General features: G+C 43.7%; 1 protein-coding gene across 1 annotated transcript; it reads left to right on the top strand.

Annotated features, from left to right (window-relative positions):
* The first annotated feature begins 14536 nt into the window (after positions 1-14536).
* Positions 14537-54103, top strand: TPCN2 (two pore segment channel 2). Its single transcript, XM_066634008.1, has 25 exons — positions 14537-14712; positions 22335-22396; positions 22923-22999; positions 23373-23550; positions 25253-25369; positions 28780-28886; positions 30062-30134; positions 32189-32288; positions 32940-33005; positions 34770-34834; positions 37971-38068; positions 38200-38281; positions 38395-38481; positions 39195-39314; positions 40216-40275; positions 40371-40499; positions 41434-41483; positions 46861-46960; positions 47090-47161; positions 49142-49215; positions 50840-50930; positions 51057-51139; positions 51595-51676; positions 52208-52293; positions 53907-54103. Exons 1-25 carry the CDS (start codon positions 14550-14552, stop codon positions 53983-53985), a joined length of 2301 nt encoding a protein of 766 aa, XP_066490105.1. The 5' UTR covers positions 14537-14549; the 3' UTR covers positions 53986-54103.
* Positions 54104-72089: the final 17986 nt, after the last annotated feature.

The raw sequence follows: 72089 nt of genomic DNA, 5'->3' as shown, positions 1-72089 counted from the left end.
GTTATAATGCCCTTCTTGATACTTGAACTTTCCCTGCATTAAAATACCCAGTTAAAAATATTGCAGCCCCTGGGCAGGTCTGCTCAAACCCATTTCCCAATGACCATGCATAAGGGATTTTTAAAATTTATGCTTGCATGTCTGATCCAAAGCTTGCACGTCCATGCAATGCCATGTATCCTTGGAGACTGCTAGTATTGGCACAGAGACCATGCATGAGTGTACAAAGGTTTTTAACACCAGGCCTGCCCCATGGATTGTTGCCACAGGGAAGCAGTTTCTTGGCAACTGTCATATGGAGTTTGCAGTGCTTAAATTAGGCCTTATGCATACCATACTTTCACAATCCCATGTGGAGTATGTCTACATGCATCCTTCTGTCCACAGGACCTTGTCCACAGGACTTCAGGATCCTCTGCAGGTACCTACCTGGCATGCATTTTAGTCCCAGCTTCTTCTCTGTCCCTCTTGCATATACTGTGTGGTGCCTCAGGAACTGAAGTACGAAAGCAGTCATTCAAATTAACTGGTGCTTGATGTTCTCCAAGCTCTGTGCCAAATAAAACTTGTCAAAAACATTCCAAAGGTGATATGCCAAGTAAATTAAGCCAGATGGAATTGGTCCATTTATACGTGTAAGGAAAGCCCGGATGTGTCAAACGTACAGTGTGGGACATTCTTTTTTCTTTTAAATGATAGGAAACATGTGACCAAATGTCCTCCCTGAATTTCCACTGAATCAAATCTATATGATCCACTGTCATATGACTGCATTATTTGGCTATGTTATCCTTGCCTTACTGGAAATGGTCTCATTACATTTTTTTTTTTATAACACACTTTGAGATGATTATTGCTCTCATAAAACTAGCTTCTTTTCCAAGTTCAGTAGGTCTCTTTTCCTGGCACTTGCTGGCTGGTTTTGGTTTATTTACATTAAGGTTCACAATGTCATCAATGTTTCGTGTGTGTGGTCAGCATTAGAAAAAAAGGGGAGCAGGGTGGTTGCTCTTAATTTGAGGGGCCTGGTGGATAACAAATATTTAACAAGGGCCATATTTTTTTAACAGCCAAAGGTTGAATAGCCAGCAATCTTAACTCTGACTCCTGGCCCATAAGAGTTGGGGCTCAAAGAAAAAGTTCTTCAACCCCCTCTTGGACACTTGTGAGTTTGGATAATGTCTGAGGGTTAGAGGTAGAGGTACTTCAGGCCCTCATTACCATCTTCTTGTGTCCTGGCATGAGCACCTGATGCATAATACAAGGAAGATATTGCAAATGCCTCTTCTGCTGTTTACAGATCAAGAACTTCTTCCTGTGTTGGGGAAATGGGTTGTGTCAGAGTCAGCCCTGGTAGGCACTGGCTGACAGTCCGCCATGCCCATCTGTGGGCCCACCCAGCTGTACTGACTGCTTAGTACTAGTGACAATGCCCCATGCATTATGAGAAGGCACTGGGGACACCATGAGGAACTCAGTGTGGGATTTTGCCCTCCAGCTCCCGGACATCTGGCACTGCTTAGTAAGCTCCCAAACTAGTGTTGGCCTTGCCATGCAGCAACATGAAACAATCATGTGCAGTGACACCCTTGGGTGGGGAGGCAAATGGATGAACCCCTAGACCATTGTTCTGCCACCCTCTCCATCCTGCTGCTCTACTCAGTGCTCTGATCCTTTTCTAACTTGCTGAGAGCAAGTCAGAAGAGGACTGCAGCAGTGGCAGCCGCCTTCTCTTTCCAGAGCTGTTGGTTGAAGAAGAAAGGAAAAAAAAATTGCCTGTGACTTCAAATTACTTCTCTCCAGGGCCTCTGAGAGAAAATTTATCAAAGGGTACGAAGTTTCTTTTGGGCCCCTTCCCAAAGGGGGAAAGGAGAGGCTGAAACAAAGTGGGGGGAGGGTGGCAATTGGGGCAAACGGAAAACGGATGATGAGGGGGCAAAACATGGCAGGGAAGGGATAGCAACAGCTGGAAAAGTCCGTGGAGCCCAGGTCTACAGGGCTTCCCAATGCAGAGCTGAGGTTTACCCGCTTGCATGGCATTGGCAGCTAGACACCGTAATACAGAAAAACAAGCACATTCCTAAGTCTCTTTGTATAGAAAATCATTGCAGGAAATTAGCACTATTGTAGTTAGGCTCAGACTAGAATGGAAAGTGTCCTGGTTGGCAACCTTCAGTCTCAAAAGACTATGGTATAAGCCTATAGCACCCGGTATTCCCAGGCAGTCTCCCATCCAAGTACTAACCAGGCCTGACCCTGCTTAGCTTCTGAGATCAGACAAGATCAGGCATTTGCAGGGTAACAGTTGCTAAGTGGAAAGTGTCCTGTGTGTGCCAGAAATGACTACTGCAGCAGCTGTAGCCCTGCAGCTGTGTCTCATGTGTTTGCCCATGATTGTTCTCCCAGCATCCTGTGCGGGCAGCAGGTGAGTCTGGAAAATTCCAGAAAATTTATGGGGCCCCTCCTTTGGCTCCTGGACCCCTTTTTGACCCTGGGCGCAGGTACAAATTACTCTCTGCACACACACCCCCAATTTGGCCCTGCTTCTCCCTGCCTACATGTTGCTTATGGACACCAAGTAGGCAGGGAAAGGCAATTTTGGCGCCTGCCCACCTTCCTTTTACTTACAGTGGGTGTAAACCACTGTAAGTGGTGAGCAACCTCCCTGCTCTGCGCTGCTTCTGTTTGAAATCAGTAGTTCTTGTTGATTTAAAAGCCAGCATTTCCCCTTCATGCAACATTCAGCCTCTGTATAGCACCTCATGTGTATTGTCTTGATGCAGTTCTTACAACAATCCTGTAAGGCAGTAACTTTCAATCACTGTGCTGGCGTGCACTGTTGTGCTGTGAATGGTCTGCTGCAAACAGCCTGCAGGTGTGCTGTAGGAGTTTGGGGTGTGCGTCCTATAACAATAGGACCATTAGGTGAGATGAGCCTCCAGCCAGCAATGTGGTGTGAATTGTCAAAAAAGATGGCATGCCTTGATAATTTTAGTGCCTTGTTGGTGTGCCTTGAGATGAAAAAGACTGTAAATTGCTGCTGTAATTACCCATATTGCAGCAACGGTTACCCTGCACATGCCCGATCTCGTCTGATCTCGGAAGCTAAGCAGGGTCAGGCCTGGTTAGTACTTGGACGGGAGACTGCCTGGTGCTGTAGGCTAATACCATAGTCTTTTGAGACTGAAGGTTGCCAACCATTGCAGCTGGAGAAGTAAGGCCACTAGTGAATTCAGAGGCAAGCTTCAAACCAGGGAAATTCTGATTTGCAGTTCAGTCTCTTAGAGCACAATCCTATGCATGCTTGCTCAAAAGAAAGTCCCATTGTGTTAAATTGAGATTACTCCCTGGAAAGTGTACATAGGACTGCAGCCTTAGTGTCTCACATGAAAACAGTACTGGCTCATAGTGGCTGCAAAAGTATGCCTTGCTCAACATGGAAGCCACAAAATAAGTGTTGTATAATAACCACTTTTCTTAGAGGACAGGAAAATGATCATGACTGCTTGGAGTGAGGGCTAGAGTAATGAATGCTGGAAGAGCCTTCCAAGATGTTGTAGCTGGAGTTTAAACTTTGCTGCAGTCTTAGGCTATAACTCAAGTCTGGTCATCCACAATGGTCATCATGTGTAGACCGCTTTAAATTTGCTCCCAGTGGTGCCTGTTTCTGTGTAGCAGTTCACAGTGTAGATTGAGGGCTTCTGCCCATACTACTGCAACCCATTTTTAGAAAGAAGTTTCAGTGGTGTAGAGAAAAATCCCCTAATTCACATGGCAAACCATGAATGGCTTGTTGTGTGGAGACAGCTGCTATGGGGGGGTGCGGGGGTGTGTGTGCAGCAGCCTTCATGTGGTGGCTGTTTTATGTGCACCTGGCTCTTTACTTCTAATGGTTTTCAGACACAAAGGATTAGGAATGAGTAAATATGATTTTACTCATTCCCTTTTAATGGTCAGCAATTAAAACCAGCCTATGAACTAGAATCCTGACATTATTTTCATCATCTGAGAAGTGGGTCATATGTTGTTTTAATGGCGTGGCTTGCAAAGTCCAAGGACACCATGCTTCTGGTTCCCAGTTATTAAAGCCATGTTTTGAAGTGGGGCTTGCAGATCTTGCTGGTAGTGACTTCCATGAACTCCCGGTGACCTCTGGAGTCCCACATCAAACAGTGCTCATGAAATAGTTGTCCACAGAGGAATGGTTTTGCTCTGTATGACAACTAGATTACCACAGGGATTGGAGAACTTTCTCTGCCCGTCTTCAAGCCTATTAAATAAATGAAACTCAAAGTTCCCTTTTTTTTCCTCTCTAGCAAAAGCGACTCTTTCCTGTGTTTCCACACACACCATGGGAGGAATGCAGTGTTAGAAACTCAAGTCAGTCCGTTTCCTCACAATGTGTTTTCAAGATAAAGAGAGTACAGCAAGTTCCCGCATAATCTTTTTGACTGTTGCTATTATTTTTGTACCGGAACGCAGTTTATCCTTATCTGTTTAAAACTATATCTGGTAGGCTATTGACTCTTCTCAAACAAGGCAATATGAACTGTTTATCAAAGGGTCTTTGGTCCACAAACTTATCTCAGAAGGATGAGCCCAACACTATACACACAGTCTCTGAGATGCCACAGGACGTTGTGGTTGCTTTAACAGAGTGACCCAACTGCCTCTACATACAATGACTTATAAACTGTATTGGCTTTTCACAATGTGTATTCCACTTGTGCTGAGTGTCAGTTGTCCAAAGAGCATTAGGAATCTGTTTCTTCCTTTACTGAAAATAAGCATCATTTGATCAATCATAAATAATCAAATATCATGTTGATCTTCTTCTCCTTGTGAACATCTTAAGAACTTCTCTGAAGCAATGTCCCATTGCATTTCATTTCAGTTTATTCCTTCTTCCAGGACAAGTATTAGCATGTTTTCAGTATTCTTCCCCCATCCCTACCTCCCCAAGTTGCCATTCCACAGAGGGAAATAAAGACAGGAAGGGCATCAGTACATGTACTTTTTTCCCTTACTATAACAGCTGGGGGGCAGGGATTTACATTGAGAGGGTACACACACTCACCCTCATACTGATATAGAATGCACTGAGGTAAGTGGAGAGGATTTGCCTTACTAGTGCTGTCAGCAAGGCCCACATGTCCAGTATTACTGTGAAAGAGGTCTGTGCATGTATGAACATAGGTTGATTCCACAATAACAGACAATACGAAGTTGTTGGGGTGTAACCAGAAGGTGCTTACATTAGGGATAGACTTAGTTACATGCAGTTCTGCTCACATCTTTGTAAGCATTGTGATTGTGTTGTGTTCACAGGGACCAGAGGAGAGGGAGGCATGTGAAGGCATTTTTTTGAGGAAAGGACATGGGAGGAAGGGGTTCATTTCTATGTGCCAGAGCATCCCTGACCTTCAAAGGAATAGAAGAAGATCCTAATCGTGTATGGTTTGACCCTCCTCTCTTAATGAGTGTAACTTCTAGGTACACATGGACCATGACGATGGCGATCTAATTTTGCCATATTCAACTATGATGTGTGTAACTATTCTACCGCCCCTCCCCCCAGCACATACAGATTCTAATGAGTCACTTGCATATGATGCACACTTTCCAAAAATCTGTCTGCAGAAATGTTTTGAAAAGTCCCTCCTACTATACGCTGACCCAGATGATTGCTATTATTTCCATAGTACCACCCATATACCTGACACTTTAAGGAACAAAAATAAATAATACAGATCTCTGCCCCATGGTATTAATAATGGCTTCCATTCTTTGTCCAAGCTTCTTGTGTTTGTTTTTAAAGTGGAGTTAGTGCTTATCTATCCATGTATCCTTTAACTTAGACACCTTACACATTTGTTACACTGTTGTACTGAGGATGATGAGTAAACAGGCAAGGTAGAGAGTGGTGGAGTTGAGTCTGATACGGCACAGTTCCAGCTCCTTCACAGTCCCACAGCAATGTCTCAAGGCTCTTCTCTTGACCTTGCCTGCCTGTCTTCCTTCCTTCACTGCTAAATGAGGAAAAATACCCTCTTATATTAACACAGAAGTGGCAACGGTCCCAATTCAACACAGCACAGTGCCCCTCCCAGTGGTGGTTGCTAGTGTCTTGCCATAAGTTTCTTTTCAGATTATGAGAACTTTAGGGACAAGGAACTGTCTTCTTATTCTCTTTGCTATGGAAATTGCTTTAAATACTTCCTTTTATTGGAAAGTGGTATATAAATATTATTTAAAAAATAGTCAGTAGTTGTGCATTTATGTGCATGGTACTTTATAACAGATTACATTCCAAAAGTTGGGGAGAGTGTCCCAGCCATCAACTTGTATGAGTTGCAACTGGTTTCTCCCATTGAAACACCGACAAATTCTGGACTATTAGCAATAAGGCTATACATTGTAACCATACTATGAGTTGTGGAATTCTTGATATTATTTATTGCTTCATATGAACTGTGGCTGAACCGTTTCTCAATAACATCCAGTTAAAACTCCTTAATCAACCCCCAAAATATCACCCAAGGCCAGTTGTAAGAGTTTTCCTCCTCCTAATTATTTTTTAAGTGAGTATGGGAACAACCAATAGTCAAATGTATTATCACCACTTGGGATAAAATCACTATACGCAAAATTTACTAATGGGATTTTGGCTTCAAAATGTATGCCTTTAAAATGGCAGAAAGGAAAACCTCTGGCATTCTATTCGCACACATCCTACCAAACACATACCCTTAATAATTACCTAAGTATTTCTGCCATGGCAGGGTTCACAAGTCTGACACATTTGAAACTAATGGTTTTTATTTCTCACATTCAGTGAGTTTTTAAAAAATATTTTTCTAATTACTTGCTGCCATACTTGATAAAAGTTAAAGAAGGAACATTATTATTACCCTTCAGATTTGGTCCTCGGTTTCAAATGAGATTATCAGTTATCTTTATCTAGGAAGTAAAATAGGATTTCTTTTCATAACCAGGAGCACATCAAGGGAGGGCAGTAATTACTGCAGGTGCAGCAACACACTGCGTAAGTGGCCCCTTCCACTGGCTGTTGGAGCCATTTTGGGCAGCAATGCAGAGGGGTCACTGTTTCATTTGCCAAGCACCTGCGCATTGCCAATGCTGCCCAGAATGGCAAGTGTCATCATCACTTGGGAGGTTCAAGTGGGAGGTTTCCACAGCACGTTATGGTGTCTGCAGTACTTACTGTTTTGCCCCCCCAGCAATGCTACTGTTCATAACTGACACCATTTTAACATAAAGCCAGAAAATCACACAAAATCTCAAGTCGTTATAAGTCAAGACAGTATTTAGAAAGTGTTTGTTTTTGACTGCAGAGAGATAATTAATATATGTCATCAAACAACTCAGTAATAAATGCAATTATTCAAAACTTTTCTATCTCAGGAACACAGTATTTTTAACCATACTGTCAATACAACAACATGCTTTACACATATTGCTTTACCACAACATGAATGGACCCATTCATTTTCATAACAGCCCTATGTAGTGGATTATTATGGACCTCATTTTATAGATGGATAAAAAGAAACAAAGAACTAATAACTCTGATCCAACCAGGTGCTTAATACCAATTTTGTGATTAAGCAATTTAGGGCCCAATCCTAGCCAACTTTCCAGCGCTGATGCAGCTGTGCAAAAGGGGTATGGGCTGCATCCTGCTGTGTGGGGGAAGTCACGGAGGTCTCCTCAAGGCAAGAGAATGTTTGTTCACTTTACCTCGGGACTGCATAATTACTGGAAAGTTGGATAGGATTGGGCTCTCAGTATTCACAGTGAAAATTCAATAATGAAGGGAAGCATTTGTCCCTTCTTTCCTTTTTCTTTTCTCCCTGCATACTTATTATAATTTTATATTACACTTCTGGAGTATTGTGTCCAGTTCTGGTCACCACATAGAGGGCATAGTGGAACTGGAGAAGGTGCAGAAGAGAACAACCAAAATGAATACTGGGCTGGGGCACCTCCCTTATGAGGAAAGGCTACAGTATTTGGGGTTCTTCAGACTATTAAAAAGGCACCTGAGGTGGGACATAACTGATAGGTACAAAATTATGCAGGGGATGGATTGAGTGGATAGAGAGATGTTCTTTTCCCTCTCACACAGGGAACATCCAATAAAACGGAGTGTCAGGAGAGTTAGGACAGACAAAAGAAAATATTTACCCAGTGTGCCTGTGGAACTCCTTGCCATAGGATGTGGTGATGGCAGTTGGCCTCGATGCCTTTAACAGGGAATTGGACAGATTTCTAGAAGAAAAGTCCATCACAGGTTACAAGCTGTGATGGGTATATGCAACCTCCTTGTTTTAGAAGTAGGCTACCTCACAATGCTAGGAGCAAGGGAGTAGCAACAGGATGCAGATCTCTTTTTGGCTGCAATCCTAACCACACTTTCCTGAGAGTAAGCCCCATTGAACAAAATAGGACTTATGCCTAAGTATACCTGGTTAGGATTGTGCCCTTTGTCTTGTGTGCTCCCTGACACATCTGATGGGCCACTGTAAGATACAGGAAGTTGGACTAGATGGGTCTGATCTCCTTATGTACAATTTCCCCCAGTTCAAAGGGTTATTTCTTACAGAAGTAACATTCTACTTAGATGGGGGATGGAACTATGAAAGAGTCAACATACTCTGTGACAGTGGAGAAATGCTCCCAGTACAGGGGGCCAGGGAAGGCTTTGTCCCTTTTTTTTTGTGTTGACCCCAAGCTATAATCCTCTCTTAGGCTGCAATCCTATAATACTTCTCTGGGAGTAAATCCTGAATAAAATGGGGCTTACTTCTGAGTAAACCTGTATAGAATTATGGCTCAACTTTATACTCCATTTGTGCAAGTGGCATGTGTGCTATACCAGCACAGGCTTTCACAAACATGCCATAAAGCACATAGCGACAGCGCAGGAGTTAGTAGTGCCAGTGGGAAGGCCTCTACCATGGCAAAGTCAACCTAAGATGACAGAGGTCACTCTGGTGCTAATTTATTCACCTGCATAAGCTCTGTGCCAGGCAGCGGAGGGGTGAGGGAGGGTGGGGAAGGGCTTTAATGGAGTGAGGGTGGGCAGGGAGGGGGCGGGTAGTGGGTGGATCAGGTCTGAGAATGAGGTGGGATCAGTGGCAGCGGTGCGCACCATATCCTGTCCCCCATCTCAGGTCATATCCACCAACACTGAGCCACTTGGACGTGTGTCAGTGATTAACAGGAGCAGGTGCAAGTAGACTCATTGCTGTGGCTGAGACTTTCCCCAAGGCAAGGGAACACATGTCCCCTCACCTTGAGGAGACCTCCAGATTGCAAAATTCCTTCACAGGATGCAGCACAACCCCCGCTGCATCAGTGTGGGGGAATTTAAATAGGATTGGGCTAATTCCCAATCTGTTAGACTATGGGGGGCCAACAGTATATGGAGTAGAGAATGTACTTTTAATTAAGGGCTGCCCTACCCTTCCTCTCATAATTGGTGTGCTGTGGGGTTGACAGCATTTTTGTTGTTGAAAGAGGCTTATGGAAGGTATTTACTGCTGAGCTATGTGAATGGATGTGAATAATGGCAGGATGGAAAAGGGAGAAAGGGAATTTAGGGCCGAATCCTATCCAACTTTCCAGTGCCAATGCAGCTCCGAGGTAAGGAAGCAAATGTTCTCTTACCTTGAGGAGGCCTCTATGACTGTCCCGCACCACCACAGGATGCACACGCTCTGTTGGCTTGACTGCATCGGTGCTAGAAAGTTGTTTGCGGCTTTAAACAGTTTAAACAGCTTTAAACAGTTGAGATGAAGGTACACAAAAGTTCCAGTATAGGATAATGCTATGCACTAACTAACATGTTAGAAACATTTGACTGCAGCCTGCAATTGTATCATGGATACCAGAGACTAAAAGCCTAAATTCAATAAAAGAAACTTTCACAGTTTAAAACATGATTCTGTATGGGTGAATAAATTAGCACCAGACTGAGCTCTCTCATTTTGGGTTGACTTTGTCAGCCATATCATCACAAGCAGTAAAAGTGTTGCCTATTTGGCCATGGAAGGCAGAAAATGCTCACTTTGCTTTTCCTTGCTTAGTGGTATTTGTGTTTCTTACCCACCTGTAGGCTGGACACTGCTGTGAATTGAATTTGGAATCACTGACTCCTACAGTTGTTTTGTGCTATATTGTGCTGACTGGATAGCTTCCAGGAGACAGTTGCACACAGCAGAGACAGCAGCGACAACAAAACCAAATTGAACAAATGGACAGTAGAAATAATGTCCAGAGCAGTCTCTGGATAGAGATTATCTTTGTGAATGGAAAGCTTCCATCATCAACAATGAAAATGTTGCCAATTGAAATGTCCCAAAGGACTAAATTAACAGACTCGCAGCCCAATCCTATGCGTGTCTACTCAGAAATAAGTCCCATTAGAATCAATGGGGCTTTCTCTCAGGAAAGTGTGGATAGGATTGGACTGTCAGGGAGGAATCCTAGCCTTTTATGTCAGTGCTTTCCAGCACTGACATAAAGGCAATGCAGCTCCTACGTAAGGGAACAAACATTCCCTTACTTTGAGGAGGCCTCTGTAAGTGACACCCAACTGCAGGATGCAGCACATGTCCCATTGGCACCGCTATGCCAGTGCTGGAAAGCGCTGACATAAGGGGTTAGGATTGCGCTCTCAGTGGCATTCATAAAGCAATCAGTGTTTAAGGAATAAGAGGTCAGAAATTTTTTTAATGCATTGATTGATTACATTTAATCAATTAATATATCTGTAGACTGCCCTTCAATTAAAAATGACCAGGGTGGGTTGCATAAAAAAAAATAACATCATAATCCTATGCATGCTTACTGGGAGCAAGCTGCACTGAATAAAGTGGGCCTTACTTCTGAGTAAACATGAATAGGATAGCACTGCACTGCAAAACAATAACAAAATCCAAATGAAGTTCCACAACCAGAAAGATAAAAATAGCAGCATAACATCCTGCCACCCAATCTTAGTTACTTCAGAAGATTAAAAGCCTTAAAAAAATAAAGATCTTCTTTCTGCACTGGGGAGACACAAAGTCACAAGCCAGAGCTATATCAGTTAAATCACTGGGTTTGGATATTAGAAAACCTGCTGATCCAAATATCAAATATGGTCAAATAATATCTAAAGCTGCATATTGTTTTGTATTGTGCTCTTATTATTACTGTATATTGTTGTTTCTCTGTGCTTTTAATTCTGGAAGTTGGCCCAAGAATAGATTGATCTACTGAAGTATTTTGATGAATTGACCACCATCCCAACTCTATGCCCAAGTTGGCAAAGGAATTGGCTACCTTTGTGCTATAAGTTGCCATGATTTCCCCCTATTTTTTCCACCTATTTGGGATCTTAAAATTGCCACTGAAGCTTCTGGATGAGGATCAGCTTTCTGAAGGAGCTACTATGGAGTCATTCCAATGCTGTAGCCATCTTTGCTGTATTGTGGTTCTGTATTGTTTGTCTTTCCCCTACTGACCAGTAAACAAAGTGTTTTGGAACTTGAAGCCCATCTGAGTCCCAAGAGGGGTAAATCAAGGTGACCCCACCCCAGTATCCAATCCCACAGGGTAGCCGGATTAACAACCACCTGTATAGGTTATAAAAGTGGGATCATGCACCCCCATCTGCGTCTTTGCCCTGGTCTCTCATACAAGCATAGGGGAGAGTCACCTGCCTCTACCTTGCCCAGGTGCAAGTGGAATGACCCAGACAGTGAGGAAGATAGTGCAAATACTTAGGTTGGGAAAGTACCGTTTCTTCTGTCTTCAGCTTATTTTTTAACCTCTGTGCTGCCAACCTTTTGCCCAAACACTTTCCCTTCTTCCCTGAGCAGCCAATACCTTCTCCTTGCACATTCCCTGTTCTCTCCTTGTTGTTTTCCTTCCATCATTTTCTGTAATGTCCTTTATAAATGTCCTTTATTTATGGACATTTATTTATTTATTTCCTTTATTTATGGACATTTATTTATTAAGAATAAATGTCCTTTATTTCACTCTTTTACCTGCCTGAAGTGGGCATCAGTTCAATTGTGAAACTCTATGCACTGTACTTGTCCCCCCCCCCCCCATCTTTCTCTTAGAGCAGGGATCTCCAAACCCCAGCTCGGGGGCCAGATGCGGCCCACGGCCAACCTCTTGTCCCCTGAAAGCCTCTGGCCCACTCAACTGAACGTGACCAGAACTGTGCTCTGATTGTGTCTGGAGGGTCTTCTGAGGGCCAGAGAGTTTGAATAAATGAGCCCATTCATTCATTTATTCACTCATCTAAGTTTCATCTCTTATTTATTTATTTAAATTTTATATTTAAAATTTTTTTCCGGCCCTCTACCCCATGCCAGATATTTGAGGTGGCTCTCTGGCCAAAAAGTTTAGTGACCCCTGTCTTAAGAGTCACAAACCAGTAGGGACTCTCCCTGGGCCAGTGACTCTTTCTTGAGCATGCCCAGTAGATCTTTCAGCCCACGTGTAGGCTGAGCACTTCCTTTACAGAGGCACATCCTCAAATCACATCAAACGCAGTTTTTTTTTCTCGTTTCAAATAAAGTTTGCTATGTAACGGGGGGGGGGGGTAAAGAGGCAGAGGCAGGCTGAGGCGTGAGCCCCAAACTAGTCCTGGGGAGGGTCTTTGGCTCACACCTTTTGCTTGGCACATTTTCCTGTCCTTCCAGGGCCGCCCAGCCTTGCACCCCATGCTTGCCTGCCACCTCTCCCAGCCCACTGAGCAGTGGCGTAGGGAGAGGGGGTGTAAAGCAGGGCGCCTCACCACAGCGTGCAAGGGGCCCCAACCCCTCCCCTTTGGAGCCATTCCAGGCGGTGCGAGCATAACGTGAGGTGAGGCTCCCTGCAAGACTTAGTGCTTGGAACCTCCCCTGGCAGAGTGGAACAGAGTCTCTTCTGGGCTCCTGGTTGGCTCCTGGGATCCACCGAGGAGAAGAGCAGGCAGTAGCGTAGCTACAGGGGGTGCAAAGCACTAAGTCTTGCAGGGGGCTTCAGCTCGGAGTGCAAGTGGCCCCCTCTCCCTCCCTTTCGGAGCCATGCCGGGCGGTGGGCGCAAAACGGAAGCGATCGCCGTGGTGAAGCTCCCTGCAAAACCTCGTGCTTTGCACCCCCTCTAAGCTAAGCCTCGGCACCAAGTCTCATCACAGGGCGCTCCAATCCTCTTCTCGGTCGCTGAGAGGAGGACAAAAGCTGCAACATCTCGTCTCTTCTTCCTGCAGCTCCGCCGGAGCACCCCAGGGCAGGGCTGGAGGCTGCTGCTGGGATCCTATTCCGCCTGCCTCCCTTCGCGGTTTCTCCCACCATCCTCTTCCCTGCCTGGCTTCCTCTTCAAAACAGGTCTGCTGGTGGACAAGGTGGCAGTAGCAGCGGTTGGGGGGGGGGGCGTATGTGACATTCTGGGCGCCTTTTCGCCTGAGGAGCCCCTTACGTGAGGCAGCACCAAAAAGGACCCTTAGAGGATCGTTTTCTTGTGGCAAGCTTGAAAGTGCATCGTTCTCCAGTTGAACAGTCCTTCAGCACACACAGCAGCAGCCTGTGTGCCTCTCCGCACCTGGGCTGGGGACACAGGGAGGGGTCTAGAGGAGCCCCAGTTCCTTTCCCTTTTCAGTGGCGTAGCTAGACTGGGTGCAAAGCACTAAGTTTTGCAAGGAGCCCCATCGCAGCGTGCAAGGTTCCCACTTCCCCTTCTGAGCCATTCTAGGCGGGGAGGGGGAGAGCAAAACGGAGGCATGCCTCAAGTACCACTGGTTGACAAACATTCAATATGCTCCCTGCCTGGAATGGCTCCGAAAGGGAGGGGTCCCTTGCAGGATGCTTCCTGTTTCTCACAGTGGCCCACCAAATGCCTCGGGGAGCACAAAAGACAACAAGAAAAATGCATCCTGGTGTCCTCCCTTGCATCTGGCCTTTCGAGGTAGCCTACTTCTAAGACCAGGAGGTTGCACATTCCCATCACGGCTTGTAACCCTGTGATGGACTTTCCCTCCAGAAATCTGTCCAACAATCCCCTGTTCAAGGCACCCAGGCCAGATGCCATCGCCACATCCGGTGGCAAGGAGTTCCACGGGCTGACGACACGTTGGGTAAAGAAATATTTAAAAGGAAATATTGCTTTGTAAAGCAATAGTAAAGTTAACTTAGTGCTTTGCACCCCCTCTAGCATTCAATGCACTACTTTCAATGCAACCTAAGAAGGGTCTTGCTACTGCAACAGGGAAGACTCTTCCAGCACTTCTTCCTGGGAAGCCCCCGAATGGACGGGGAGACGATCCTGCAAGGAACTCAGCACCAATGCGCCCTTGCCGCCTTCTGCCACTGGGAACTGGAGCTCCTCGGTCCTGCCCACACCAGGAAAGGACCCGCTTTGAGTGCCTGGGTCTGGCCGGCTCCTCCCATCACGTGTAGCGGGCGGAGCGCAGCCTCTGCCTGCCCTTCTGGTGCTGAGTGGCCGGGAGGGCTCAGCTGGTGTCTGGCTCTCCGCTGTGCGATCCATGGAGAAAGGAGCCGGCGCCGAAGCAGAGCCTTTGCTCCCACCACCAGCACCTGGTCGAACGCCGCATCGCCTCTACTCGGGCGGGGACAACAGCAGTGGCCCCGGAGAGGACGCGCTCTGCGGTGGCCCCGCGGCCTCGTTGTCTTGCCCGATCCCGGACGGTGAGCCCAGCCAGGGGTGGTGGAAGGCGGGGAGGCAGTCGCTGGAGAGGCTGCGGTGGCAGCTCTGTGCAGCAGGAGGTTTGAAGGCAACGCTTGGCGTCCTGGCACATCTTTGCAATGCCAGGGCTTGCTTTCCAAAGGAGAGGTGCTGGGGCTGAGATCAACTCCAGGGGGCCCAATCCTGTTCCACTTTCCAGTGCTGGTGCAGCCGCACTGCAGTCCCCAGGAAAGGGAACAAACATTCCCTTACCTGGGGAGGCCTCCATGACTGCCCCCCTATTGCTGGATGAGGCACATGCCCTGTTGGCACAGCTGCACCAGCACTGGAAAATTGGAGAGGATTTGGCCCTAGGAATTGTAGCCCAGGGCCTCTGGGTAGAATTTTATCAGAGGGACGGAGAGGGGGCAAAACAAGGCACAAGGAGGGTGGTAGCAGCCAGAGTGGTCCTTGGAGCCCAGATCTACCAGGCTTCCCACTGCAGAGCCTTGTGGCATCAGGAGCTTGGTACAGTAATACCAAGAAACCAACACACTCCTAAGTTTCTCTACAATCTTTTAAGTATAGAAATTCATTGCACAAAATGAGCATTGTGGTATTTAGGCTCACACTAGAATGGAAAGTGTCCTGTGTGTACCAAAATGTACTTCTGCAGCAGCTGTAGTCCCACAGCTGTGTTCTTGAGCATCTATACACTCCTTCAAGGTAAGCAGATCCACAAGCCAAAGGGCTACTGTAGCAGTCCAGTTTCCTCCCAGGTTTGACACTGTGTTAAGGAGTGTCACGTATGCATTCCTCGGCTTGGTGCGTATGGTTTGTGGCAGGTGTTGCCACCACACACCTGCAGTAGTGCCCCCAGCATCCCATGTGGGCAGCAAGTTCCGGTGAGATTGGAAAATGTAAGATCCCAGCAGATTTCCAGGCCTCTTCCTTTGGCTTCCTGGGCCAGGGTACAAATTAATCCCTTTACCTCCCTCTCATGGGAGCCTCTGACAAAGGGTGCCCCTATTGCTGATTGAACTGTTGACACAGTACCATTGACACAATCCGACCCACGATGCCCCTAGAACTGATACCCCTAGAATGGACTGAACTGCTAGGAAACAGCCCTCTCTTCTTTATTACTATTTTTTTTCTCATTGGTAATCAACCCAGAGTTGAATTTTTACTGAGACTTATGGCCTGCATGGAATGGGTGAAGCAGTTACACAGAAGAGCGCCTCTGAACATACGCAGACTGCCTTTCCCACATTGCTGACTGTAGCAGCAAAGAAGTGCACACATCTAGGATTGCAGAGAAAGGCCCCCAGGGCTGAAAATGAACCTTGGTTTCTGGACTGAGCACAGAGCTGTATGTATGCGCAAAGAGCATGTGTGTCATGGTCCTACCCTCATGTCAGTGTAAGTTTCCTTCATGCTGTGAACACCATGGTTCAGAAGAACCACCTTCAAGGATGTTTGTGCTCTGCTTTAAACGAATGAGGCCAGTTGGGATGATGCTTCGTGGCCTTCTGATGACTTATTTCAGAACTGGACACATGGACATTCATTCACAAGAAAATGCACAAGTGGTTGTAGATAATGTAACATGTTAATAGCTCTAGTTAAAAGCACCGGCAGAGGGCCCATGCTTAATTCATATGCCCATGTGAACTACTGTTGCTGCAACTGGCACATCAGGTCTGTCTACTGTACCTGCACTACTGAACCTGCACTTCTAGATTATGTCACTGAAAACCAGGTTCACATATTGCATCCTACATGTGAGTTCCTGGCCCGGATGCTTGTAAATCCAGTGTATAATTTCTAAAGTTAGAGAGATGCTGGGTCCTGAACCTACCTGGAAGCCCTGCCTTGAAGCCTTTCTCCACAGTTAATCCTATGAATGACCTGGATATGGTTATTCATTGGTGAAGGAAAGGCCTTCTGCACATTAAAGAACTCCTTTCTTTATGACTTCACATGTATAAGGGTTGAACTCCAGTGATCATGTCTTTTGATTTTGTTTATTTAGAAAATGTAAAAATTAACTCAATATAAATGTCAAAACTAGGAACAAGATTTAAAGAAAAAACCATTCACTATAAAGTAAGTAAAATCAAAAGAACAAAAACAGACAGAGGGCCAGTTCAAACTGCTAGAGCAGAATGTGAACTGGGAAAGACTTGCATGAGTAAAAATCTTAACTGCCTGCTTAAAAGGGATAAGCTCCTGGATTTGCAGTGAACCAAAGAGGACACACCACAAACCAAAACAAGCCAGAGAATCCACTGGATGCAGGAGATAAATTTATTAGGAATCAAATAGTCTTGGTGCATTTCAGGTAAGTGCTTTTCAACAGTGAATAGAGAATATTGGCATCTGTGTTAATAAATCCCTGATAATATTAGTTCCAAAAAAATCCACAACCCCCTGCTGGAATGGTTGTTTCAGAGCTTAGGGCCCAATCCTATCCAACTTTCCATGACTGATGCAGCCATGCCAATGGGGCATGCACTGCTGGAGGGCAGTCCTGTGGCTGGAGAGCAGTCACAGAGGCCTCCTCAAGATAAGGGAACACTTGTTCCCTTACCTAGGGCTGCTTTGTTTCAGCAATGACCTGTACCTTAATGAGGACTGCTGGAAGAGTTTTCGTAATCAGTCTTAAAGAGGTATATATGGAAGTAAATATGGAAAAAGGAGCTTCTTCAGGTATCCCAGAGCCAGAGCTAAAGTGATCTGAAGAGTGATCAGCAGCATCTTTGATGTGGCCCAGCAACAAATTTGGCAGCCAAATACAGCTAATACAGAATCAGTTTATGTACTGTACTTCCTATGGCTCATTCTGGAAATTAATCTTCCTGCCACATTCTGAACTAATTGCAGTTTTGAATGAACTTCAAGGGCAGCTCATGTACAGTGCATTACAGTAGTCCAGTTAGGAAGTTACCAGAGCATAAATAACATTAGTATCACATTAGTTCCTGCATCAGTAGGAAAGTGGTCAGTGTGTTTAACGTATGATAACTCTGTAGATCTCTATGCATTGGAATCAGGCATTTGAGCTATAATACATTGGGAATTACAGTTGGCCCTCGGCATCTGTGAGGTTTCTGTTCCCGGAAAACTGAATCTGGGTTTGGGCTCTCACCTGACCTCTGTACACAACCTGAAGCATCCCAATTTCACAGGCACAAATTCCAGTGGCCTGTGTAACATTGCTTGGGCTGGGGGTTAGGATCCAACCTGTGCTGCTGCAGCCAATCTCATCCTTCTCCTGGGCCTGATTTGCCTCCCTGGCTGCCCTCTCCCTGCCCTAAAATGCCCCCTCCCCGCCTCTCCCACTGCCCTTTCCCACCCCCTTTGCTGGCCTGCCCGGACCAGCACAAGCTCACTTTGTCCCAGCCCAAGTCCAGCTCCAATAGGTCAGTGCACTGGCCTAGCCTGCTCCCGAGTAGTCGCAAACATGTTTTACAACACAAGGGACTTGTGATAGGTTTGCTCTGTCAACTAGGAGACAAATGTATGGTTAAACATAAGATGCTTAGGAAAAAGTGGACCATCTGCTTGAGGCAGGGAAGGGAACTGATGACTGAGCCAGCATTCAGTCTGCTGGTATCCTAGGTCAGTTAACCTGAACATAATGAAGCTGCTTTGTTCCATATCAGACCCTTGGTCTGTCTAGGTCTGCACTGAGTGGTGTTGTCTCTCCAGGGTTTACAGCTGGAGTCTTACCAGGTCCTAACTAGAAATGCCAGGGATTCAACATGCAGTCTTCTGCATGCAAAGCAGCTGTTCTATCATTGTGTTATGACCAAACAAATTTTTAAAGATACAGCTACTTTATGCCGCTGGGTAGGGTTCAGTTGGGATTTGAAGCTGCTGTACCTCCGTCTAAGTGAGAATCAAACCTTGGACCAACAGTGGATCATCCCTTAGCTGAGGGGCTTGCAGTGAGCTCTCTTTATAAGGGTGTCCATGAAGTCTCATTGGTGGTAGAGGGATAATTGCAGCTATTGTGGCTCTAGAGCAGCCATGGCACACTGTCAAGGCACTAAAATTGTCAAGGCACACTCCCAGTTTTTTTAAATCCCAGTTACTTTAAATTACTACATTACAATTAATTTTTAATTAATATAATTAATACAATTAAATCATTACATGACAAAGGGCGCAATCCTAACCAGGTCTGCTCAGAAGTAAGTCCTATTTTGTTCAATGGGGCTTACTCTCAGGAAAGTGTGGTTAGATTACAGCCAAAGACTGGGGGGGACATGGGGGGGGAATGTGCCTGTGGGACTTACTTCTGCGTAGACATGACTTTCTGAGTAGACATGCCTAGGATTGGGCTTTTGGTTGCACTCTTTTTTCTCAAATACACAAGCAGGCAACTGGCACTTCTCTCTCCTCCTCTCCCCCACCCCTCCCCCTCCCACAGGCACATTCGCCCCATCTCATAATTGCAGTTAGCACCTGTTCTACTGTCCCTCCCCTCACTCCTCTGCACCTTCCAAAGGTCCAGAATCACTTGCCTCACATTCTCTCCACCCCCCCCAGCCAATTGCCTGCTCCTGTATTTCAGAAAAAAAAGTGTGACCAAAAGCTCAATCCTAGGCATGTCTACTCAGAAAGTCCCATTATAGCAGGGGTGCTCAAACTTTCAACTTTAGGGATGCTGGACCTTTAACAAGTGTATAGAAGAGAGAATTTCAGCAGGTGTAGCTTGTCATCTGTGGGATGACAAGCTGCACCTGCTGCAATTCTCTCTTCTATACACTTATTAAAGGTCCAGCATCCCTAAAGTTGAAAGTTTGAGCACCCCTGCATTATAGTCAATGGGGCTTACTCCCAGGAAAGTGGGGCTAGGAGAGGAATCTGAGAGCCCAGCCCAGGCATGTCTACTCAGAAGTAAGTCCCATTATAGTCAATGGGGCTTACTCCCAGGAAAGTGTGGATAGGATTGTGGCACAATGCCCCTCCTCTGAAAGGCAAAAGGCAGGGCAGAGAGGGTCACTTTGGGGAGCTGCAGGCAACTGTAGCAAGGAAAAGGGACTTTCGTGGACCAGTACTGTGCTGCTGCCTACATCTTCTGGCCCCGCGGCACACCTGAGGCTGCCTCGCGGCACACTAGTGTGCCACAGCACAAGGGTTGAAAACTGCTGCTCTAGAGAGACAGTGCTTACTAGAAGATGTCCCTACTTATATCTTGCCTGTTTGTGTGGAATCCACCTGGAATGTCTTCAGGAGCCTCTCTGAAACTAATGGGAGTTATGCAAGAACAAATGCCTGCTCCTATGCAAGTTTCATTCTGTGGGGTTCTGCAGGAGATATATACCCAATGGATTGTACCCATAGAGCACAATACCTGGAAGACTCTCTTGAAAACTCAACGCACCTTCTTGGAGAGCAATTCAGGATCCAAAACACTGGAAGGTGTGGGGCCTGTTCTTATGTTTTGGGAGTGGCTTATCACTACCCTTCCATGGTTGCTTCTCATGTTGATTTGTCCATTCACATTACTCACTCTACTGATTGACTTGCTGATATGCTGTTTTCTTGGAACATCTGCCTGAGTGAACAAAAGGATAAGATTAAGAGACTTAGGGCACAGTCTTGTCAGTGCTTTCCAGCACTGACATAAGAGCAATGCAGCGCTGAGGGAAGGGAACAAACATTCCCTTACCTTGAGGAGGCCTCTGTGAGTGACACCCAACTGCAGGATGCAGCGCATGTCGCATTGGCACCGCTATGCCAGTGCTGGAAATCACCGACATAAGGGGTTAGGTTTGCACCCTTAACCTGTCACAATCCTTTGTGATTGATGCTGTTTTCCTTGAATAATGTTGTTGTTGTGTCCTTTAAATTTTGTATAACAGGAAAGTTCCATACTGTTTGCTAATGATCCTCCTGCCCTGAAACACCCCCTTCTCATCTCCCTTCTGCCTTTCTGCATGCCCAGTGCAGGGCTTAACTTGCTCTGGTGGCCTTCGGGCTGGATTCAACAATGGTGGGACTGTGCAAGCCTTCCTGCCAGTGCTCATGAGTCAGAGATACTCACGAGTGAAGGTTTGCACTGATTATCGCTGTTGCTAGTCCACATGAGGATTGGGCCATCATGTGTTGGCAACCTTCAGTCTTGAAAGACCATGGTATCGCGCTCTGCAAGGTGGTTCTGGCACAGCGTCTAGTGTGGCTGAAAAGGCCAATTTGGGAGTGACAATCCCTTCCACACCAGGAGCAAGTGCAGTCTGTCCCTGGTCTGTCTCCCTGGCTATGGGCCTTCCTTCTTTGTCTCTTTGCCTCAGTCTGTTGGCCAAGTGTCTCTTCAAACTGGAAGAGGCCATGGTGCACAGCCTGCCTCCAAGCGGACCGCTCAGAGGCCATGGTTTCCCACTTGTTGAGGTCCACTCCTAAGGCCTTCAGATCCCTCTAATCTAATAACAAAAGAGGTGTTTTTCTGCAATTCAACCAAATGTGGATTTTGGTGGGGTGATAATGGTTTCACGGTATCGCTCCCTTATTCCTTTACAGTTAGGCTGAAATAGGGAATTTTGAATTCTGGAAATAGCTTCTTAATAGATTAAGAGAAGCAATTCACAGTTTGATCCTCTGTAGGTGCTCATAATTGTGCTTGCCCAAAGAGTGCCTTGTAGTGATCCAGCTGCACAAATTCCTGTTCTTGGTAATTGGTGCACTTCCCATTTCTCAAGTTCATTGCATTGTTGTAAAGATTGTCGTAAACTATCTTCTTGTTAGAGGCTGCTGTCAGATGTTGGGTTGTATAACTCGCTCTGTGGTGGCAGAATGACGCATAGTTGAGCTGTTCTTAGTCCTGCGTCCATCACATGTTCTTCCCTCCACTGCACAACCACCTATGATCTAGTCATCCGCTTCTGGTAACAGTGACTTTAGCTGGTATTGTTGTACCAACCCATGCTGATGAACTGACATGATATCCAAAGTTGGCTTGTAACAACCTTGTAATATTACATCAGAGGCTATTAGACTGGCCAACTAGATGATCATTTCACTTTTTCTCATATATTCCTAGCAGCAGCTAGGAGAATACAGTTGTAGATGACAGAACCACTGGCATAGCTAGAGGGGGTGGGGCACTAAGTTTTGCAAGGGGCCTCCCCACAGCATGCAAGCAGCCCCGCCCCCTCTCCTTGGGAACCATGCGCCTTGGTTTTGCCGCCCCAAATGGCTCCCAAGGGGATGGGCCACTTGCATGCTGCGGGGAGGCTCCTGCAAAACTTAGTGCCCCACCCCCCAGCTATGCCAGTGGAAGAACCCACAATATCATCTCAGATCAAGGCTGTTTTTAAATTGCATGATTTTCATACGGAGATACGTATTGACTTAAACTGTGTTTCCCCTTCGTCATAGTTTCATCCCATGCTATACTTAATGAACTTATGGTTAATTGCAATCCTAAGCTAAGTATGAAAAGTATCATCCTGGTTAGGCTAGGTTAGCAGTGTACTGAACTAAATAGTTTGAGTACATTCCTCTATTAGTTATAGGGTCTCCATTAGTTTGACTGCCTCCATCCATGAACATTCTGTTCTACATGTTCATTTGAAACCAGTGAATAGCTTTGTTTTGATCCCAGAATTAACTGTCATATCTTTGAACATTGCAGTAACTGCTGACCAGGATCTCTGCTTCAACCAAGCTGTCATATTCATTGAAGACGCAATACAGGTAATCCTCGCTTATCCCTCATTTGTCAGATTGTTGCCTGACTGTACAGTCTGAATTAGGGAACAAGGAAAAGAAATAATTGGTAAAGGTGTTTGTTTCTGGTGAGTAAGATAGGTTTACAGCCTAGATCTTACTGAACACAATGGGCTTACTTCTGAGTAAGGCAAATAACACAGTTTTCAAGCATCTATAGCCATTGGTGATGATACTTGTATTGCTTTCTGTTCAGTTGCCAGTGTATGACACAGATTTAAATTACTCTTAAGGCCTATGCTTTAATCTGATCAACTGTGCAGGAGGGAAGCTTACTTTGTCATACATCCAGATCTATGGATTATTAAGGAGATTCTTTTGTCACCTCTAAGACTTTTCCAGTATCAGGAAACATACTTGCTTAGTCAATAGTAGATATTGGTTTGAATGGTACAGTGGCTCCCTATATAACTTTTTATGTGGCTTAATTTCCACATTTGAGGAACAGAATGAACATTGCATGAATGACCTCTCTGTTTTTTATCCTCTCTAGTATCGTTCCATAAATCACCGTGTGGACTCTAAATCCTTATGGCTTTATCGGTGGTATTATTCAGATGTTTGCCAACGGTGAGAAACTGGGTTTTCTTTACTGTTGCACACCCTTGATGACTTCTGCTGATCACAACCTTTGTCCTTTTCTAGTTCCACATGTACTTGATTCCGCTTACCATTCTAGACATTTGTATATTCCTTCACTGAACCTAAGACTTTCGGTAACTGGCCTTCACATTACATAGGCTTTCTCTTGTAGCAAGTTCAAAGAGATCAAGATACTGGTGTATTGCATAGCTCCATTCTTGTATACAGATGAGTTCAGTTGTTAGATTAAGTTCCTCTGTTTTTCCAAGATAAGTTTTTACTACTCCTAATTAAATTGATTTTGGTAAACTAATTTTTAGGTCATTTTAATTACTGTATTTGCATTCTCTTGCTTTGTAAGGATTTTGATTGCTGCCATTACATTAATCCTGGCTCTTGCGTTCATCGAAAGCCCTTCTTCGCTTACCATCACGTCAGATGTGCGATTTCGCTCAGAACCCTGGGAGCCTCCTTGTGGCCTGACTGAGAGCATTGAACTATTTTGCTTCCTCATCTTCATTGCAGATGTCTCTGTGAAGGTTAGTAAAGCCATAGGCATGTATTTAATGCCATTTTGATAGATGGGGCTAAAACACTCTGCCTTCAACTTATGGGTCCTTTTTTTTTTTTTTTTTTGTAATACTGCATTGTGGTGTTGGATCAATAGCTGGTCACCACTGTAAGTAGAGCTGCATTACTGGAACTACTAGCAAATCTGGGCTTGTACAATAATGTAGATTAATGCTACTGTGTTGTAAACAGCCATTGATACCAAATGTGGCACGTGAAAGAGTCAGACACTTCTCTTGCAGCAAGTTATAATGGGATTGCATCTCATGGTGACATGGGATGAAGAACTGCTTCTTGGCCTCTCCCAGGATACCACCAGCTGCATTGATGACTTCTGCTGTCTGTTTCCTCATAGCAATACATACCTGTAGTATGATGTAGTAGACTTTGAAGGGATTATCCAGGTTCACAAATGATGGTTGTGTTCTAAAGTCAATGTGTCTTTTTAAAACTCAAAATACAGTCAACAGAAATTGAAAACATCAGGATAATCCTATGTTTTGAAGGCTGAGGCCTTATGTAGTCAATAATCATGTGTACTATTTTCTCTGATTGCTTGGAGTAGAGAAAGTATGGTTTTCTCTGGTGTGTAATAGCTGTCAAGTCAAAATAGTATCTACTAAAATGACCTGGCCAAAGATTCCTCGGATTTTTCCAAGATTAAACAGTTGCTTCTAAGTTCATGTGGACCAAATGAAGTGCATTTGAATTGTCCCTTCCCCAAACTGAGTAGTGGATGAATTTAGACACAATGGTCCTGGCCTCGAGGGCAGGAAATGGATCAGTTAGTTCCTCTGAAAAACCAGCGTGTGGGCAGAATTTCTATTTATTCCCCCAACATATTATTTGGTATATTTATACTTTGTCTTATTAGGACAGTGTACTCAGCAGATGACTTGACAATTTTTTTTGTCCTAGAAATATAGCGGCTAATATTGTAATGCCATTGTACAAATCGATGCTAAGGCCACACCTGGAGTATTGCGTCCAGTTCTGGTCACCACATCTTTAAAAGGATATAGTGGAAATTGAAAAGGTGCAGAATAGAGCAACCAAAATGATTACTGGGCTGCGGCATCTGCCTTATGAGGAAAGGCTACTGCATTTGGGGCTTTTCAGTCTAGAAAAGAGGCGCCTGCGGGGGGACATGATTGAGACATACAAAATTTATCCAGGGGATGGACAGAGTGGTAGAGAGGTGCTCTTTTCTCTCTCTCATAACACCAGAACCAGGAGACATCCACTAAAGTTGCGTGTTGGGAGAGTTAGGACAAACAGAAGATAATATTTCTTTACCCAGCGTTTAATTAGTCTGTGGAACTCCTTGCCACAGGAAGTATTGATGGCATCTTGCCTATATAGATGCCTTTAAGAGGGGACAAATTTCTGAAGGTAAAGTTCATTACGGGTTACAAGTCATAGTAAGTTTGTGCAAGCTCTTGGGTTTAGAGGCAGGCTGCCTCTGATTGCCAGATACAGGGGAGGGCACCAGGACGCAGGTTGTGTCTGTTGTTTAGTGTGTTCCCTGAAGCATTTGGTGGGCCACTGTGATATACAGGAAGCTTGACTAGATGGGCCCTTGGCCTGATCCAGCGGGGCTCTTCTTATGTTCTTATGTTCAGGTTAATTAAGGTGTACTAACTGTTGTCATACCTTGTCTTGCTTCATCAGAGTTACTTAATAGGATGGGAAGAATTCCAGAAAACCAAGTGGCTGATGGCATATATCCTGGTTCTAGTAGTTTCTCTTGTAGACTGGATTGTCTCAATGAGCTTAACCTGTAATGAGGTAAGGGGTCTTTCTGAGGCTGGGATTAAGAAAAGTCCACAAACATGGACTTGTTTGTGTGGTGGTGTTCACTCTAAATCAGGGGTGTCAAACTCATTTCATACAGAGGGCCAAAGTTAGTATTCAGGGCTCTAACTGACGGCCAGAAGTGATGTCATTAAGCAGAAAGTGATATCATTAAGCAGCTAATGGTCAGAAAACAGACCCTGTTCTCATATAGAAACTCATTACCTACAAATGACAGAAAAAGTCATGAAAAGTCACGAAAAGACAGAAAAGTCCCGGTGGTGGGAAGTCTGGAGCTTTCCTTCATGCACTGCCAGAACACCCACTGGACCAGGTAAGTCCAGTAGTACAAGCATACCACCGCTGCTGGGTGTCATAAACGTGCCGTAAAGCATGTTTACAGCACCCTCCGTGTAGGGACTTCTGGCACTGGCCCAGTGCCAGTCAGCGCTGAGTCCAGTACCAGACGGATGCCACCCAGGGCAAGGGAAGAGCTCTGGGTGATGGTAAGGTTTGTCGATGTGGGTGGAGAGGCTTTCCGGGGTGGGGGAGGACAGGGAAGGAACTGGGGCAGGAGGGGGGTGGGATTGGTGGAGCCCTGCTCTGCTAGATCCAATACTCCATGTTGGGCTGAAAAGCCTGGCATGGAACTCCTCCAGCCCGCGCCAGCAAAGTAGCTGGCGCAGACTGGAGAAGACCCATTGTGGGACCTGTGCCTTACTTGGGGGATAGGGGCAAATGTCCCTGTCCCCTGAGAAGACTCTGGCGGCTGCCATGGAACCCACAGCATGCAGTGGTAGCCATTTTGGCACCACTGTTCCTTTGCGTTGGGCAGCTTAGGAGTGGGCTGTTAATCAGGGGCATTAAATGACCTTCTCAGTTGGCAGGACAGTTTCATGAGGATTGTAGGCAGGTGAACGGAAGTGTCAGTGTCTGTAGGGCAGCAGAGATCTCTGTCCTGTCACTTCTTCTTGGCTTCTGTTGCTCTGAGGAATAGTTTGTGTAGGCTAAGAAAAAAATCGCTACATAATATCTTTACTATTCATTCTCACTTTGCAAAGCTTTTTCTTGTGAATCCATGGTGTGAAGACAGTTTATTTTGTAATTATTTTTCCTGGCATAATGAAATCTTTCAACTTACACAATAGTTTTGTCATGGGTGGTGGCTTTTTCCTAATTGTAAGGGGTTTAGTGATGTCCTGAGCATGAGAGTGCATCTTGCCCATGTCGTAAACATAGGGGGGTTTGGGTGCTCAGGGTTCTTGGTTTTCGAACTCCAAAGCCCTCAAGGCTTTGGGCCTTGAGAAGAGTTTGGGCCTCTTCAGCCTAGAAAAGAGACGCTTGAGGGGTGACATGATTGAGACATACAAAATTATGCAGGGAATGGACAGAGTGGATAGGGAGATGCTCTTTACACTCTCACATAATACCAGAACCAGGGGACATCCACTAAAATTGAGTGTTGGGCGGGTTAGGACAGACAAAAGAAAATATTTCTTTACTCAGCGTGTGGTCGGTCTGTGGAACTCCTTGCCACAGGATGTGGTGCTGGTGTCTAGCCTAGACGCCTTTAAAAGGGGATTGGACAAGTTTCTGGAGGAAAAATCCATTATGGGGTACAAGCCGTGATGTGTATGCGCAACCTCCTGATTTTAGAAATGGGATAAGTCAGAATGCCAGATGTAGGGGAGGGCACCAGGATGAGGTTATCTGGTGTGCTCCCTGGGGCATTTGGTGGGCCGCTGTGAGATACAGGAAGCTGGACTAGATGGGCCTATGGCCTGATCCAGTGGGGCTGTTCTTATGTTCTTATGTAAGGCCCCTCTGCTCAGTAGTGCTGCCACCACCCTGTATGTGTCAGTGCCTCGGTCCAGGGACACTGAGACCCTCTAGGCTTAATTCTATCCCTTGCAGGCACTGAGCTCTTTCTCCAATTAAAGCCTCAGTCCTCAAGTTACTAGACCTCAATGAGCACTTGGTAGCTTGCTGAACGGCTAGGCAGGATTCTGAACCTTTGTCCCCAACAGACAATGAAACAACTTAGTAAAAGAAATTTTAGTTTATTAAATACATACGGTTATACACTCTACAATAATACAGCAAATGCTAGAGGCATAAACATCTAGAAAACATATCAGCAATAAAATAATAAAACTAGCTGGCTATCTCTATTAATACCTATCTCACACCTGGGTCAGTTACTCTTGTAGATCACTTAGCTCCAGGGCTACCTATGGGGCCAGGTGCCCATGGTGGACAATGGCGATCACAAAGGTGCAGGATGTTGCACCCAAAAACCCTGTCCAAGAAGGAACCCACACACCCCTTTGGGCACTCATTATTATACTTCTTATGCTAATAGTATTGAGGTGACTTCATACTACGTATTTAGACTGTCCAATCAGAACCCTTGAGGAACAGAACCTTCTTGAAGTTGGCCTGGTTGCTAACCCCTCAGTTCTTTGCCCCTCCCAACTGGAGATCCACAGCTGCACTCCATCACCCTTGATAAGGCGCCTCTCTGCTAAGGTGTTCAACATTCCAGTGGGTTGTAATTCTTGTCATCTGTCCTTTCTGGCGAGCTAAGGAGAGACAACAATCCTTTTGTTTATTTACTCACATTCTTGCAGCTGGGAACTGCTAGCAACTTCTCAGTTACACTGTCTTAGTTTGGTTCAGGCTTCTCCTGCCAACCTAGGTCTAACATGCACTTATTCATGACAGCCCAATAGCTGTTAATGTTTGTGCTCTCCACTGATTTGTTCAATCCCTTTTTTTCCCCTCCCCTTCTCTCCATCTATTTATTTATTGCTCATCACTGCAACCTGTGGGAGATGAATAGTCAAAAAACACTTCCTTTCTATATGTTCATTTCATTAACAGTCTTCTCTTTCTGAGTAAACAGTGGTTCCCTTCATTAGACAATGGCCACAATTCTATAAATTCTTTTCTGAAGTAAGCTCCACTGAACACAGTTGGACTTGCCTCTGAGTTGCCATGCCTAGAATTGCACTGTTAAGTTATTATTATTATTAACAGTATTTATATACCGCTTTTCAACTAAAAGTTCACAAAGCGGTTTACAGAGAAAAATCAAATAACTAATGGCTCCCTGTCCCAAAAGGGCTCACAATCTAAAAAGATGCAAAAAGAACACCAGCAGACAGCCACTCGAACAGACACTGCTGGGGTGAGGTGGGCCAGTTACTCTCCCCCTGCTAAATAAAAGAGGAGCACCCACTTGTTAAGTTGTATTTTTATTTTCTTACATGGGGGTTTTCAAAATTGGATATCACTGTTTCATTTAACCAAACCAAGTGGCCAATGCATTTAGACATAATTGTTTCTTTTGCTCGGGTTGCTTGTTTTTCATTACCATATATAATTTCTCTTTAAAATCTTAGACTTTGCGAATAAGACGAATCCTCCGATCTTTCTTCCTCCTTCAAAACTCTTCGATGATGAAAAAGACTCTAAAGTGCATCAATAGGACACTTCCAGAAATTGCAAGGTAGGGAAGGACATAGTCATTCTCCATTAGCAAGTAGAAGGTAAATATTTAAATGTGGGTCTTGTTCAGGGGATACCATGTGGCCAGGTGTGCAATTGCCTGAGGGGTAATGTGCATACAAATCTCATTCCACCTGGTGTCTGGTTCCATTCTTGCATATTCATACGGTTATAGAATGACAAAATAGCTAAAGATGTGGCTTAAATACTACTTTAAGGTAGGATTTTAACTCTGTGATAATTCTGTCATTCTGCCCCCATGTGATTACGTGAGGTGGATAGATTTGTGCATGCATGTGCTTTCTCGATTGACGACATGCAGGTATCAGACCATTGTGACAAGTGTAGTCATTCTTTTCCTAATCAGGGGACCAACATTTCATCATCTGTGGATGCCAAACGCCCCCCTTCCGAACCTGAGGTATTCAAACCCACGATTTTCAACCCCTCATCAAGCCTCACAATGCCTTATAAGGCATAAAAACATCACTTCCAGTTTTATCGTAAAACTGGAAGTAGTGTCTTTTTTGACTGAAATGGCCATTCTGAGGCCTGCAGAGGCAGCAGGTGGTCTCACACTCCTCTGTGGGCTTCAGAAGACCCTCCGAACCCACCCCGGATCTCAGCTCAGTTCAGGTTCAAGGGGAGGGGGCAGAAAACCGTGGGTTTGAATACCAGCGGTTTTCCTTATCTGCTGGGGTTCTGGGAACTGAGCCCCTGCAGATAACATGGGGCCCACTGTATTACGTTGCCATTTCTGAGGTGGGGGGAAGGGGGGAAAATCAGCAGGGCTGGCTGGGTCAGAACAAATGTTGGAAATAGGAAGCAGCCTTGAATAGCAGTCATCCCCCCACCCCACATAATAATTGAAAGTTGAGGGCCTTTTGAGTGCAACTGAGAGAAAAGGAGGGATCTGCTAACCTCTGTCAGTGAAAAGTGTTATATTGCCATAGGGATGTATACAGCAGAGCTGCTTCACTTTCCCCATTCCTTGTATGATATAATTCACTAGTAGTCAAGCTGAGGAGTTTCCCTGAATTGACTGATATTCATAGTTGATCTGTTCAGGTTTATTTGAATATTGTCAAAAAGTGCTCCCCACCCACCCACACCCTGCATCCTCTCGGCGTGTTAATGACAAAACTAATGCTGGCATTTGTATTTTATTTCTAATAGTGTTATGCTGCTATTAGCTCTTCACCTGTTTATCTTTACCATGTTTGGCATGCTGCTGTTTGCTCGAACAAAGGTAACTAACAGGGATGTTTTAATATTGTAGTTGGTTGTCTGAAGGAAAAGTCATTGTCGGAAATTCTGGCAGAAGTAACTGGACTTTTTAAGTCTGGCTCTTTCTGAAACGACTACTGTCCTTCCTATGTTTTAGGTATATAATGGTATAGGTCTGGGTAAAAAATATATTTTTCCTAAATTCTTCTTCATACAGTTGTCCTATTTGGTAGAAATTGATAGTGCCTCTGTTTGTTGCTTTCCATCTGTGCAGTATAGATAGAAGACAAGGGCCCAAGCAATCTCACTGCATTTTCCACTATACAGGTTGAGCCTACTTATCCATGGATTTTTGATCCATGAATTTGGCTCAATACAGGACCTCTGGGCCCCCATTGAGCCACATTAGTCCAACCTTGAAGCCTCTGGAGGTCCTAGAAGACCACTTCCAGTTTTCAGCTGAAAACTGGAAGTGCCGTTTGAGGACCTCTAGAGATCTTTCTGAAGACCGTGGAGGCTGTGTGCAGCCTCTTCAGGCCTCAGAAAGGGCTCTGAAAGCGTCGGAAAGCAACTTTCGGATTCCAACACTTTTGTAGGCCTTCCACCACTTTTGGGGGCTCTCACGACAGCTCCAGATGCAACCAGAGCAAGGCTCTGGTCATGTTAGGAGCTCAGTGAACCCCAAAATCCACGTGATTTGATTTCACACGGAATTCAGTATCCATGAGGGGTCCAGGAACTGAACCCTTGCAGATAACAAGGGTCCATCTGTACATAACTTGTAAAGAAAGATCTCAAAAAATAAAGAGTGATGACCTTTCCTCTTCAGGCCTTGCATCCATATTCCTTCAACAGGACATGTGCATTTTAACGACTAAAACACTGTTTTTTACCTTTTATAAAATCTCCTGCCAACGATCTCCTGTCAGCAAATAGCAGTTTTATTATATGACAACGAAGGTAGAAATTTTTTTTTTAAAATTCTTATTGCGATGTAGTGCACCTGTAGAAAAACTTATGGATGACCTTGTGTAATGAGTATCCAGCAGGTTCCCTGCAAATTTAGCTCTATTGATTACATTGTTAATCTTCCTCCCATTTAATATTTCAGATTTTACAAGAATTATTGTATATGAATGTAGAGTTTAAGTGGTAAATAATTCACAATTTGTATTATTATTATTATTATTATTATTATTATTATTATTATTATTATTATTATTATTATTATTATTATTTATTAATTTCACAATAATAGTCTTCTGTAGAATTAATAGGTACTGAATATTTTATCCAGTTGAAAATTGTCCTGTCCCAGCTTAATTCTGATCATAGCAGCCCAAATAAAAGAGTTTTAAAGAGATAGTGAACGTGGAACTGGATTGTTCTATACTTTAGATTACTTTGACTTGCTGGATAAATTGAATCGATAGTGTCATCTGAGACTTGGTGTATATCTTGTAGGAATATTGATGTGCCTTCCTTTGCTTATGACTCATTTGTCCCTGCGTTTAACAGTGTAATGGGGTGACTTCTCTACTTGCACACCGCTAGAGCAGATTTTCTCAGCATTTGCCCTCCACCATACCACTTTGCATGATCCACCTATTGGAAGTACCACCGGATGTAATTGGTGATGATGTCATAGTCAGATATTTCCAGATTGGGAGACCAGATGCAAAGCGACAAACACCAGTATGAAACTCAGGGCAGGAGGGCTTTTATGAGCTCTGCCCACTAAGCGGAGCTGCCAGGCAGTGGGGGTCCTGTGAGTACCATCGGACACCACCTCAAGTTCCACCTTTGGCACAAGTGCCACTGGTTGAGCAATGCTGCATTAGAGCAACATGAGTAATTAGCGATAACATAAAGTTGCGGTGCAAAACTTTGGTCTTCCACGCTTCCCCTACTTTGTCCGATAGATTTTTGTGTGTGCATGTGTGTGTGTGGCTGAGAAAGGCATCGTGCCCTTGAAATAATAGACTGTAATGTGATAGTGAGGCTTGTGTGTGTTTTTGGTGGCTTCAGTTAGCATTTCAGTATTAGCTTTACTAATGGCTTGAATCTTATGGCTAGGATAATCGCCAAGACAAGGAATGGCAGGGGTATTTTCACAACCTGCCCGATTCACTGACTTCGTTGCTGGTACTTCTGACCACTGCCAATAATCCAGATGGTGAGAAAACTTTTCCAACATCCCCCATTGCTCTTTTCTTTTCCTGTAACTAATAAATAAAGTAGACTAATGTTTAGATTACAGGGTAAATGCCAAGGCTTATACATTTTGGGGTACTGTTTGCCTCCTTTCTTTCCTGGGAACATAGTTGGAACATACTTGGGTTGACTTCTGTTTCAGACCTATTTGTAGACACGAGAGAGCCACTCTCACGTTCTCTCCCTCTCCCCATTTTTGTGCCCTGTAATTCTCTTTAAAGAAGCTCTGTGTGAAGACAGACAAATCTGTAAACAGGAGCAGATGTGGGGTGTTTGACTATGGAATGAATTCTGCTTTCCTTTCTGCCCCCATATCTGCCTGCAGCCTCTGCTGGGCTAAGAATGACTGTAAAGGTTATAAAAAAAAGGTACTTCTGGTTTTATCCTAAAATCAGAAGTGACATTTTTATTGCCTTATAAGGCATTCTGAGGCTTGGGGAAGCCCAGAGCACATGCAGGGTGGTGGTGGATCTGGTCCACGGTTAAGTGAAACTGCAGATACAGGATCTGTGGATACAGGGGCCCCCTGTATTTGTCTTCTGTTTTTATTATTTTTGACATGTTCTTTACAACTTTACCACATTTCTGACATTTTAAGAAAATTCTTCAACAGTGATGATTCCTGCATATTCTAAGAATCGAGCCTATAGTATCTTCTTTATACTCTTCACTGTGATAGGTGAGTTGTCTGCTCTTTTGAACAACACATAAATGGCTTAGCAAGTTGTTAGATGCAGATTTTGTTTTTAATTGTCTCTGTATCACAGAGCGTTCATTGCAACTTTGTGTGTTTGCAGTTTGATCTTGAGTTTTAAAAAATAAAGCAGTGTGGTGGTAATCAAAGAGGCCTTAAAACATGGTGGGAGATTGCTTTATCTCAGGGTGCATGGAGGACTCCATACAGGTTGTATTAGAGTAGTAGAAAGCTCCTGGTTGCTGTAGCAACTGAGGGTGCAATCCTAACCCCTTATGTCAGTGCTTTCCAACACTGACATAAGGGCAATGCAGCTCTGAGGTAAGGGAGCAAACATTCCCTTACTTTGAGGAGACCTCCGTGAGTGACACCCAACTGCAGGATGCAGCACACGTCCCATTGGCGCCGCTATGCCAGTACTGGAAAGGAGCCACTGACATAAGGGGTTAGGATTGCGCCCTGAGATGTGCTTCATCAAGACTCACCTGCTGCCTCAAGCAAAGAAGCATTGGCTTGGTTTCCTAGGCAGCTGAGGCATGTCTCTTGGTTCTGGGCACCTTTGGGGAATTCTCATGGAAAGAGCCGTGTGACCCATTAGGAAACCTGAAAAGCAGCAGAGCATTCAAGGAGGCTTTTCTCTGCTAGAGAGGGGAGTGGGAGGAAGAAGAGGACCACAGCTGGCAACCCCTTGCCAGCAATTGTAACCCCTTCCCCTCTTCCTTCAAATAACAGGAGGGAAGGGATATAAATCTTTTAAATGTGTAAATAAATAAATATCTGAGGCCATAGGTAGATGGCAAGGGGCAGAGAGAACCCCTGGCAGAAGACTGAACTCAGCCCATCTTCTGGGTCATCTGGTATATGTAGGTGCCCTGTTCAGGAGTTATGTAACAGGGTGCGCTGTATATAAAGCCCATAAATAAAATATTGTGGCCTTTAGGGAGTAAACATCTTTGGAAGCAAAAGAGAAATATCTTCTAGCTTGTATTAGTCACTTCCAGGGATGAGAACTCATGTGATTCGAGGCAGGGAAGCCATGAAGCAGTTCCTCATGGCTCTGGCTGTTGTTACCAGGGAAGAAGCTACCTCATTGAATAACAGGCAATGGGACTACTTCTGAGTAGAGCTGCAAAAGATTGGGTCGTACTCTTATTATAAGCCTCCTACCTGCTGCCGTGCAACCCTTCTCCCACTTGCTGCTTCTTGCTGCTTCCTGCCTGTCTTGCCAAAGTGAGATGCCTCCCAGTCTCTTTTGGTCTGTGCCCTGGCGTGCCTGACCCAAAAGACACTGACTCGAGTCAAAATGACCTGGGAATTTTGGGTGGGGGGAAGTCAGCAAAGGGTGCTGCACAAAGACTCGTGCACAAGTTGAGTTGTGGAGGGTGGAGACTCCAGACTCGACTTGAGTCTCGCTGTGGTGCCAAGTTCCCATCCCTGGTCACTTCTAAGCCACCAAATTGAAATTCATCATGCAGTAGTCATAAATGTATTGAAGTTGGTTTAAAAGCTCAGTGTTCTTCCTTTTCGAATAATGTACTAAAGCAAACATCTTATTAAAATATGGTGTTCATACCACTAGTAAAATAATTATAGTATATTCCTGTTTGACCAGTTCACCTTAGAAATTGGTCTTATTGTTGCTGTTCCTTCTCACATTCTTGGCTGAGAAAATGTTTGGGGGGCTTTCCTCTGCAGTTTACACTTGAACAAACATGTGCTGCACAGTGACAAATTTTTTTTTTCTTCAAGGAAACTTGTTTCTGATGAACTTGCTTATAGCAATCATATACAATCAGTTTCGAGGATATCTTCTGGTGAGTAAAGGCTAACCCTCTCTCTTGGTATTGCTGTGTATCAATCGTGGTTCCGTAAATAGTGAACTATAGTTTGGTTCTTGTGTTCACTAAATACAGTGGGCCCTTGGTATCTGTGGGGAACAGTTCCAGAACCCTCTTCAGATAATGAAATCTGGGGGGGGGGGAAAGCTGGCATGTCCCCGCAAAATTGCCACATACAGCCTCCCAGCCTCCTCAGAAACTTTGCAGGCATGAGCAGAAGCCACTTCCAGCTTGTACTGACGACTTCTGATCACAACTGGGAGATGTTCTGAGGCACAGGGAAGCTGCATGGATAAGGAGGGTCCATTGTATATACTACTGGGGCACTTAATAACGTTTTTTGGGATCCTTGCAGTGGTAGAATAATTTGACTGTTGAATTGTTGTACACTTGTGGCATATCTTATCACTCACACACTGCAACATGGGGGCCACTTCTTCATGGTACTGCTCTGGATGAATACTGTAACTGCATTGAGTAGGGCTCTTTGTCTGAATTTTTCTATACGATTCTGTTGGAAGAGGGCTGATTGTCACTGCCTGCCTCTGGTTATGGCATTCTCATTTCCACGAATTGTGGCTAGGTAATTTAGCATCATAGAGAATTTGCTTTTGTATAGCTGTGTGTGTGTGAGATAGAGTGAAGGGAATGATATTCTCTGAAGTTTTTGTTTGTTTATTAAAATTACATATGCCACCTTTCTGTCCTCTTTAAGAGGCTATCTAGGTGGCTTACAATCCGACATAAAAGTGTTTCCTATGAAAGGCAAAAGGAGTCTTACAAACCGTAATCAACTTAACAAAAAGCCGAATGAAACACCAAAATAAATAAGATTATATCCTGCAGGGGGAGAAGCTAACAAGACAGAGCAAGTCAGAACAAAAAGGTTTTCATGGCCTGCTTAAAGATTGGCAGCTGTTGGAGCCAGCTAGGCCTCATAAGGGATGAAATCCCAGAGTGAGTGCTGCCACTGAAAAGGCCCTGTCCAGCTTCCCTGCCAATTGAGCCACAATACATGTTGGAATGCAGAGCCTTAGATGGATAATTATTAGAAAGGTTTCATGTAACAGCAAGGAAGCCAACAGTAGAAGTAGACGATCAGGGAACTATTGCTTTCTGGGTGAGACACTGCTGGTCACTGTAGACCAGTGTTTCCTAGCCTGGGGGTCACAACACCCCAGGGCAAGTGTGTGCATTTTCGGTTGGGATACTTACCCTCTTAAGAATGGTAGGAACCCAACCAGGGACCTGTAGGCCACCGTTAATGTGTAGCATGGCACTTCTGGGTTTCACTGCTGCTGCCACCAAATACATGTGAATAAAAAAGGATTTTTTTTTTTTACTCACTTGCATTTGATGGTAGCAGCGAAACCCAGAAGTGCCGTACTAATGGTGCCTATATGTCACTGGTTGGGTCGCTACTCTCCTTCAGGAGGTAGCGTCCCAACTGAACGTTGAGACTGGTATAGACAGTACTTAGCTGGATGGACCAATGGTCTGACTTGGTATAGGGCAGCTTCCTGCTTACCAAAAATGTACAGTACAATTTTCATATGCTTTGTTTCTCAAACAGAATCTCATTTTTTGTCTTCCCATAATTTCTGTTTGCTCTTTCAAAGTAGAATTCTCTCTTACCTATGAAGGGCCACAGCTCCACCTTTTCAACCAATCTTCTGTGCAAATAATTAAGCAATAGGTAACATTTTTAGTCTGCCTGAAAGGAATTGTTAGCATTTGCTGTCTGCTTCACTCCTCCCAGAAAGCCTGATGGGAATTGGCAACTTTACTCTCTCTGCTACCGCATGGTGAGATCAAATGCAGAGAGACTCAGCTTAGTGACAACAGCTTGCTTTGCTTATCGGGCAAGTCTTGTAAAAATCCTCTTGCAAAGACTGAATTGCCATGTTCTAACCTGGCTTCATTTGTATCATATTATTTCCATTTACTGGCCCATAACTTGCTGGAGAAAGCTTCTGATTAAGTGTACTGGACTTGAATCACAGATGTGAATGAGCAATCTGGTGACCTAATGATTGTGTTTGTGGACTTCATGTGAAGGAAGACTCCACCTCTCCTCTCCTCTCAATTGTCTTCTCACTTCACAGCTCTCTGATAAATGTATGAACTGCCTTTAACAACAGTTGTTTTTGATGAGGGAGCGTACAGAGTTTGAGCTTTGACATAATGCAACTCATTCCTTGATGTTGCAATCAGTCGAGAGGTTAATGTGTATGTTTGAACTCATTCTGTCTCACTGAGAGGATTGCTAATTTCTTACTAATTCTTCACCAGGTTACATGGTGGACAGTGCTGTATGGTGTATGTGATGCAGTGGCTAAGAGACTGAACCTTGAATTAAAACTTCTCCAGTTCAGATCTGGCCTCTAATCACCAGGTGGTCTTAGGCAAGCCCTTCCCTCTCAGCCTTCATTCCCCAGCTGCAAGATTGTGGTGATGATACTTTACCGCAGCGGTTCCCAAATGTATCCTGGTCACGATGCCCTTAGCTCCACAGGAAGATGGAGATAGCTAGTAGCACTCCTTGAGATCTCTTGCAAAATCTCGTGAAATCTCAAGCTGTTTTGTGTTATCTCAGCATGGCCAAGATGGTGGCACCTGGGAGAGCCACTGTGAGTTCGCTGGATATCACATTGCACATTTTGGGAACCACTGCTTTACAGGGTTGCTGTAAGGGCAACATCAGGAAAATACATGTAAAGTGCTTTCTGCACTCAGAAAGTTCTACAGAAATGTTGATTATTGTACTCTTGTGGGTGTGGGATTGGATAGTGTTATTCTCTCTTTGATCACTCAGTCAATTCTGGCATTAGCAAGATTCAAACCCTGGTGTTTCACTGATCTCAGTCTTCAGACATTCCTTTGGCTTCATCTTTAACTGCAGCAGTTTATAGATCTTTCAGAGCAGTGTAGCTGTGCTTAAGGCCAGGAGCTAATGATGGGGGTTTCATGGTGAGTGTTTGCCTCAAGCCTGGCCCTTTAATGCATATTGTGCTTGGTGTAGAATTTTGAAACGCGTTGCACCCTGTAGTTCTCCTCATTCTGATGCTTACATCTTTCTGCTATGTTTTGGGGAACTTTCTTCCATTTTAAGAAATCACTTCAGTCCTCACTTTTCCGGAGACGCTTAGGAATCCGGGCTGCATTTGAAGTTCTTTGTGCTTTGGAAGAGACTTCATTCAATAAGAATATGTAAGTAAAGAACATCTTAAGCCACTAGTGCTATGATAGAATTTTGTAGATAACGTGTTGAGGGGGGAAGAGGGTTGAGAGGAGAAGGAAAAGTTAATCTTCTCTTTACTGATTTGCTTTTGTTTAAATAGCCTGCGTGTCCAACCTGAAGCCCTGTTACAAGTACTGAAGAAAGTAAAAATGGATTCCTACTTCAAGGAAGCAATCATTGGGGTAGGAATCACCTTGCATTAAAACAAACATTATTTTTAGCTTATATCGAAGATGGTCAATTTGACAGACACACAAACTCTGTATGCTCATTTCTGTTTCTATTTCATACATAGAAACTTGTGTCATGTTCTCCAGGAGGGCTGTCGGTGTCTCAGTTTCAGATGCTCTTTGATGAACTTGACAAACTCCGAGTGAAAGAGGTATGGACCTGGCTAGTTCTCTGTAGCTCTATGAGGGTTTAGGCCTTCCTGAGGGAGCAGTCAGTATGGTAGCATGAGCATGTCTGAAGCTTGCGGGCATCCTCTTGGCCCTATAGAGTGAAATATTCAAATTTGCCTGTGTTGGTTCTATGTAGGATATTCCTGATACTACAGTTCCCCTTGCTTCTTCCCAAACCAGAGAATGTAGGGTTCAGTGGTGGCATCAAGTGTTAGCCAGGGCTGAAAGCTGCCTCTTGGAACTATAGATCAGGGTTGATCCTGGGGTGATGGCACCAATTGTGCCCAGTTGGGTCCTGCACATGGGGTCCCTGCACTAGGGCAGCAAGTGGATTGCCTGCTGCTGCAGCTGAAACCCTGTTTGTCAGCTGACACTTGCAAGGCTGGCATGGTGAGTGGAGCATCTCTGCTTGTAGGCCCTACAGCCTGTCCTGTGTCCATTTGGCCTGAAATGGGAGCCCCAGAAGCAGTTGGCGGTGACGTAATCATGCCATGGCCACCTACTTCCAGGTGCCATACTTTGTGGCGTGGTGCCACCAGCCCTGGGTGTGCCTGCTGCTTGTCCTGGTGGTGGTGGTGGGGCTATGGGGGTTGGGCCCTCCCACAAAAAATGGTGTCACATCAGGCCCTGTAGCTCCTCAGACCAACCCTGCTATAAATAATCCTGATGAGGGTTTTATATGCTTTCTTTTCAGCGTCCTCCCAGACCAGATTACCAGTCACCTTTACTGCAGAGAATTCAATTTCTCGTTGATCATCGCTACTTTCGGTATTTAGGGAATATTGTTGTTCTGGCAAACATATTCTGTGTCTGTGTAAGTAACAGTGTTTTTATTGCCTTTTTTGAGTATGTCTGGCATTATTTTATTTGTTTGCACATTTTTATACCACCCTTATTCCAAGGAGCTCAGGGTGGTATACATAGTTCCTCCCTTCTTTTTGTACTCACAATAACCCTGTGAGAGGTAGTGATTGGCCAATGTCAGTCAGGAATCTTCATGGCTGAGAGGAGATTTGAAAAATATTTATATGATACTACAGAAATCATGCTTATCTTGCTTTGGAAGAACCTTTTGGAACATTAGAGCTCCTATTCCTTTGTCTCCCAAAGATGTTGTTCTACAGTGGTGGGTGAACTTTGATCTCCGTTCTGGTCCTTATTGTTCTTTATAAACCACCTCATTATCATGCTGCATACCCACCATATCTATATCTGTATCTGGACACATGCTGGAGAATTCTGTTGAGTACTGCTGGATATTTTCATGAAGCTTCTATGGCAGCCAGCTACATTACTCAGGAAGCAAGCTGCCTAGCAAGCAGTCCCATTGCTTGTCTCTTCAGTATGCTTTGGAAACTTTTCAGAAACTTCAAAGTTGTTAATGTTTCCTTCTGTTATTTTCTAATGATGGCCATGCAGAGATGTACAAGAGACCACCGTTTAAGAACCAGTGTTATAGTGCATTTAAACTATCTCTATTTGAATATGCTTAATAAATATCAATTCCTTCCAGAATTGATTTGGACGTACTACTGCAGTAGTAGTTGCAACAAACTCCTTGCCTGAGTACTCAGTAATGTTCCCTAAATAGTTACTGCTTAATATTTCTGGTGTCCTGGTAACTTTTTAATATTTACTTTATGTGCTTGGTAAAACATGGTATGGACATTTGAAAATGTTTGATGCCGGATAACAAATGGTTCATTTCCCCCCAGGTGGCCTTAGTAACAGATGCAGATAAACCTCCTGCAATGCGGGATGACTACTTTTTAGGGGTAAGACCCATCACTGCCCTGTATGACTTTTACCAGGGTTTTTCTTTTCTGAAAGTTCAGCACTTAATTGCATTTTTGAATTCTGAATTTTCAAGGTTGTAAACTGTTTCTTCATTCTCTACTACCTGCTGGAAATGTTGTTGAAAATACTGGCCTTGGGAATGAAAAGATATTTATCCTATCCAAGCAACATATTTGATGGCCTTTTGACTGTTGTTCTGATGGTGAGTATTGCTGAGTAACTTCATTCATTCTGGCCTTTATGTAATCTGGAGGGCCATTGGCATCTCCTTGTTAGGTTGAGTAGATGGGGTAAGAGCTTATCCTGGGATTCCAGCTTAGATATGGTTTTATTCAGCATTGTCTAATCTGCGAATACCTTCTGGTTTGCAATGTGAGGATAGTCCAAAAGAGATACTCCTGAAAATATTAGATATCTAAATATATATATTATTTTAGGTTGTTGTTGTTGACTCCCCCTCTCCTTGACTAGGGGAGGGGAGGTTAGACTGCTGGAGATGAAATGAGAAGCAGGTTGTAGTACTTTGTTGAGTGTAGAGTAGGGGTGTCCAAAGTTTTTGGCAGGAGGGCCACATCGTCTATCTGACATTGTGTCGGGGGCCGGGGGAAAAAAATTAATTTACATTTAAAATTTGAATAAATGTACATAATTTAAAATGAATATATTAAAGATGAACTTACATTAGTGAATGAAGGTCTTGCAATAGCTCAAGTCCCGACCTTTCCTTTGCTACCACTACTGCATCACAGATGTGAAACGACAAGCAGTGGAGGGAGCCCTCATCCCACAGCTCACGCGAGAGGTCAAACGGTCACCCTCATGCTGAGAGCAGTTGCATCCGGCCAGTGTGGGCTCCAACAGATCTCTGGAGGGCCAGAGGCTCACTGGAGACTGGAGGCTCCCTGAGGACCGAATTGAGAGGCCTTGAGGGCCGCAAGTGGCCCCAGGGCCAGGGTTTGGGCACCCCTGGTGTAGAGGAAAGAAAACACTATCATGCTTGTTTAGGTTTGCTGTTCTTATCCCTGTAAATAATAATATTTTATATTGTCTGGCTGTTCTAATAAATTCAGCTCACTTAATTTGTGAGCTGTGATGAGAATTGCTACAGCTTTGATCCTTTCTTCCTTCCTTTAAAGGTTTTAGAGGTGTCAACATTTGCTGTTTATGGATTTCCTCAGTCAGGCTGGTATGTGACCTTTATAACCAATCATAGCTACCTATAAATTGATACAGATACAGTGCTGCCACCATCTGCCTGCCTCCCGCTGACTAGTGTGTGATGTGTTAGGCTTAGGAGGTCATGAGCAGGAACTATCTCTTGCCTGGCTCAGGAGAAGAGTATTTCTGCTGGGGAATCTGTTGCCCCAGAATCTGATGGGTTCTGAGCTGTCTGTGACAGATCAGGAGAGAGATCTTGGGGTGGTGGTGGACAGGTCGATGAAAGTGTCGACCCAATGTGCGGTGGCAGTGAAGAAGGTCAATTCTATGCTTGGGATCATTAGGAAAGGTATTGAGAACAAAACGGTTAGTATTATAATGCCGTTGTACAAATCTATGGTAAGGCCACACCTGGAGTATTGTGTCCAGTTCTGGTCGCCGCATCTCAAAAAAGACATAGTGGAAATGGAAAAGGTGCAAAAGAGAGCGACTAAGATGATTATGGGGCTGGGGCACCTTCCTTATGAGGAAAGGCTACGGCGTTTGGGCCTCTTCAGCCTAGAAAAGAGACGCTTGAGGGGGGACATGATTGAGACATACAAAATTATGCAGGGGATGGACAGAGTGGATAGGGAGATGCTCTTTACACTCTCACATAATACCAGAACCAGGGGACATCCACTAAAATTGAGTGTTGGGCGGGTTAGGACAGACAAAAGAAAATATTTCTTTACTCAGCGTGTGGTCGGTCTGTGGAACTCCTTGCCACAGGATGTGGTGCTGGCGTCTAGCCTAGACGCCTTTAAAAGGGGATTGGACGAGTTTCTGGAGGAAAAATCCATTATGGGGTACAAGCCATGATGTGTATGCGCAACCTCCTGATTTTAGGAATGGGTTAAGTCAGAATGCCAGATGTAGGGGAGAGCACCAGGATGAGGTCTCTTGTTATCTGGTGTGCTCCCTGGGGCATTTGGTGGGCCGCTGTGAGATAAAGGAAGCTGGACTAGATGGGCCTATGGCCTGATCCAGTGGGGCTGTTCTTATGTTCTTATGTTCTTATGCCCCACACAACAGCTCAGGTGCTGGGAGCTTTGGGGGTAATCTGTAGCCTGACCATTGCCAAGGTGATGATATCATCACCACATGTCACTCTCAGGAAGAATGCTATCAGCTCAACTGATTATGAGTGTCAGACAGGGGAGGAATGGAGGATGCAGTCAACAGCGAGGCGGGCGAAAGAATGGAGGAATGAGACAGACAAAGCCAAAAGGAGGAGAGAGAGCTTGGAGAAGGTGATTGGGAAAGCAGAGGAGGAAGAAAAAATCCAAAACGGGGGGGGGGGAGGGTTTGAGGAAGAGCAAAAGAAGGAAGGACAGATAAGAGAGAAAAAAGGAGTGACTGGGCAGAATAATAATAATAATAATAATAATAATAATTAATAATAAACTTTATTTATATCCTGCCCTTCTCCCCGAAAGGGACCCAGGGCGGCTTACAACATATTAAAAACATAATTTAACCACAAATAAAAACATATTAAAACACATTAACAGATACCCATAAAAACAGTAGTCAGATAAGAAGTCAGATAAAAAGAGCAAAACACGGCAAATCATAGAGGAATCAGGCCTGTAAAAATACTAAAAAGATATAGAAAAGATGTTTAAAAAGACCATGAACTCAGAAGGCTTGTTTAAACAAAAAGGTCTTCAGGCCTCGCCGAAAAGTCTCAAGAGAGGGAGCCATTCTCAAATCAAGGGGAAGGGCGTTCCATAACGTTGGTGCCACTACTGAAAAGGCCCTATTTCTTGCCGCTGCCCCCCATACCTCCTTAGGTGGCGGCACTTGTAAAAAGGGGAAGCAAGAGAGTGCCAGTCTCCTCCAGGGAAAAGGAACTGCCATAGAGTGGCTGCTCTCAGCTCTTTTAATTGGTTAAAAGAACTTGGGCTGATCCACAGGCGTCCTGGGGTGGGTGCCACCTGGTGCAGTGCTTACCTGGAGAAATGTGGCACTCTGGACATTTGGAGATAATGACATAATCATGTTGCCCCAACCTTCCAGGCCATCACATTGTTTTTAATACGAAAAACCTGCTTTGAGACCACCTCTGTTTCGCTATCTTTGGTCTGCTGGACCCAGTCACTTTGTGTTTTTGCCAGTGAGTGGCAAACCCCCCCCCCCCCCCCCAAAAAAAAAAACTATCTTTGATGAAAGTGCAAGGTGGCTGAGCTTGCAACAGACTGAAAACTGTCAATCAGAGACCCGGTTGGTTTGGTGTCATACCTCCCACTAGGGGAGGAAGGTATGAGTCAGCACCCATCTTGTCCCTAATGATGCCACTGGGCTGACTCCTATTGGCAGAATCCTCAGAGAAAGGGAGTCCAGGAGCTTTCCTGTGGAACTGAGGCAGGTCTGCTGGACTGGTGGGGCTGGCAGCAGGACCCAGAGATGACAAACCCCACCCTCCTTGAATAAACTCCATGTAGAAGGGGCTGATAGGCAAAGCCTCTGGTCTGAGGGACTCAGTAATCGACTCGTGCTAAGCCGCAATGGGAGGGGCATACCTGTGAACAGAAATAAACCATCTAAGCAGCATCTCTGTTGTTCTTGGTAAATCATTCGTCCTCTCTTGTGGAGAGCAGTATGTCCTTACCCAGCCCATACAATAAGGACCTGCCCTGTGGCACAACCTGTGGGTGCAGAGTCTGCCATAGACTCCTTTTTTTTGTAGCAGACATTTTTGAATGTGGGGGAGAGGGAGGAAATGGTTTGTAATAATAATACGCTGGGTTCCACAGGAGTCTGCAGACCCTTTAATAAGGAACTCTTTTAAAAGCCTGCTTGAAATGGAGTAGGATTCAAGAGTTGCAAGTTTGTGTCAGGAACACTGAACCTTGAACATGACAAATAACTGTGTTTCCGCCCCCTCCCTGCTTCATGCTAACACTTAAAATGATCAAATCAGTGTGATCTGGGCTCTCTGCACCAGCAATGGTGCAGTAATTAAATGTTAAAATTTCTTTTCGTGTTGTTGAATCGTAATCACAGCTAGTTTTCTGAAAAGTAGTTCCAACTGCATAGTTAAAGTGCGCTATTAATAATAATAATAATAATAATAATAATAATAATTAATAACAACAGTATTTATATGCTGCTTTTCAACAAAAAGTTCACGAAGCGGTTTACAGAAAAAAATCAAGTAACTAATGATTCCCTATCCCAAAAGGGCTCACAGTATAAAAAGATGCAACACCAGCAGACAGCCACTAGAAAAGATACTTCTGGGGTGAGGTGGGCCGGTTACTCTCCCCCTGCTAAATAAAAGAGGAGCACCCGCTTGAAAAAGTGCCTCCTAGCCAGTCAGCAGGGGTTGACCAACCAAAGTAGCTTAGGTATAGACAGAAATGATAAATTGAGAACACCCTATTATTTAAGTACTTACCACACTGCAAATTCCATATGAAGACCAATAAAAATTCTAAGCCAGTCACTAAGGGCCAAATCCTAACTAACTTTCCCACACTGACATAGCTGTGCCAATGTGGCAATGTGTTGCATCCTGCAGTTACGTGGCAGTCATGGAGGCCTCTTCAAGGTAAGGGAATGTTTGTTCCCTTACCTTGGTGCTGTATTGCCCTTATCTTGGTGCTGGAAAGTTGGTTAGGATTATGCCCTAAGAAGAATTCAAACATGACCAGCTGAAGTTGTGGTAATTCTGCTTCTAATCCTAAAGCTCGTTGCTACAAAGATGAAGTGTAACATAAGGGGGCAGCTGCATGAAGAATATTCTAGCAGTTCAGTCTGGCTCACAAGGAGAGTACTTGCACCAGAGGAGGTGGTAAAGGTCTGCTTGGTGATTGTAGGTACAGGCCTTTTTTGACCAATTACAGATGTCTATTGGATTTGGGTGTCTTTGCTAAACAGTGCAATTACAGAAAGTTTGGGAGGACAAATTCTTGCACCAGGTGTGATATTTTGGACAAGTTTGAAAAATTTCTTTTTTTAGGAATGTTCTTTTACTCTTTAGAGTTTTTTTTTTTACGCAATCACTTTTAATTCTTAGCACACATGCAGGACCTAGAACTTCTTATCTGTGAGTGACGATAGAAACTATAGTGTTGATAATAAAAGGAAAACGAACCCTTAGCCTGGAAGAACATCATTCAATTTCATTTTTAGCTTTTGCTTCCCTTTTTAACCTTTAATGTTCAGTTCATGCAGAACAATTTGTGCAGGCTCTTTGAATAAGTAAATATCTAAAATCCCTAAACTCCAGTAAACTGTCTGTTTGACCTATTTAAGTTTTAACATAGTGAAGGAAGTAGTTAAAAAAATAGTCAAAACTACTTCATAATAGTTGGAAAAATGGTTCCCTCCTAAAATGTAGTTAACTAGTAGTGAAACCTGCTGTCTATAAACTAGCTAGTTTAGTTTTAATGTAGTTAGTGCCTGTTAGTGCTTTCTGTGCACTTCTCTGCAGAGAGCTGGGTAATACAGATATTATATCAGTGTGGCCTTGTGTTAATAATAATAATAATAATAATAATAATAATAATAATAATACAGGTATTTATATACCGCCTTTCTTGGTCGTCAGATTTCTCCTCAGACTTTATTCAAGGCGGTTTACATAGGCAGGCTGATTAAATCCCCGTAGGGATTTTTACAATTGAAAGGTTCTATCTTTGAAGAACCACAACAGTCCAGATGTTTCACTCTGATCTGGCTTCACATTCTGGCCTCCATCCTCCTATGCTCAAAGCAGATGGAATAGCTTGGCTTCAGCTTGTCAGCTGCTTCAAGGTCGCACAGTACTGGTGGCCTCGAACTGGTGACCTGTGGATGTTATCTTCAGGCAAATGGAGGCTCTACCCTCTAGACCAGACCTCCTGCCCTCCTGTGTTTCTGTTTATAATATTTATACTGACATACACATGTGTGACTAAGGGCTCAATCCTATCCATACTTCCCTGGGAGTAAGCCCCATTGATTGTAATGGGACTTACTCCTGAGTAGACATGCATCAGATTGGGCTCTAAGGGCACAATCCTAGCATGACATTAGGGACTTACACCAGGCCAGAAGTGTCACAAAAGTGCCGTAAAGCATTTTCGTGCCACTCCGGAGGCGTGGCGCTAGCTAGCTCTGGAGATGACGCAGATCCAAGTAGCCCCATTGGGGCTGCAGTGGCTCTCCCTGTGGTAAGGGAGATCCATTCTCCCTTTCCCTCTTGCCCCGGGCTGAGCCACTAAGTACCCAAATCTTGCGCTGGATGCCTGTTCAAGCCCAAGTTAGGATTGTGCTGCACTATTTTATGCCTGTAGTTAACTAGAAGAGTGGTGCTCTGTTCTTATTGCTGGTTCCTCCTCCCAATTTTTACTGCATTAGTCTCTTGTCTTTTCTAGGCGTCCTGAGATGCAGGGCTTGCTGTCTCTGTGGGACATGGTTCGCCTGGCAAATATGCTAATTGTATTCAGATTTCTGCGGATAATTCCCAACATGAAGGTACTTTAGCTTCGTTGTGCAAATGTGTTTGAATGTAGTTGTGTTTCTTTCTCTCTGTCTTTTTTTTCTTTTAGAGACTATGATGGCATAACAAATAATAAACTAATGAGTTTTAAAAAATCTTTCCAGTTCATGTCCTTAGTTGCCAGTACGCTGCTGGATCTGGTGAAAAATATGAGAGCTTTTGCAGGAATCTTAGTGGTAAGTGAACACTGAGAGTGATGCATGTCTCCGTTTGTCTTCTCTGACACAGTTTTCTCAAAGGACGTTAGCAGCAATAGAATCTACATATACAAACTTAAGTAACTGGAATGAAATTGGTACAGCTGACTGTTGTCAGAATTGTTCAGATGCATGTCACATACTGTCTGCCCAGCTTTCCATCACTTCCCTTCTATGTACAGCGATCTGTATGAGGACTCCTGTACTGTAGTGGCTAAGAGACTAAACTATAGATCAAGACTTACCCAGTTCAAAGCTGGCCTCTGTGATGAACTCACCAGGGGCCTTAGGCAAGGCACTCCACTTTGGCTCCCCAGCTGTACTGCTTTCCAGCAAGTTAATATGTGTGAAGGTGAGAGTGCTACACAAATGGTAGGTGGTATGTGGGTGAGGAACATACATGGGACTGACATAAGGTTCTTGTTCTTTAGGAGTCATGGAATGTTGCAGTACATAGCATTCTGTTAGGATTCTGGGTGATGCCCAGGAGGCTTCTTCACTAACCGCTCTGAAGTGAAGCAAGTTAGGATGGGAAAGGGTTAAGCAGCTTTCTCTCAAACTCTCAACTCTCAGGTTCTCAAACTCTCAGGGAGTTTGAGGACTGCAGTAAGTCCTTGTGAGGGAGCGGGGAAGGCAGCAGGGGCGGAGGGAAGGCAGGCTCCCCAGGCGATTCCCAGGATCGCATTGCTAAGGGGGGGTGCAGGGACTGGCATGGACTTAGCAGTCCCTGCAGCAGCCTCCCAGGGGTGCGGGGAGCCCTGCGCAACCCTCTGCAGGGCTCCCCAGTCTTCAAAAAGTGGAAGCAGAGCCATTGTGCCCTGCCTCCACAAAACCAGAAGTGGAGTGTGATTACTTCGCTTTTTGAAGCAACTCTGGCTCCCGATTTTGCCTCAAGGTTGACTCCTGAAGCCTCTTCCATAACTGGATGTAGCCACAAGGCAGTGGAGGTTTGGGATCAGAGTTTTCCTTCACTCAGATGAGCTGCCCTCCCAGGCTAATGAGTCCCATCTACCTAGTGGCTGTTTAGTTGCCTCTTATGACAAGTGCAGCCAAACTGAGGGCCTATTCTTATCCCCCAGCCCCCAGGGGTGAAAGTAAGTAAGAGTACACAAAGGGAAAACTATTTTCAGTTATTATAATAAAGGGTGATGCTCCACCTGTTGACAGGTTGAGAAACTGCAAGGTGAAGTTACTCATTTCATTGAATCTCCAAAGTAGTTTGGGAGATGATTCATAGGACTCTTCTGTAGCAGAAACACAGGAGCCAGTACACTTGCCGTGCCCAATAACATTTTCATCTTGTTTGAAGGAAGGCCAGTAACCATTTTCGTGGTCTGATGAAAAGATTTCTTGATTAGCATTTCTAAAGGCTGGAGTATTGGGCTGCTTCAGATGATTTGTCTGCGTTTGAAATGGTGGTGGACCTCCCCAGCCCTGTGCCTTGGGTCGAAGGTCGCAATGGCACCCCCCATGGGATATTGCCCCCCCCCCCACTTACCTGGTGCCTTGCACAACTTCAGGATGCATTGGGAAAGCCTTCTGAAGATTCTCCAAGGCTTAAGACTGTGCTTCCGGCAAACTGGAAACACAGTTTCTGACCCCATTGGGAGCTTCAGAGAAGCTTCCATGGGGTCCTAAAGGTGCACGACACTCCACGCCTGGGGCATTTGCCCGATAGAGTGAATGGGAGGTCCGCCACTGGGCTGAAACAGTCTCAAGCATTCATTCCTGTGCATGTTAATGGTGCACACATGGTCCTGGCCCCTCTCTCATGTCTGGGGGAATCTTTTCTCATCATTGCATGGGGTGGGTATGTACTATGAGAGTATATCCTCCGTAAGACTGCTTCTCCAAATCATGTGCTGGAAAACACAAGTATGAATGATGATTATGGAAGTTACGTTGCACTATGCTAAATTTGCAGTGGCAAATGATGGATGCCTACATATTCTTCTTCAGGTGGCTTTCTACACATTTGCCATAATTGGCATAGAGTTGTTCAAGGGTAAAGTTTCTCCTGTGGGCAATTTCAGGTAAGGCATTTGCTAAATGTTTTGAATTCAGTCATTCTAATGAATACATGGTATAAAAGTAGAAGCCAGAATGCTTGTGTGTTATGTATAGCGCCTAGCATGAGTTAGAGCAGTTTTATCCCTCTTGAGTTTTCATGCTTGTTGCTCATCTTGGGTGCGTCTGTTCTCCTGAGTTAATCCATCATAAGCTAGAAAAGGCTCATTGGATCAAGATCAGTCCTCTATCTTAAGGTAGGATATTCTAGACATATGCCTTTCAACAGTGGTCCACAAATCTGCTCGGCATGGAAAGGATTTCTTTCCCCTCTGGCAAGTGTGATGAGGCCTCCCCTCTCACCCGTCCCTGTTTCAGTCCACTCATGCACACTAAGCAATGTGGCTTGCAACCCCCACCTCCTCTGCTTTCCTTCTGAGCACTTTGAAGCACAAGGACATTTTCTGTGCACCAGCCCTTCACTTACTGCTTCTCTGCTTTCAAGCCTGGTTGATGATGATGGTGGGTGGGGGGAGTTGCTGTGTGATGGGCAGTAAGAGCCCCAGCTTGGATACTAAGCACTGGCTGGTAGTGGGAAAGGAGGATGAATCGTTATGAGATTGAAAGGAAAAATCAGACATGGAAAGGAAAGGAGTCACTGTGGCAACTGCAGAGACAGACAGATGGAGGGAGAAGGAAGAAGCTCAGCAATCATGGGGCTCCCTCTCCAGCTCCAGGCTCAGGAAGGGGGCAGGGACCGGGGATGACCTGTGTGGTGCTGTACTTCAGAGAGTGCCTTCCCGAGTGGCAAGGATAATCCTCCTCTATTCTTCTGAAGCTGTAGATTAGGAAGAGAATAGAAGTTTGTCCTTGACACTGCTGGGCTTTGGAGGCACTTTCCTCCAAAGTTTCAGTGTGACATCAGATAAAAGACCCCAACCTGCCAAGGCAGGGTCTTGGTAAGCACACATTTTGGATGGCTTCCAAGTTCGGTCAAAATGTGTCGATGCTGCTTTCCCCACCATTTTCCCTAAAAAATTTTGAGAAGGTAGACTCTGTTCTCCCTAGGCAGCTTGTTTCATTGGTGAATTGATTTTATAATTAAGTGATGTTTGGCCTCCAGCCTGCCTGGAGGAGAAGGCGTCCGACCTCAGATTTGTGGAGACTGGCGTTGGTTACTCCATGGTGAAGAAAAAAGAACTTGGCATCCAGTCGGGAGCATTCTTTGCTTTAGTATGAATTCCTTCGGTCTGAGCCTTGGGATGGAAACATTCTGGAACTGAATTTTAACAACCCCTGGTTCAAATTAGGTCCTCAATTTGTCCAAAGGACCTAATTTAAGTCCAAATTAAGACCAACATCATTCTCCCTGTAGTTAAAAACCATTGCTTCTTGTCAGATCCTTGGAGTAAAAACATGATTTTTTTTTTCTTATTTACAACATGTGTTTAACTTTGAACTTTTTTCTGATTTTTGCTCCTCCTTATGTGCATTATAGAGAGGCTTTTCTGAGTGCCAAATTTCAAGGTTCTAATGGTTTCATCTTTATTTAAGATATCTCAGACAGTTCCTGTGCTAAAAGTATGCAGCCCCATAGCAGCATCTGACTCTCAGAGGCCATGTTGAAAAAACTTTATCATTTTTTTGCAGTGTAGTCAACACAACATCTCCCAACACCACCTTCCAGTGTGGATCATTTGAACAGCTGCAATATTGGCCAAACAACTTTGATGACTTTGCTGTGAGTGCATTCATTCAGAGTGCTTGTAATTGCACTAGATACCAGTTCACTAGTTTGGTGCCTCCATGTTATCACCATGTTTTCTGCAAATATCCGCTACGGTGCTCTTTCTTGCTTTTGTTTCAGGCTGCGCTGGTGACTCTGTGGGATGTGATGACTGTAAACAACTGGCAAGTGTTCTTGGAAGCCTTTTCCAGATATTTATCTCCGTAAGTAATGGACTGAAACCCTGCATTTGGCAGACTTCCCATCATCTCATTTCAGCCAGAAGTTCTCAAATTCTGTCACAAGTTGCAATTTATGGAAGGGAAAACAGGCTTGGGTTGCTTTTACATTGTCAAGAAGTTCTGTGCACTTCTACCCCAAGTGGTAGTAATCAGGTGGTCCTCAGGGATGGTTTCTAAATTACTCATCATGGTAGACCTACACACTTAGAAGTTCATGTTGAGTGAGCTAATCACACTGCCAGTGTCAGTGACACAGGAGGGAATTTTTAGAATGCTGTCATTCAGTGTTCATTAGCAGGGAATTCTGGAATTGAAGTGTGCCTTAATTATAAAGCTTACAGTACAGTGCTCTGCTGGTTCCCCTGCGCTGAGGTTACAGTGCCCATGTAAGTAGATCAATACAAATTTACATCCCCCTATTGTTTTTTTCTTTCCAGATGGTCAAAATTGTACTTTGTCGCCTGGTGGCTGATTTCTGCTATTATCTGGGTCAACCTGTTCATTGCTTTTCTTCTGGAGGTAATGTATAGGCCACTGCTAAAAGCAGTGGGGCTTATTCACATGAGACAGTTCATATGCTCTAGTTGGGGACATGCAAGCCTGGATGGATAAATGGAATAGACAGGAATGAGGTGCCTGTGGCCTGCTAGCTGTTGTCAAACTTTTGAATATTGTGACTTTTTAAAATGTAAAGTTAAATTTTATTTGATTTATTGAATGGATTTATACTGTCATTTTTCTGACCAAAGTTACCCTACGATGGGCTGGGACTATGTTTGGAGGCTGCTACTAAAGGTCTTCCCATTCAAGAGTTGTTTGTCCCAATCTAGAAATGTCCCAGTCAGCTACTACTGTTTTCATTTCTGCTTCTCACGGCAACTCCTCACAAAACACTGGAGACCCTTTTCTTGAGTTGATCTTTGGAGTCCTGCAGTGGGAATAAGAACTATGAGAATTGATGTACACATTTTCCAGTGTTCCCTTCTGTCAAAAGGCCATCTGAAATGGCCGTCATCCCCCTCCACGCACTTTCTCTATCTTGAATTACAGAATTTTATTCACAAATGGGATCGTCGCTGCCATCGGTCATCTCTCTCAGAAGACGAGTACCAGATGACCGTGGAACTCATGTTCAGGTGAGCTGGGGTATGCAAGCATTTCTTTTGGGATGCAGAATCTCTTTTGAGAAAATCTTGTTGCAGGTAAACTCTTTTAGGGCTGGGTGAATGACTCAGCCTTCTAGCCAATGCACATAGTGAATAATCGGCTGCATCAGCTACCCATGCAAAACTAGGCATACCCCCTTGTCTTTCCTGGCAGAGTTTTATGCCTTTAACAGCAGCCAGACAGCCAAAAATTTAACAGGTGAAGTTCCTTCAGTTCCTATTGAGGAAAAGGATGTTGAGGATGTGCTTGTTGAGGTGCAGCAAGAGATCTGGAAGCATTTGGTTCAGATCTCTCAATTCCATGTTCTGTGCCTACAGGATTTAAAGAAAGAAGAATTGAAAGTGGCAGCCACTCTTACAGGGGCATATCTGTCTATCCACCTACTAACCCCCTTGTAAATCAGTCTGTGCAGAGATCAAATTGCTTCTGTGAACATATGCCAGCGAGCCACTACACATGTAGCAGGAAAGCAGCTGCTCATTTTCTGTGGTATCTCTTCAAAACTCTGGCATGCTATCTACAGCAGGTATCACTGGAAAGCATACAATCCATTGCACTTTTAATACTTTCTTGGAAAGGTGTTCAGAACATTCCAGTTTGAATTCTGTTCATGTTTCCACAACTTCCTTTGCCATTGGGCTGCTAAACCCCTGCTAACTGGGTAAGAGGCACTTTTTAAGTGGGTGCCCTTCTTTTATTTAGTGGGGGGAGAGTAACTGGCCCTCCTCACCCCAGCACTGTCTTTTCTAGTGGCTGTCTACTGGTGTTCTTTTGCATCCTTTTAGATTGTGAGTACTTTTGGGACAGGGAGCCATTAATTGTTTGTTTTGATTTTCTCTGTAAACCGCTTTGTGAACTTTCCGTTGAAAAGCAGTATATAAATACTGTTAATAATAATAATAATAATTAATAATAATAAGGTTTGTGTTGCAAGAGTGGGATGCATTGTTTTAAACATTGCTTACTTAACTGCTAGAAAATCAGAACCTTGAGGGTCCAGCAGTAAAGAGGCAGTTCCAGAATTTAAAGTACAGGTCCAACCTTGTTATACATGGGTTTTTTATACACGGATTTGACTCAACACGAATGGCCACTGCAAAGGAATATGCTGATCCCTGCAGAAGGGGAAAAATGCAGCCCTTTAAAATCACAGTTAAAAAAACTGCCTTTTACTGTCGTAGTGAGACAGTCATGCAGGTGATTACAGGTATAACCTAATTATCTACTGATTTTTCTATCTCAGCGCTGATGAGAAGGGCCCTTTAAATGAAAGAAAAACAGTCCTTTAACAATAGCCTCGCAAATATTGAGACTCAGCCTGTAACTATTCTTTGCCTTCCTGAACTGAAACAGAACAGATAGTGCCCTTTTTTTAAAAAAAAATGTATATTTTAAGAATTATGGGATGGCCACAAAACATTTCTTGGAGTAAATATTGGGGTCAAACTCATTAAGCGTGTGCCGTTATAAAGCTTACCAATATTGATCAGATGAAACAGAATGGAATAACTATGTTTCGTCAGTTCAATATTGGAAGCTTCTGTTCTGCTGATGTCTTTGGCTCCTGTTTTTGTCTTTATAGGGATGTTTTGGAAGAACCTACTGAGGAAGAGCTGACTGAAAAGCTTCACCAGCATCCACATATGCACCTCTGTAAATGACGCATCAATGAAACAGCAGTCAGTGTTAGCATGCCTGCATGCAGGCTTTGAGGTCGAAAAATGTTGCAGATCTTTCTGAAAAGTGTTCTTTCTGTCTGATTTTTATTCTTCGTTGTCACCAGCAAGATAAGATTTTTTAAAGTTTGCATTTGTTCATTTTCAAATGTCTGTTAAAAATCCAAACTTGATTTAAAATTATTTTAAATGTTCTTTTTATGAAATAATGGAGTTGTCATTTTTTATTTTATTTTAACGGAGAGCAATGTGACAGGACAATTTAACAATTTTTTTTTAAAGAAAGGGAAATGTATAACCACTACATTGCACTTTAAATAGAAACTGTGGAAGTTTTATAACCGCTATGCTGGCTTGTTGCTAGCATTAAAAACTTTTTTTTTAAAAGAAAAAAACAAACAATCCCTGTAAATAGCTGAGCTGCCTTTTCTGGTATTTGTTGTGTGCCGTGCCAAGGACAGTGCCTTAAAGTTAACAAAGAGCTTAAGGAAAAAGGCTGGCCTCTCTAAAAATAATAAGAAAAACATTTAATGCTCAATTTTGGGACTGAAATAAAAGACCACAGTTTATCCTGGTAATTGTTCCAAAGTGGTTTATGTATGTTTAGACTGAAGACTAACACACTGCCAGTTGTAACATTGGTTGCAGTCTTCCTAATGCTGAGACTCAAGTGGTTGCCTTGGCCCTGGGACTACTCTGAAGTAAGTGGCTTGAGGACTGTAGACCTGTGATTACTGCTGTTGGAAGCCCTCTTTCATTTCACTGAATGCTACACAGCACTGTCGTGTGTGAGCCTCATGTGAGCTCTTTGACGTATAATGTGCGGCTCGCGGAAATATGTTTGGAGATGCACAGAAGCAGATTTCCATTCACAGTTTGATAACCAGGCACACAGATTAGGTGCACATCTAAGAAAGCATCAGCTTTGCAATGTAGTTTCTGCAAGCATGCACCTCTTTCTCATCATGTGAAGAAAAAAACACATCCCTGTCTGCTGTTTTTGACCCACTAGTCACGTGCATGATCTCATGGAGCATGCAGCTGGATTGGTGCCACTGTGTTTTGCATTTGAGTGTAGAAAATAGGAAGAATCACATCATTGCTCCCCCCCCATCTTGTAAAACTAAGAACCCAATCCTATCCAACTTTCCACCACCGATGCAGCCACAGTGTAGCCCTGATGTAAGGGAACAAATGCTTCCTTAGCTAAATTGTTTACAGTTACATTATCCTGTTGAAGCAGTGGTTATTAGCATCAACCATCATCTGCCTTTGAAATCTGATTTTTGCTAGAAAGTTAAATGTGGGGTCTTGAGACTCTTCAAAACTAACTTCCATTGATACTATGTTTGTGAAGACTGATGCTTAAAACCATGTTGAGCTACTCTTAGGTTACTCTTTAATGCCAAGTCTCTAGATAGGTTCTCAGTGTGTGGACTCTCGTGTTGGTGATTCCTGTTAGACATTGGTGAGACCAACTCCAATATTTTATTTTTTAAATGAAGGGAATTCAAGGTGTTGTGATGTCATCAAATGAAATTGGAATTGCAGTGGCAAGATCTAAGTTATTTTAATTGTAGCAACAGTAAATGTCTTTCGCCAGTAGTAATTTTCATATAAAATTATGCTGTACAGAAATGGACTTCGGTTCCATCATAGTGTGTTCAAGACCTAGATGTTCAAGAGCTTCAGAATCCTTGAGAATACGACTGTGATTTTAGTGAGTAAGGTAATTGGTTAAGCACCATCATGAAGATAGCAAATATGTTACTATATTATAGAGAATGTCTGCATTAACTAGAGAATCTCTGCAGTGACCTAATTCAGCAGATCCTGCTTCCATTACTAACTCCTATGATTCATTTATTCCACAATGATTATTACTAGCCCTTCTATTGGTTCCTTCCTGTAGTCTCCCCTCTTTTTCTGTCTTTATTTTTCTGAACTCCCTTTGTAATGCTTGCATGTAAATTCTAAATATACCTGAAGTGTGACATGTAAGCAGAACAACCTATTGGCTTCCTGTTATATTTCAATCTTGAATTTCCTTGAAATGTGTACTGCAATCCTAATCTGTTTTTATTTTGGATTTCCTGTGTTCTGTACATACTCTTCCACTAAATGGAAGTGGTTGGCATAGCCAACGGATTAATAACCAGAGATCCTTGGTCTGAACTAGACCTCTGAGAGGTGCCACTTGGTCCCCAGTTGCCAACCTAGAATCAAAGAAATGTAAAAAACATGTTTCAATACAATGTGCTGGTAGGCCACATAAGCTGTGAAGTCTGAGGCACTGATACATCATCCTCAGTCCACTAAGTGATCCACAAAAAAACACCAATCATGTTTGGTGACCTGGATGAACAAATAAAAAAAAAACACACACAAATAAATATAACTATAAGCATTCTTTATTAATAGTAAATGTTGCTCTAACATACATTTTCACATAAGTGCTATTAGAGTATGACTTAGCTTCAATAAAGGACTTTGAGTGGAGTTTACATGTTCAGTATAGTTGCACAGTAATGTCCTACTTTGGCTGAACCAGCTCAGACTGCATGTAAGAAATTACATTTAAAAAAATCCCCAATTGCCCTCCTTCTATTAAGAAAGCTAGTATAGCAGGGAAGAAGGATTCTCACTTGGCCTTTTCCATGACATGTAGGTGTTTCTTCCCCCTTCCCCTTCTTTGTTTATGAATCTTCTTGCTTGAATTATAATCAGTTTATAGAATCTGGCACTGTTTGAAATGCTTCTCTCTGTCTACTGGATAGAAAATTAGTCACTGATTTTCTCACCCTAGTTTCATACCATTTGGCTTTTGGTATTTATCCTCAGTTTTGAGCAAACTCCACTTGAATGTTTCGTCCTTTTGTTAATGTAAAAATAAAATTAGCATTTGTATACACAACACTAGCTGGGGCTACAAATATGTTCCTCTGCTTCTGTTATGTTGCTGTTTTTACCTATGGTGCCATTTGGCCAGTACACACCTACCAATGCAATATACCTTTCAGTCTCTCAAACTCTGGGACTTTTTATGGAGAAACCACTAAAATAGCATATATTTTATGAATTTGTAGACTTTAAATTGAATTTATTCCATAAAAGGTACTGTATGATGTATCGATGCAGGTCATGTGTTTAAAACAGGTCCATTTGAATGGAATGACTGTTAATAAAGTAAAATATTTTTGAGATAGCTGGAGTCCTTTCACTTTTTTTTGTCTACTTGCTTAAAATGTAGGGATAGCCTACATTGGCTTGTGCATGAAATCTTACGCTGTTCTATGATTTTGCTGAGCATTTTGAATGCTCTTTCTGGACCAATGTTTGTATTTTATGGTTTCCATTTACAGTTCTCATGAAGGCTGTGTTGCATCATGTTGCTTGAGTTTCTGCTGCATGAGCTGTAAACTAGCAAACTGATTGTAATGTGGTTTGGCCCTGATGATGCTTGTACACTGCAGTTTGGGGGTAAAATCCACAAAGGCCATTGATTAAATAGCGCCGATTTCAAACACTTCTAGCTATGTGCTGAGGAGTACAGGGAACTTTCATGCAGATATCAAACTGTGTAAAGTTTTTTTCTTTTTAAACCAGGGGAAATTGCTCAATTGGCATTGTTTGTTTTGGAGTCAGGAAAAGCTTGACAACACAGACCTGTGAAATCTTTAAAATCTTTGAGAAGAGAGGTCAAGGAAGTGAAAACCTTGTGGGAAACCTGGCCATCAAAATGTGTGGGGTAGGGGGGGTATTGCTATTGAGCTTGAAATAAGATAGAGTTGCATGTCTTCCAACTCTGTCAAAACAAAATGCACAAGGATAGGGTGATTCATTTTATAGAACATAAAGAGAGGCTACTGTTTATGCACTAGATCAGCCATTTTCAACCACTGTGCCGTGGCACACTGGTGTGCCGCGAGTGGTCCACAGGTGTGCCACTGGAATTTGGGGGAAGGTCATTTATTAGTAGGGCCAATGGGGATGTGAGCCCCCCACTGGCAGCATCATGTGCCTTGTCAATTGTAAAAAAACCTGATGGTGTACCTTGACAATTTTAGTGGCCTTGTTAGTGTGCCATGAGATGAAAAAGGCTGAAAAATCGCTGCACTAGATGAAGCTTCCACAAATGATTGTTGGGGGCCCTAAAGATTTGTGCAAATGTTTGATCAGAAGATAGAAGAGAAATTGTTGTCCCCAATGAGAATATTTTTCCTTCTGGTTTACTCAACATATATAGAAATTAGCAACATGTAAAGTGTTTCTCATTCATTTTAAAGGGTCTTTCTTCTAAGTAAAGAGAATTACTGCCTAAGGGCCCAATCCTATCCAACTGTACAGTGCTCTGTCAGTGGGGCATGTACTGTATCCAGAAGTAGTAGGGCAGTCATGGAAGCCTCATCTAGGTAAGGGAATATTTGTTCTCTTATCCTGGGGCTGCATTGCGACTGCTTCGGCACTGAAACGTTGGATAGGATCAGGCCCTAAGATTACACATTTGGAGTACACATTGTTACACTTGGACTATATATCTTGTGCATCAGCAGTATGCATGTGACTGTCCAATACATTGCAATGGGACTTACATCAGGGACCTGTGGCACCATAAAGTGTAACAAATTTATTTTGATATAAGCATTTGTAGACTTCTGTCCACTTCATCAGGGACATGAATTTAATAGACCTGTATGCATGTACATACACCTGGGTACAGAGAAAAAACTGAAAACAGCAGAGTGAATTTGCAAGAGAAAATGAAAAGCTTGATCCTTGAACAAATTTTTAAATGATACAAGCAGAGTGAAAATGACCTCACAGCTATACAAAAGATCTGTTTTTGCATCTTTGACCTAAAGAATGATTATAAAACAAATCACTGCAGCTACCAGTGCAGAAGTTCTTGTAGCCCAAATATTTCCTCCTTAAAGCAGGATTAAAGACTTAAGCTTAAGTCTTAAACTGAGGTCTACTACCTCAGTTTAATTGGGATGCAGAAGATGGAAGCAGGCAGTGGAAAAGTATGCTTAGACTGGTTCCTACTACTTTAAGATTCCAGAAACCTGAGTTAAATCTTCTGAAAAGGTCCCAACTCCACCATGTAAGGCCTGGCCTACATGATGCAGTTTGGATGGTGGTAACTTTCTGCATCATGGGATAAGCATTTTGTGGGTGGAGCTTAGGATCCACAGGAATGGGAAAGGTCTTCTCATTGATCAGAAGACAGAAAACATGTTGATCCTGTCACTAGGAGAAACTGCCATTGAATGGAATTTTATTTAGGTATTTTTTTTTTTAAGCCAAGATTTCTGAAGTGGGTTTGTACATGTTTTCATCCTGATTTTAAGCATGATGTAATATGAAGTACATGCGCAGAGCACTTTGGTATAAATGCTCTTAGAGGCGATATGTCCATCAGTCACTATCTCAGTCAAACCTATTTGACAAAGTTGTGAAAATGAAATGGGGCTGGGGGAAAACCACGTACCACCTTGAGCTCATTGTGGGAAAAGTTAGGTATACATGTAACACTTACAAGTCTTGTATGTTTTATAGGCGTCACTCATTCACCTGCTGATGTGTCGTATTTCAACAGCTATACATACTGGAATATGTTCCTTGATGTATAAATCCCAACATTCTCCCAGTCTTCTGCATTTTGACTTCTACTGAGCACAACTGCTTGAACAGGTTATTAATGGGTACAATATGAAATCCATGCAGCTAAATGGAATTTGGCTGGGGTCCAGAACAGTCTGACTTCCAACTATTTTATTTATTTAAACTTTGAACATCTTTCTGCCCCTTAGGCTGCGGGTAACTTATGGCTTCAGTGTGGTTCTCCATTCCATCAGGTCCCTCTGTGTGTGAGTTCTTGCATAGTTCATGCATAGTTTCTATGCATGCAAAGCATTCTCCGTTTATAATGCAAGACTTGACAGGCAGTTCAGCTGGAAAGAAATAACAAGGCCTCAGTAGAAAGACCAGAGACCCTTCCAGGTGACTAAGGATGACAATCCTAACCAGGTCTACTCAGAAGTAAGTCCTATTTTGTTCAAAGGGGCTTACTCTCAGGAAGAGTTAAGTTAGGATTATGGTTAGGATTGCAACTTAATGGAGGGATGGGAAATCGTGTTCTAGAGTTTCCAATATGTGCAATTTTCTAAAATTTATATCATGGTAATAGACATGAGCTTTAGGCAGGGCAATCCAAGACTTACCCCTAACAAATGGAGGCAGTGCTGTAAGTGCTGTCACTCTTCCTTTGTTAGTCAGGTCACAGGGCAGGTTTCCATGCATGTCATTGGCTTGGGGCAGTGATAAGGTCAAGCGCTGCAGGCTTTGTGCCTGGGGGCTTACTCTTTGTGCCTGGGGACTTGCTCTTTCTGCCTGGGTACTGCTCTTTTAGAATGATGTGACCACTGTTGCTGCCCAGCTGGGTTTCAGCACATAAATATGATAAGGGCATCGGAAGTCCAGGGTCTTTTAGAGTCACGTGAGGCCCTCAGAATAATAGCAGCATGAAGTGGCCTTAGGTGTGCTGTAAGACACATAGCAGTTTGTTGGACTGTGTGAGGCAAATTAACCCACCAGTCAGAAATTGGAGGGGTGGGTGGGCTCTTAGCAATGCTTGATGATAGCAGTTTCTTTCTCTGACAGGTGTTTGCAGATGGGCAACCCACATCAGAGCGCCTGTTTGTGACCACATGTTTTCTGGGCACCCAGGAAGGTGAGCAGCTCTAGTACTGGAACTTGGCAAGGCAACAGCAAATTGGCCAGCATGGAATGGCATGCATTGGGGTCAGCTACTATACTCCTGCTAGCCCCTATCAAGTCCCCTTCTCTTCCCCCCCCCCCTCCCAGCCCTGGTTCTAGATCTGGGTGAGAATGATTTGGGACTGAAGAGTCTGTCTTTTAAACACCAGGTGGGAAGGAAGTTACCCTTAGCCCCTGGCAACCTTGTTACAAAGTTTTTCACATGTTGAACTGTATCTGGGTACAGTCAGTCTTGTTCTGCATCTGGGTACAGTGACTTACATATTCCATTCCATTCAAGTACAGTCTGTGTACAGTTTGCATGGATTGTTCTGGAAATGTGCCCAGGTACAGTCATTCACTTGAAAATGTGTAGCCAGTTACAGGCTTCTGTAATGGTTTGCAGCACAATGTGTGAACAGCCCTTGCACCTAAGGCTTATCAGCTGGGGTGTGCTGACAAGTCTGGCACCTCCTTGGCACACTTTTAAGGTGAGTTGGCAGGGAGAAGCACACATAGCGCATGAACTGATTTGATGACTTGAGCAGGAGTGGAATTGGCCAAATAAGGTAGACAGCAGGAGGTGTGTCCTTGGTCTTCTCAGCTTTCACTTTAAGTGGGGGGCAGTCCCTGCTAGGGTAGCAGTGAGGATGTAATAGTGCTGTTTGCTGTAACTATTTCACTGCAGATCCTTTTAAGTTACTAATTAAACGGTGGCCCTTAATACCCTTAAAAGTTCTTGTGTCTTCATTCTGGGATGTGGGGACAATGTAACTATGACTGCAATATTTGAATGTTCACAACTGGATTTCCAAATGTCAAAAAACTCAACTGATACTGGATAGTTTAAGTTTGAAAAAACAAAACAAAATTTTAAAAATTGCCATTTTTACATGGCTGCCATAGTGGTATTACTGGAGGGCTTAAAAAAAAAAGTCTCTTGGCATCCTTCAGTCTCGGAAGACTTTGGTAATGCGCTCTGAATGGTGGTTCTGGAACAGCGTCTAGTGTGGCTGAAAAGGCTGATTCGGGAGTGACAATCCCTTCCACACTGAGAGTAGGAGGCCATGGTGCAAAGACATTGAGCATGGCCAAACAACAAAAGTAGGAAATTATCACATTTGCACAAACCTTATAGTAACAGGTTAGTCTGCACATGTCATAAGTGGAAAAGCTAGTTGGTTGACTTTCTTTAAAGAGACACCTCATTTTATTGGGTGAAAGATTAATATGAAGTCACTCTTCCCCACCCCCACCCCCCAAGCTGGAAGCCCACTGTCTTCTGATCCTAAACTGTACATGAGAACTGGTGTGCAGGATTGGGTTCTGGCAGCTTGAATTGCATTTCTATCCAGCAGAGGAGTGTGGTTTTGTTCCACGTAGAATTGTGATGCAAATCTGTAACCCTATAGTGTTGAACTGCCACGGCCTTGGGTCATGTCAGTATGGCGGTAGCTCTTTACAATGAAGATCTTATTGAGGTGAGTGGGAGAGCCTGTCTAACCTGTATTATTTTACTCAGTTACATCTCCTTTCTGCATTTTGGGTTGAACCGGTTCCAACCCTAATGTGCTGCTGAGCTGCTGCCAGTGTGCTTTTTATTAAGCAATGGGTCTTAGAAAGTAAAACCTGAGTCTTTAATGTGGCCTCTCCTACTTGTTTTAATACTGGTGAGAATAATCTTATATTTCACCAAAACTATGTGTATTTAGTTTCCGGCTTCCTGGATAATTGAGGGTTCCTATTAAAAAGACTTGAACAATCCTTGCTATAGAAATACGATTCTAAAGACCTCCTCTGTTTGGAATTAAAGGTGAAGGTGTTAAACCCAGACAATAAAACTCAGATCAAAGTAGCCAACAGAAGGGGGCCACAAGAAGAGCAGATTGTCCTTTCGACTCCATCGTATCACAGAAGGTGCCACCTCTCTTTTGCTGTAATTGAATTTAATGAAAGAAGCAAAGCTATTCTTTCCAAATGTAATTCAATCAGGCTCCTGGCTGGATTGACAAGGAAAGCACCTGCTTTGTTTGCTTTAGGTTTGGGCAACAGACCCTCATTGCTTAAAGGGGGCTGGTTAATCCAGCAGCCCCGCATGCAGGGGCACGAACACCTGTTGGCCAAGGGAGCCGTTATCCTCATTAATGTTCGACTATTAGGCAGGTTTGCTATGAAGACAGTGCATGGCCTTCCTGCTGGACTTGTCAGGTACAGAGGACTTGAATAATAGGAGATCATAAATGTCTGAAACACTTTTTCTTGAAGCTGTCTCTTCATCTGAACCACGTGATAATGAAATGGAAGACGGAGGAAGCTAATCTGCTCACTTATCAGAATTAGACTAGTCTGGATGGATGGTTTGGATGGGAAATATTTTCTGATAATGCTCCTACTTTTTTTTTTTTCTTAGCCTGGTTCCAAAATTCAGATCAGAATTGAATTCAGAAAATTCAATTTTTGACAAGAAGAAATACTAAGTATTTCAAAGTATGCATAAAAATTCCATGCAGTAGAATTTGTTTAAAAGTGGCAGACTCGTCTCTAATTAAATCCCATTAGTGAAACCATCCTTTCACTCACACGAATACTTCCATTTCTATTATCTATGATGGAGTAGAACCAATAACCTGCCTGGATGTCCTAAAATGTGTATTATAGACTTGATACATTCCCGTGCAACGTAGGTTCAAAACAGCTGCCGTAAGACTGTAAGAAGTACCCTGTTGGATCATTGCCAAAGGCCCTGGCAATCCAGTATTTTGTTTCCCGTGATGGCCATCAGTTGCCTCTGGGATGCCCACAAGTAGGAGAAACAGGCCTAATTTGCTGCCACCATTGCTCACCTGCACCTGGTTTTCAGATACTTACTGCTACCACTGAAACTGGAGGTAGCACAGAATCATGATTAGGAGCCATTCATAGACCTGTCTTCCATGAATTTGCCTAATCCCCATCCAAGCTAATGGTCACGACTACATCTTTGTGGCAATGAATTCCATTTACTAATTGTGTGTATCTGGATGTGTGAGAGGAAGTATCTCCTTTTCTTCATTGTTTCTTCAAACAGTTTCATTGGATGACCTCTGGTTCAATGTTGTGAGAGAAGGTGAAAACTTCTCTCCCTACATTGTATAATTTTATACATGTAAATCATCTTCCCCCTTAATCACCTTTTCCCAAGTTAAAAAAGCTTGGGCTTTAGCTAAGAAGCCCAAACTGAAAAACAAAACAAAAACCACTATAGCCTTATGTTGTATTGAAAATGTTCCAAACCTCTGTCCACCACAGATTTATTTTGGGGCAATATTATTACAGCCATCTTGAACCCTTTCTGACAGTACAGTCCTCTCCATGTCTACGAAAAAGGGAGTCCCATTACATTTAATGGGACTTACTCTCAGTCCCATTAAGTGTGTATACAGTATAAGTCAAAATAAGTCCATATAAGTGTGTATAGGATTGCAGCCTTAATGATCCTTAACATGAAAATGTGCCTTCTTCACTGCTACCATAGACTAGGATTAGTGTTTTCATTTTCCACCACAACCCCAAGATCTCTCTCCTGGTTTGTCACCAGCAGCTGACCCCAACAGTGTATATATAGAGTGGGGATTTTTTCTTCTAATGTGCATCACTTTAAACTTATTGACATTGAATGGAACCTGCTATTTAGTTGCCTGTGCATTGGGTGTGGAGAGATCCTTTGGGAGCTCTTCACAGTCTGCTTTATTTTTTTTACCACCTTGAATAATTTGGTGTCGCCTCCCAACTTGGTCACTTAACTGCCTATTCCTAATTCCAGCTTGTTTATGAATAAGATAAAAGTACTGGTCTCTATACAACTCCTCACAGGACTCCACTTCTTACTTCCTTCTTTCCACCTACTGCCCTTGTCTATTCCTTCCCCCTCCACTATAGCTAATTTGATCCATTAAGTACAGTACAATCGTTAACTTGGCTAGAAAAGGTCAGAATGTTCTACCATACTTATTCTTTATCCATGCTTATTGGAAACAGGATCACTTCAAATGGCTGAATCAAGCAAGGACTATACCACACAACTCTGGGCTCACTCGTATCGTTCCAGCACTGATGCAGTCTAAATGCAGCTCTGAAGTAAGGGAGCTAGTGTTACCTTACCTTGAGGAGGCCTCCATGATAGTCCCCCCTCCTGCAAGGCACAGTGCATGCCCCGTTGGCATGACTGCATCAGTGCTGGAAAGTTGGATAGGATTTGGCCATCCAACTCAGAGGAACTTTTGCAAGTATTGCAATTGTACTTTTCCCCCAAGCGCTCAAAGCACTTGGCATCTGTTATCTTCCTAATCCTTCTAACAGTCCTATAAGACAGATCAGTATTATTATTATCCCCATACTGCAGATGGTGGGAGTAAGGCAGAGAGGCATGGTCAGGGAGGGCTATTCAGTGCCTCACCTCGTATGAACCATCTACCTGGCTCATACCACGTTCATTGCATTTATGCCTGGCTCTGATTAGATGCTTCATAGGCAGGGAAGGAATTCATACCTTTGGATTTTGTTTGCCAGAGGTGCTGCAGTATCAGGCTTCTGGGATCCAAAGCTTTTGTTCAATATGTATTTTGCATGCTTGGCACTTCAGTGCGTGATATTATTGTCCCCTCTGTTTTGAATGGTTACCATAACATTACTGTGCAAACACAGTTATCAGAAAGCAGCTCACATTATAGAAGGCACACAGAGCATTACTATACGGTCACCAAGTTCATGCTAGTTATCTCCTCTCATATGACAGAACAGGTGCTACCCTCCCTTTCTCCCCAAAAGTGCCAAGTGTAAAAGGGGTCACACTTTTGGGCAATGTTTCCTAAGGATTTCCTTAGGATTTTTGGGCAATGTTTCCTAAGGATACAAAGTAAGCCGATTACACGTTTGGCCAAGATCACACAGTATCCCTGCATGCCACTGCCACAGTCAGAGCCTTAATTACAATCCCTCTTAAATACATTTAAATGTTGTGGAAATCAAAATTTAATTGCACGGTTTCCATGAAACAGGACTTTGCAACCCAAGTATTTACGCCCGCAGCATAAAGACCAGAAAGAACATTGAGGAATGTTGATTTGAGTCACACTGCTGGCGCTCTGTGCTGTCTCTGCATGTACATGAGATGGTCATGCTTTTTAAAATCAGGTTGTGCCCACGCTCATGTTCTTGCGCGTCCACACACACACGGAAACAGAGTTATAGTTTCACTGCTTTTTTGGAACCTACCCATAATACTATTATTCCTAATCATTTATAGCAGTGTTTCTCAAACTGTGGGTCACTAGGTGGGCCATGAGCCAATTTCAGGTGGGTCCCTGTTCATTTCAATGTATATTTTATTTTTAATATGTTAGACTGGATGCTACCCTGGCATGTGATTGCTTTTGGGGAAATGTTACAGACCTATACTTTTAACAGGCTACTATGTATACGCTTTTAACAATGATAGTAAATGGGACTTACTCATGGGTAAGTGTAGGTAGGATTACAGCCTAGGATTGTTAAAAATGGGCCTGCTTGATGATGTCACTTCCGGTCACGACATCACTTCTGGTGGGTCCTGACAGATTCTCATTCTAAAAAGTGGGTCCTGGTACTGAAAGCTTGAGAACCACTGATTTATAGAAAATTTTTTAATGTGCAAAACTGCTGATAGAATGTAGCAAAATAATCCTTATGCCGCACTTTTGTCAGATGGGGAATTGAAGCAGAGCGTATTGGACCTGTCCAAAGCCACCCAGAGAGTCTATGACTGTGACCCTGAAGCTTAGTCTTCCAGATCTAGAATCGACATCCCAGTCACTGGATTATCATGGCTGTAGGGCTCAGAGTTAGGAGACTTTCCTGGGTTGTCACTTGTTTTCGGAATGCCCTTTTGTCACTTCAGTTGACAAGATGTCACTTGTACTTATACATAACACTGCCAGCTTTCTGAGATACTGAAACAAGGATTTGAATAGGTTGCTCTTTGTACAGAAAACAGAACCATTCTTAAATGAAAGCAAAGAAGGAATATATCTGTGCCTGGCATGGACACAATCTTCCAACAAAAAAGGGAAAAAAAGAAAGAAATCAATGCTTTGATCAACTATAAAGCGTAACAGCTGTGCTGAGAAGGTTTGCTGTGGTTAGCTGGTATTATCTCTTTTGCAAAGCAAGTGCATTGTAAACCGGTAAAAATTAACTGCCGGAGCACAATGATGTTTTTGTGACTTAGGAATTCAGATAAAGCTCTGCTTCTCTTGGCAGGCAGATGAAAAGAACAGAGTATTTGCATACAGGTGAGGTGAAGCTGTAGTCCAAGTCCCTGCCAGGTATGCAAAGTGCCTCCAGCTGTGAGTGCTATCATTTAATTAACTGGGAGGGCTGCTTTCTCTTTACCTGACCAGTGGCAGAAGTGCGAGAAAGGCCCACAGAAGCTGGCAATACCAGCAAAGGTCATTGGATGGCAGCAAAGCATTTGACAGTTGGCTTCTGCAGCTCAAAGCACCACATGCTGGAGTTCCAGCACTTGTCAATCAGCAAGCTGGAGACTTCAGACCTGATGCTCCCAGTTCCAAGTGTGGAATCTGCACCCAAGTATCAAATGCTGCCATAATGAGCTTCTAGTGAGCAACGGTTTGAGCCCCTCCAGCTTTGAAACGAAAGGTTGTCCCCTGACCTACAGCCAACAGGGTTTGGGGACCTTTAACAAACCCTCACCTCTTGAATTTCTGCCTGTCACAGATAGGGCTCTTGTAAAAGTGCTGCAATGTAACACGTTTGAATACAAGACAACAATGTGACTGTTCATGCTCATTCTTCTCCCAGCCAGGCAAAGTAGGAAACAGATCAAAGGGACAGATATCGAAGCAATGTTTGGGAAGGGGCCATAGCTTAGTGGAAGAGCATCTGCTTTATGTGCAGAAGATCCCAGGTTCAATCCCTGGCAACTCCAGGTAAGGCCCCTGCCTTGGAACCCGGTCAAGTTGCTGAGTGTCAGTGTAGATAATGTTACCTTAAATCAGTTGTTCGCAAAGTCTCTGGGAGTTTGGGAACTGGGATAAGTGTGTGGGAGGAAGGGGCAGAGGCCCAAGCACCACAGTTGCATCACTGCAGGGCCAAAAGGGAGGTTTTGCTATTTATTTAATCCAGAGCTGGCCTCTGGGGTGCATGGGGAGCCCTGTGAAGGCCTCTGTGAGTCATTAGCACTTTTTTTTAGCATTCTGGAGGCTTGGGGAGCCCTGCAGAGGCATCTGTAGGGCACCCCACACCCCCCAGAGGCCAGGGCTGGCTTAGGTAAGTTGCAACCCCCTCTTTTGGCCTTGGCAGTGACACAATTGTGGCAATGGTGTTGCTGTTTTCGCCATCGCCCTGCCCCTTAAGGGGGCAGAGGCAGGACTTCCCTGGCTGGGGCACTGTTATGTCCCAATTTGCAAACCTCTGCCCTAAATGGGCTATTGGTCTGACTCAATATAAGGCAGCTTCCTTTGTAACACCCTCCAAGCTCACTGTACGTATGCTTCATCTGCAAGTGGCAGACATTATTTGTGTTCATTGAAAGGCTTCAATACCTCTCAACTAATCTATACCTAGAAGGTACTGTAAAAAATCAATATTGTACAAGAGTAATTCTGAAATTATTTAGTTTACCAAATATTGTTCTTTGACTTTTAGCATATTAATTCTGAGGCCTACTCACCCTCTCTTAATACTTACTTATGTAACCCAAGGCTACCCAGCCCTTTCCTGATATTAAAACTCTGAAACCAAGATCACCTCCTCTGTTGACCTTGCCTTGCTGTGACATCAGAGCAAATCAGCCAATGGTCATCAAAAGAGGCAATGATGGCGTTCAAAGCTTAAAGTGGAGGTTTTGTGGAAGAATAAATGCATAGCCTATCAGGCATTTGGACTTTTTTTCCCTAGCCCATAATGATATAATGTTGTTAATTTGCTTATGACTTTACAAGCAGAGAAGCAGACAAACCCTGCCTGGAAGAGCTTACAAATGAAGGAAAGCAAGATTAGACATGGAATGGTTTAGGTAAGGTAAGGCAATAGTATTATTTCATTTCTGTTTACATTTATGCCTCTATCACAAACAAGTAAGTACATAGCCCTGAGGATTATAATCAAAATAGGTATTCAGCAAAATGGCATAAACAATAAGTGATTGATTATACACCATTGACAGTGTCAACCTACCTAGCAACCAAAACATCTTATCTGCACATCGAGAGTAAGCTATGAAAAAACAAATTGATTCTTGTAATTTGGCATGGAATGTCCCTGGTTTGGGCTTTGGCAAAAGAAGGTTGGCGGAAATTTCCACAGCTTCATCTGACAGAGTTCTTCTTTCCAAGCTGCTCTTTGATTGAAGCGAGTCATATTTAGAGACAGGTTGGCGGTTTATGAGAGAGAATTTCTTCCATGCATAAAATGGCATAAATTTGTATTCGTTTTTTAAAATTGGCCAGACACCTCAGCAACAAATCATTATGCGTTGGGACTGTTTATATTTCAGTGGCCTCTTTCGCTGAATCCTGCTTTTCATCAATGCATTCATGATCGAAAATATTATAATTTCAGAATGCAGATGGTATTTGGATGATCTATCCAGAACTGGCCCAGGACCTCCTACTGCTTGAGGTGGTGTACCAAATTCCTCCTCTCCCCATAGCACGAGTGCCCAAGCCAACATCACTGCTGCCAGGTATGCAAAGTGCCTCTAGCAGAGAGCTATTGTTTAATTAACAAGGGTGGTTTAATTTAATCTCCAGTTTAATTAAACGAGATTAAATTAAACCACCCTCTAGTTTTGAAAAGAAAGAAGAAAACAGAACTGAAGAGGAAGTGAGGTGAAGAAGAGGTGTAATAGACTAGAGTAGTGTTCTTCAATCATTGAGGTTGTGAAGCCTCAGTTGCATACAGCCTCAGTTGTGGCGTCATTACAACTTATGGGAATGAAAAGGTTGAAGACCACTGGACTAGAGCACAACCAGGTAGAGGGGGTGGCATCTGGTATACCCCTTCAGGGACCAGGCGACTCAGACCTCAGGTTCTTAGCCATTCTCCTAAAATAGCTTTTACTAGTGCCAGGCTTCATGGTACATTTTTCTGCCCTCTCTAATAAAAATATTTGATTACAGTGCTGGGAGGGTATAACTGGTATGGGAATGGGGCAGGGGTGGGAGGATAGGGCCCTAGGAGGGGTGTAGATTAACTGTGGGTCCCCAGTCTCTTATTGTATGTATGTATGTATGTATGCACTGGCACTGGAGTGCCACAGTGGCTGGGCAGACAGCCTGGAGCAGCTCTGCCCAGGCAGGAGGAAGTGAGATCTGCTTAATGGATTGGCAGTGGGAGGCCCCACAAGGAGCCTCTGGGAACAAGTGTGGCTGTGGCTGCTTAGCTGCCTGAAGGAATGGCCTGTTGACCTTCTGAGTGGCAGGCACTGATTGAACCTTCACAAGCAAAGGACTTGGCAGCAGATGCAGTGGCCCTGGCTTGCCTGCAAGGCTGTGCTAGTCACCAGGGCTGTCAGGGGAAAGGGCAGGTGTGGGTGATTTGTCCACTGTAAGGGCTTGTAAAAGCTCAGGTAGCAGAAACATTCCAAACAGGATGGAGATAACTGGGGACAAGAGGAGCAAAGAGGGAAATGGAATAAGGCAGAGCTGAACTTCACAATAGAGGTGGGCACAGGTGCGGTAAACCCCTGCCCAGAAAGGGTGATCTCTGTGTTAGCCCCTTAGCCCTTCTTGCCAGCAAGGCCTGGAGGGAGGAACCAATGTGGGGAATGGTGGAGAAGGAGGAAAGTGAAGGCTAAATGGTTGGACAGAAGTGGATACCTTCTTGCCAATCTGATGTTGAAGGCAACTGCTTCAACGTACTGTAATCCATGGAGAGACTGATCTTGGATGTTTAACAGAATAAGAGACTGGCAGCCCAATCCTAGTCAAACTTACCTGGGAGTAAGCCCCATAGACTCTCATGGAACTTACTTCTGAGTAGACATGCATAGGCTTGGGCTCTGAAAGACAGTAGCTTTCAGACTTTTGCTGAGATTATTTATTGGTGTATTTTCTTTACTCAGGACTCCAAAAACTCATTCTACAACCCCAGCACCTGCGTGACCTGTGTAATGCTGCTCTTTTTAATCTTCACAAATCCCAATGATGTAATGAACCCTAAAAAGTTGTCCTGAATCCTGCTTTGTGTGTGAGTGTGAGGCAGCAAGCTGAGATCACCAAACCTTTCTGTTGACAAATGCAAATTTTGTGAATGTTTTAGGCAATGTAAGGTTCGTATTTATCAATAGATTACTGATGTTATAACCAGACCTTTTGCTGATTACTTCATTCATTTGACAGGAACCTCAGGTAATTCAGGAACATGCTTAAGTTTCAGAACTCATGGCACACAAGAGTTCATTCTCTAGGTAAATGTCTCTTGTGTAGCATTCAGATAAAGCATAATGCTAGGAAACACTGGATTTATTCTATAGGTTGGGCACAGGGCATAGGCTTTGAATGACATTTTTACCCCATGTAGCCAACCAAGTTGATTAACTTTAATAACGTTGCCTCTAATGTTTCATTATAATCTTATTTTAAGGAAATGTTTGAGCATTAAGCATTTTTCCCACAGCACTGAAACAATGCATCCTTCCTTGCCAAATATCACATTTGCACATATCCTCTTCATTTGTGCAGCATGAAGGTAACTTTTGGATGCTTTCCATCACACAGCTGCCAACTTACCATCATAGATTATTATCAGGAATCATTTGACTGAAGCATCTGATACACAGGAAGGCATGTTCCTGGCTCTGTGATTTTAGCTGCCCAGATTTTAGTGCCACATATTGCCTTGGTCAACACATTTTAATGCGGCAGGCTTTATTGCCTCTTTAAACTGCTGAGAACACACACAGTGGGAAAGAGACTTGGGAGAACACAAATATGTCCTGGGGACCAGAGAAGGGCTAAGGTATTTTTTGTATAGGCTGTCTGGCTTTGCTAATGCAGGTCTGCCATTCACACTATGTAGTCCTCAAAACACTCATGGAAATGTAAGGAATGTACCCATAGAGACTGAGATCTGGAGGTTGACCTGTTGCCCTGCTTGAAGATACTAAGCAGAATAAGATTTGGGTCGACCTTGGATGGCAGATGGTTAGTCACTGACGGAGCTTGCAGAGAAATGTGGTGGAGTCAGCTGACAAGAAACAGATAAAATCTTGAGAACTGGCCAAAGTGTGATCTGTGGCTACCTGTGAAGGCTCGGAACGTGACAGAGTGCAGCCAGGTTGATGACCACAC

This window comes from Tiliqua scincoides, chromosome 1, assembly GCF_035046505.1.
Source record: "Tiliqua scincoides isolate rTilSci1 chromosome 1, rTilSci1.hap2, whole genome shotgun sequence".
In the NCBI taxonomy this organism is placed as follows: Eukaryota; Metazoa; Chordata; class Lepidosauria; order Squamata; family Scincidae; genus Tiliqua; species Tiliqua scincoides.
This window is presented reverse-complemented; position numbering and strand designations above follow the sequence as displayed.

Excerpts from the sequence above, each read along its gene's own strand:
- TPCN2 (XM_066634008.1), top strand. The coding sequence starts at position 14,550 with ATGGAGAAAGGAGCCGGCGCCGAAGCAGAGCCTTTGCTCCCACCACCA. Across the intron at positions 34,835-37,970 it reads AGTTTCGAGGATATCTTCTG|AAATCACTTCAGTCCTCACT; the intron begins GTGAGTAAAGGC and ends TTCCATTTTAAG. Across the intron at positions 38,282-38,394 it reads TCAAGGAAGCAATCATTGGG|AAACTTGTGTCATGTTCTCC; the intron begins GTAGGAATCACC and ends TTTCATACATAG.